Below are 72,089 nucleotides of genomic sequence, written 5' to 3' on the forward strand. Positions count from 1 at the left end.
CCAACGACACCTTTGATTGGTGTGATGGTGTCCCAGCCTAATATAAGATATGCGATTTGAGAACCTCTCATTCACTACTCACCTGACGAAGGACGAAAGCTCCGAAAGCTTGTGATTTTAAAATAAAATTGTTGGACTATAACCTGGTGTTGTAAGATTCCTTGCTTTTTAAAGAGACAGTAATATTCACACGGACTTTTTAAAGAGACAGTAACATTCACACAGGCTTTTTAAAGAGACAGTGACATTTAAATGGGCTTTTTAAAGTGACAGTAATAGTCACATATGCTTTTTAAACAGACAGTGACATTCACACGGGCTTTTTAAACAGACAGTAACATTCACACAGGCTTTTTAAAGAGACAGTAACATTCACACAGGCTTTTTAAAGAGACAGTAACAGTCACATGGGCTTTTTAAAGAGACAGTAACAGTCACATGGGCTTTTTAAAGAGACAGTAACATTCACATGGGCTTTTTAAAGAGACAGTAACAGTCACATGGGCTTTTTAAAGAGACAGTAACAGTCACATGGGCTTTTTAAAGAGACAGTAACAGTCACACGGGCTTTTTAAAGAGACAGTAACATTCACACAGGCTTTTTAAAGAGACAGTAACATTCACACAGGCTTTTTAAAGAGACAGTAACAGTCACACGGGCTTTTTAAAGATACAGTAACAGTCACACGAGCTTTTTAAAGATTCATTAACATTTAAACAGGTTTTTTAAAGAGACAGTAATATTCACACAGGCTTTTTAAAGAGACAGTAATATTCACATAGGCTTTTTAAAGAGACAGTAATATTCACAGGGGCTTCTTAAAGAGACAGTAATATTCACAGGGGCTTTTTAAAGAGACAGTAATATTCACAGGGGCTTCTTAAAGAGACAGTAATATTCACAGGGGCTTTTTAAAGAGACAGTAATATTCACACAGGCTTTTGAAAGAGACAGTAATATTCACACGGGCTTTTTAAGGAGACAGTAATATTCACACGGGCTTTTTAAAGAGACAGTAATATTCACACAGGCTTTTGAAAGAGACAGTAATATTCACACAGGCTTTTGAAAGAGACAGTGACATTTAAATGGGCTTTTCAAAGAGACAGTGACATTCACACGGGCTTTTTAAAGAGACAATAATATTCACACGGGCTTTTTAAAGAGACATTAACATTTAAACAGGCTTTTTAAAGAGACAGTAACTTTAACACGGGCTTTTTAAAGAGACTGTAATAGTCACACGGGCTTTTTAAAGAGACATTGACATTTAAACAGGCTTTTTGAAGAGACAGTAACATTCGCACAGGCTTTTTGAAGAGACAGTGACATTCACACAGGCTTTTTAAGGCGACAGTAATAGTCACATGGGCTTTTTAAAGAGACAGTAATATTCAAACGGGCTTTTTAAAGAGACAGTGACATTTAAATGGGCTTTTGAAAGAGACAGTAATATTCACATGGGCTTTTTAAAGAGACAGTAACATTCACACGGGCTTTTTAAGGAGACAGTAATATTCACATGGGCTTTTTAAGGAGACAGTAATATTCACACGGGCTTTTTAAAGAGACATTAACATTTTAACAGGTTTTTTAAAGAGACAGTAATATTCACACAGGCTTTTTAAAGAGATAGTAATATTCACAGGGGCTTTTTAAAGAGACAGTAATATTCACAGGGGCTTCTTAAAGAGACAGTAATATTCACACAGGCTTTTTAAAGAGACAGTAATATTCACAGGGGCTTTTTAAAGAGACAGTAATATTCACACAGGCTTTTTAAAGAGACAGTAATATTCACACGGGCTTTTTAAAGAGACAGTGATATTCACATGGGCTTTTTATAGAGACAGTAATATTCACACAGGCTTTTTAAAGAGACAGTGATATTCACATGGGCTTTTTAAAGAGACTGTAATATTGACACGGGCTTTTTTAAGAGACTGTAATATTCACACGGTCTTTTTAAAGAGACTGTAATATTCACAGGGGCTTCTTAAAGAGACAGTAATATTCACACAGGCTTTTTAAAGAGACAGTAATATTCACAGGGGCTTTTTAAAGAGACAGTAATATTCACACAGGCTTTTTAAAGAGACAGTAATATTCACACGGGCTTTTTAAAGAGACAGTGATATTCACATGGGCTTTTTATAGAGACAGTAATATTCACACAGGCTTTTTAAAGAGACAGTGATATTCACATGGGCTTTTTAAAGAGACTGTAATATTGACACGGGCTTTTTTAAGAGACTGTAATATTCACACGGGCTTTTTAAAGAGACTGTAATATTGACACGGGCTTTTTAAAGAGACAGTAATATTCACACGGACTTTTTAAAGAGACAGTAACATTCACACAGGCTTTTTAAAGAGACAGTGACATTTAAATGGGCTTTTTAAAGTGACAGTAATAGTCACATATGCTTTTTAAACAGACAGTGACATTCACACGGGCTTTTTAAACAGACAGTAACATTCACACAGGCTTTTTAAAGAGACAGTAACATTCACACAGGCTTTTTAAAGAGACAGTAACATTCACATGGGCTTTTTAAAGAGACAGTAACAGTCACATGGGCTTTTTAACGAGACAGTAACAGTCACACGGGCTTTTTAAAGAGACAGTAACATTCACACAGGCTTTTGAAAGAGACAGTAACATTCACACAGGCTTTTTAAAGAGACAGTAACAGTCACACGGGCTTTTTAAAGATACAGTAACAGTCACACGAGCTTTTTAAAGATTCATTAACATTTAAACAGGTTTTTTAAAGAGACAGTAATATTCACACAGGCTTTTTAAAGAGACAGTAATATTCACATAGGCTTTTTAAAGAGACAGTAATATTCACAGGGGCTTCTTAAAGAGACAGTAATATTCACAGGGGCTTTTTAAAGAGACAGTAATATTCACAGGGGCTTCTTAAAGAGACAGTAATATTCACAGGGGCTTTTTAAAGAGACAGTAATATTCACACAGGCTTTTGAAAGAGACAGTAATATTCACACGGGCTTTTTAAGGAGACAGTAATATTCACACGGGCTTTTTAAAGAGACAGTAATATTCACACAGGCTTTTGAAAGAGACAGTAATATTCACACAGGCTTTTGAAAGAGACAGTGACATTTAAATGGGCTTTTCAAAGAGACAGTGACATTCACACAGGCTTTTTAAAGAGACAATAATATTCACATGGGCTTTTTAAAGAGACATTAACATTTAAACAGGCTTTTTAAAGAGACAGTAACTTTAACACGGGCTTTTTAAAGAGACTGTAATAGTCACACGGGCTTTTTAAAGAGACATTGACATTTAAACAGGCTTTTTGAAGAGACAGTAACATTCGCACAGGCTTTTTGAAGAGACAGTGACATTCACACAGGCTTTTTAAGGCGACAGTAATAGTCACATGGGCTTTTTAAAGAGACAGTAATATTCAAACGGGCTTTTTAAAGAGACAGTGACATTTAAATGGGCTTTTGAAAGTGACAGTAATATTCACATGGGCTTTTTAAAGAGACAGTAATATTCACACGGGCTTTTTAAGGAGACAGTAATATTCACACGGGCTTTTTAAAGAGACATTAACATTTTAACAGGTTTTTTAAAGAGACAGTAATATTCACACAGGCTTTTTAAAGAGACAGTAATATTCACAGGGGCTTTTTAAAGAGACAGTAATATTCACAGGGGCTTCTTAAAGAGACAGTAATATTCACACAGGCTTTTTAAAGAGACAGTAATATTCACAGGGGCTTTTTAAAGAGACAGTAATATTCACACAGGCTTTTTGAAGAGACAGTAATATTCACACGGGCTTTTTAAAGAGACAGTAATATTCACACAGGCTTTTTAAAGCGACAGTAATATTCACACAGACACTGTGCTCATGTTTTCCCAGCCCCAATGGAGGGGATTCACCGGCACACAACACATCCCACCGACTCACAGTTCCAGCCCCACAATCTCAGCACCGGCTGTACTGGGAACACACAGCTCACAGGAGGGAGGATTCAGTGGGGAATTGAGGGGAATCTGATCTCCCTTCTGTACATTAAACTGTTGCTCCCTGTTCACTCTGAATTCACCAACACTCCCTCCGGACCCGGGTCTGAGACTCGGACCAATTCCGAGCTGTGAGGAGGGAAGAGGAGCAGGAACTCGACCCTCGAATCCCTCACACTGAACCCGGACTGAGGAAACAGCACCGGGAAATAAAGGGTCAAATCATCAAATAAAGGCTTAAATCACCAAATAAAGGGTCAAATCAACAAATAAAGGGTTAAATCAACAAATAAAGGGTCAAATCAACAAATAAAGGGTCAAATCATCAAATAAAGGGTCAAATCAACAAATAAAGGGTCAAATCATCAAATAAAGTGTCAAATCATCAAATAAAGGGTCAAATCATCAAATAAAGGGTCAAATCATCAAATAAAGGCTCAAATCAACAAATAAAGGGTCAAATCATCAAATAAAGGGTCAAATCAACAAATAAAGGGTCAAATCATCAAATAAAGTGTCAAATCATCAAATAAAGGGTCAAATCATCAAATAAAGTGTCAAATAATCAAATAAAGGCTCAAATCAACAAATAAAGGCTCAAATCAACAAATAAAGGGTCAAATCAACAAATAAAGGGTCAAATCATCAAATAAAGTGTCAAATCAACAAATAAAGGATCAAATCAACAAATAAAGTGTCAAATCAACAAATAAAGTGTCAAATCAACAAATAAAGGGTCAAATCAACAAATAAAGGGTCAAATCATCAAATAAAGGGTCAAATCAACAAATAAAGGGTCAAATCATCAAATAAAGGATCAAATCATCAAATAAAGGGTCAAATCATCAAATAAAGGGTCAAATCAACAAATAAAGGGTCAAATCAACAAATAAAGTGTCAAATCAACAAATAAAGTGTCAAATCAACAAATAAAGGGTCAAATCAACAAATAAAGTGTCAAATCAACAAATAAAGGGTCAAATCAACAAATAAAGGGTCAAATCATCAAATAAAGGGTCAAATCAACAAATAAAGGGTCAAATCATCAAATAAAGTGTCAAATCATCAAATAAAGGGTCAAATCATCAAATAAAGTGTCAAATCATCAAATAAAGGGTCAAATAATCAAATAAAGGCTCAAATCAACAAATAAAGGCTCAAATCAACAAATAAAGGGTCAAATCAACAAATAAAGGGTCAAATCATCAAATAAAGTGTCAAATCAACAAATAAAGGATCAAATCAACAAATAAAGTGTCAAATCAACAAATAAAGTGTCAAATCAACAAATAAAGGGTCAAATCAACAAATAAAGGGTCAAATCATCAAATAAAGGGTCAAATCAACAAATAAAGGGTCAAATCATCAAATAAAGGGTCAAATCATCAAATAAAGGGTCAAATCATCAAATAAAGGGTCAAATCAACAAATAAAGGGTCAAATCAACAAATAAAGGGTCAAATCATCAAATAAAGTGTCAAATCAACAAATAAAGTGTCAAATCAACAAATAAAGGGTCAAATCATCAAATAAAGGGTCAAATCAACAAATAAAGGGTCAAATCATCAAATAAAGGGTCAAATCAACAAATAAAGGGTTAAATCATCAAATAAAGGGTCAAATCAACAAATAAAGGGTCAAATCAACAAATAAAGGGTCAAATCATCAAATAAAGGGTCAAATCAACAAATAAAGGGTCAAATCAACAAATAAAGGGTCAAATCATCAAATAAAGGGTCAAATCATCAAATAAAGGATCAAATCAACAAATAAAGGGTCAAATCAACAAATAAAGGGTCAAATCAACAAATAAAGGGTCAAATCATCAAATAAAGGGTCAAATCATCAAATAAAGGGTCAAATCATCAAATAAAGGATCAAATCAACAAATAAAGGGTCAAATCAACAAATAAAGGGTCAAATCAACAAATAAAGGGTCAAATCATCAAATAAAGGGTCAAATCATCAAATAAAGGATCAAATCAACAAATAAAGGGTCAAATCAACAAATAAAGGGTCAAATCAACAAATAAAGGGTCAAATCATCAAATAAAGGGTCAAATCATCAAATAAAGGGTCAAATCATCAAATAAAGGATCAAATCAACAAATAAAGGGTCAAATCATCAAATAAAGGATCAAATCATCAAATAAAGGGTCAAATCAACAAATAAAGGGTCAAATCAACAAATAAAGGGTCAAATCAACAAATAAAGGGTTAAATAGAAATTCCTGATCCCGGTTGAAGATTATAAACAAACCTGGGAATATTCCCGCTCTCCCCCTGATCACAGTCCGCTGCTCGATGGCGGCGCGGGGGGGGAGCGGGAGCGCGCGGGGGCGGGGAGAGGTCGGGAGCGCGCGGGGGCGGGGCGAGCGGGAGCGCGCGGGGGGGCGGGCGAGCGGGAGCGCGCGGGGGGGCGGGGCGAGCGGGAGCGCGCGGGTGGCGGGCCCGCGCTGAAAGTTGTGCGCTGACGGTTAATGTCGTTAATTGTGAGTAAATAGTTTAATTTGTGATAAAGTGTGAAACTAAACGCTGTTTTTTGAACCTTTCCACTCGCTGAGTTCAGTTCCTCCATTTCTGGAACATCGCCGCTTTCACTCACTTTTGATTCTCACTTTGATTTGAATCTTTATAAATTTCGATCAAAACAAGCGGTGGATTTGCCGGAGGATCAAATGCTGAAATTATCCTCGATCTTCCCAGTCAGTGATGGGGAAACCTGGAGCCCGGCGGCTCTTCAGTCGCTCCGGGCCCAGTGTCGCCCTCGGTTACAGACTCAGACCCAGGATCACCTCACCTGAGCCAAGCTGGCCCCGCAGGACCGGCCCAGGGGAAAGGCTTCTTCTTCACTTCAGTCACAAGGGCCTTGATTTCTTTTAGTGTTTTCGGCCCTCCTTTTATAAGAAGGGGGCTTTAGGGGGTGTTTACGTGCAGAAAAAACAAAAAACCCTAAATAAGTATTAAATTATAATTTTATTATTCTGGTCCAGGATGCCCTCCGGTCCCTGCGGTGCCCACCGGTCGCGGAAAGCCTGGAGCGGACCGGCAGACACCGCGTGCTCCCTCTCCAGGGCCACCCGGGCACAGGGAATTCCGCGGGAGAGAGGCAGACAGTCGGAGCGACCGCCCCCACGGGCCGCGTCTAACCTGGACCCGTGGATAGCCACCTTGGACAGGCCCACGAGGACGTCCACCGACCTCCCCGCCCCCCTCACCGGGCGGCCAGAGATCAGGAGCGTGGGACTGAAGTGCAGCCAGAACTTGAGGAGCAGCCCCCTTAAATAGTGGAACAGGGGCTGCAGCCTCCCACACCCTGTGAACAAATGAAACACGGACTCGTCCAGGCCGCAGAAATTGCAGGCGGCCTGGGAGTCCGTGAAATGGCTTAACCGCCTGTTGGTCGCGACTGCTCCGTGCAAGACTCTCCACCCCAGATCCCCAATGGTACACGGGAGGATCCCCGAGTAGAGAGCCCTCCACTGGGGACCCCCGCCTCCGCCGGACGGCAGGATGGTACGCCAGGGCGTGTCCGGGCGAGGGACGAGGGCGAGGATGTGGAGAGTGTGCAGGAGCAGCCTGTTCAGGAAATCCCTCCGCACAGAGTGAAATGGCACGGAGGCAATTTCCGAGAGACGGCTCAAGTTGTGAGGCACAGCCCCCCGAGGGAGGTTTCGGGGCCTGACGCCGATGAGGAATTCCGTCCGAACGGGGGTCAGATCGGACAGGATGGCTCCACACGCTTGAGCCTCCTCCACAACCCGAGTGGAGTCAGGGCCGAGTGCCGCTTTCAACGCCCGGATGGTGGCGGCCGCGTGCCGGACACACCGCAAGGACATCCGTGCTGCCAGTGTCCCCGGCACCATCCAGCCCGCCCCTCCGCCATCCAGGACGTCCCTGACTCGGGTTACCGTACCGGCCAGGGCCCTTCACTCCGTCAGCCGCGAGCCGCCGAAGCCAACACCGCGGAGGAACGGATTCCTGAGCAGCGGCTCCTGCAGGACGGCCGCCACCCTAGGCAAGCGGTGACTTTGGCCTCCAGCTCTTGCCAGTTCGCCGGCCAGGCTTCCTCGGCAGGGCTAAGGTAGACTCCCAGGTACCGGAGGTACGTGGTGCTCCAGGCAAAAGGCTGTAGCTCCTCCGGCAGGGAGTCCACCTGCCACTGACCCACCAGGAGTCCGGAACATTTCTCCCAGTTGATCCTTGCGGAGGACGCGGCAGAGAACACCTTTTGGCACTCACGCATCCTCCGCAAGTCAACGGGATCCGTGACCACGAGGAGCACGTCGTCGGCGTAAGCTGAAAGGACGACCTCCACGCCCGGCTTGCGCAGAGCCAGTCCCGACAGCCTCTTCCGCAGGAGGCGCAGGAAAGGCTCCACGCAGACGGTGTATAATTGGCCGGACATGGGGCACCCCTGACACACTCCTCTCCCGAAACGAAGGGGCGCCGTCAAGGATCCGTTAACCTTAATCAGACACTCTGCGGCGGCGTACAGAAGTCGGATCCGGGCGACGAAATGCGACCCGAACCCGAAAGCGCGCAGAGTCCCGAATAAGTACTCGTGATCAACCCTGTCGAACGCCTTCTCCTGATCCAGGGAAAGGAAGGTGACCGACAGACCAGCCCTCTGGGAATGGTGGATCAGGTCCTGGACCAGGTGGATGTTATCGTGGATTCTCCGGCCCAGGACCGTGTAGGACTGGTCGGGGTGGATCATGTGGGCCAGCACGGTGCCAAGGCGAGCAGACATCGCCTTGGCAAAGACCTTATAATCCGTGCTGAGGAGGGAGACTGGGCGCCAGTTTTTAAGGTGACGGAGATCCCCCTTCGGCAGCAGGACAACGACTGCCCTGCGCCACGATAGGGGCATCTCCCCGGTCGCCAGACTTTCCCCCAGGACCCGCGTGTAGTCGCCCCCCAGGATGTCCCAGAAGGCCCAGAGGAACTCCACGGTCAGCCTGTCCAGCCCTGGGGATTTCCCCCTTGAGAGCTGGTGGAGGGCGCCGGTCAGCTCCGCCAGACTTAGCGGAGCGTCCAGCCGGTCGGCGCCCTCCAGGCTGACCTTCGGCAGGTCCTCCCACATAACTCTGCGCGCCTCCTCACTGGACAGATCCGGAGAGAACAGAGCCTCGTAGTAGGACCGTGCCCGGGCACTGACCCGCTCCGGGTCCGAGATGAGGGACCCGTCGTCGGCCAGCAGCGTATGGAGCTGCTTACGGGCCCCCCGCCGTGAGTAGAAGAAGGGGGAGCCAAGGTCCAGGTCCCGAAGGAGCTGGAGCCGCGACCTCACGTACGCTCCTCAGGATCCGACCAGTTGCAGGTCCTTCAGAGCGTCCTTCTTCTCTTCCTACGCCCGCCGCAGAGCCGGATCCTCGGCGGCCTGACCGAGACGGGACTCCAGGCCAAGCACCTCCTGCTCTAACCGCCTGACCTTGGACTCCCGCCTCTTGGTCGACCCCCTCGCGTACGCTTGACAGAGGAGACAGACGTGAGCCTTGCCCACGTCCCACCATGGCCTCAAGGAGGAGAAGCCTCCCTGCTTCCTTCTCCAGTCGGTCCAGAATCGACAGAATGAGTCCCGGAACCGCGCGTCCTCCAGCAGCCGGTTGTTAAAGTGCCAGTACGCGGACCCCGCCCGAGCACGGAACAGAGCGAGCTCCATCCACACCAGGTGTGGTCTGAGCATGGCACCGGCCGTATGGAGGCTGACGGACGCAGGAGGCGTACGCCCGCGAAACGTACAGGCGGTCAATTCTGGAGCTCTGCCCTCCGGCCCTCACAAAGGTGAATTGGCTGGAGTCGGGATGGAGATTCCACCAGACGTCCACCAAGTCGAAGGACCCGACCAGGTCCCTCAACTTCTCCGCCGCTAACCGGCAGTGCAGGGGACCGTGGCGGTCCCTCGCCTCGAGGGTACGGTTGAAACCCCCCCCCCACAAGGACAATGCACTCGCCGGCATCGACGGAGTGCAGGTAAGTGGACACTTCTTCAAAGAAGCTCGCTTGCTCAGCTCCGGAATGGGGGGCGTACACGTCCACCAGGTGAAGCGGCACGTCCCCGCGGCGAAGGGCAACGTGGAGCAAGCGGCCTGGCACCGGCTCCTTGACCCCCAACATCTCCGGCTGAAAAGTCGGGGCCAACAAGATGGCCACCCCGCTCGAAGTGCTGGCGAGGTGACTCAAGTAGAACCCCCCCCTCCCCATTCCAGGATCCACGTGGCCTCATCTCCCGGAACGGTGTGGGTTTCTTGCAGAAAGCACACCGCATACTTCCCGTCCCGGAGGACAGAGAACTTGTCAAATCTACGGCGGGCGTTTCTGCCACCGTTAATGTTGAGGCTGGCTATGGCTATCTCCATGACAAGAGCCTAGCGCAACCTACTACCGACCCCTAGCGTGCGAGGGAGCGGGGCCGCTAGTCGACCGCCACTCCCTCAACAACCCAGCGAGGAGATACCTGAGCCAGCGCAGCCCGACCACGCCGCCATCTTTTCCCGCGGCCATGGTTGTGATGGCGGCCCGAACCGAACAGATCAGCAGCGCCGGCTCCGACCAACGGTCGAGGGCCAGCCGGACACCATCGTGACGACGGTGGCAACCGGCCACAAACTCCTGGAGTTCCTCGACGGGGAAGAGGGGAGACTCGGTAGAGGGCACGAGGGTGTCCACCATCTCGCTGGCGATGGACTCCAAATCGTCCCCAGTGCCCACCATCGAGTCCCCGTCCTCCTCTGGGTTGTCGTCGCCCGCGGCCGACCCTCCCCCCCGCACAGGGTGCAGAGAACAGAACGGCCGCACCGGCCGGCCCCACCTCTGTCCCGATCCTACCCCCAGGATCGACGGCAGAGGAGTCCTCCCCGGGCTCCTCCGGGGGGTCCGGGTCAGAGGGTGGCAGCGGGCGGGGATCCCCCCAGTCTCCGAGCGGTGTAACTCTGGTAAGGGGAAACCGGGGAGTAAGTAAACTCCAGCTCCCCCAACTCACCCGGCACCGTGCCTTTAGACTGGGAGAAGGGGCTCCCCCCACCCACACCGCCACCAACCGACCCGGCAGGTGGGGCGTTTTTATTAAAATCACCCACCAGGTCGAGCAGGTCCTGGGAGATGTCGAGCCGCGGGCGGGCGAACTCAGCCTCATCGGCCTCGCCCACCCCGGCACCCAGGACGCCCGACCCGGTGAATGGTATACCTTCCTCCATGCCCGGATCCGCGACCCCTCCTATAGGCAGGGTCCCCCCATCCCCCCCGGGAGGCACGGGCTCAGTCTTCTCCCCCCGAGAGGTGGACGACTCTCCCCGATGGTGTGAAATGGTTGGGGGGGCTGCAGGATCCGCGACAGGCGCCGACTCCCCTTCCACGGGGGGCCGTCCCTTTGCAGGGTTCCCCTCCGCTTCCAAGGAGCGGTGACTTTTTGTTCCGGAGGGTGGGGGAGCTCCATGTCTGCCGGGCCCCTTCCTCCACTCCCTCCGGATCAATGATCTGCCCGGGCTCTGACACGGCTGTGGCCACGATCGCAGCCTCGGGCTCACTACATTGTCCAGTGTCCCGGGGAACGGCCTCCAGATGTTTGTGTTTCCTCCGTGCCTTTTTTTCGGGTGAGGGTGTCCCCCTTCCCCCCAGGTGGAGGCCTTGACAGCAACCTCCGCCCGCGCAGTTTCTTCTCCCGAGGCGGGGGCGGGGTTGTGGGGGAAGTGGTGGCAGCACCAGCCTCGGCCGCCTTAGCTGTTTTGACGGCCTGGGAGACGAGGCAGTTCTTTCTTCGGTGCCCCACCTCCTTACAGGCATGGCACTGCCCACCCTCTGCCATCCAAAAGACGTAGTAGGCGGTCGCCTCATACAGGGCATGAAAGCCCCCCTCCGTGACCTCCCACGCCGGCTTCGCGAAGGCCTGGCGCCAGAAGGAGTAAACGTGCCGGAGGCTGTTCTCGCTGAGGCCGAGCGGGAGCGGCGTTACCCCCGACCTCACCTCCCCCAGTTGACGTAGGTGGGGGAGGAGCGGCTCGTCCAACAGGAAGGGCAGTACATGGGACAAAATGAGTCGCTGCGCGGTGGCCTCCAGCGGGTCCACCGGCAGGAAGGTCCCGCCCACTGTGAGCCCCTTACTAAGGGCCAGGGACACTGCCCGCTCGGACCTCAGGAAGAACACTGCCTTCCGGTACATTTTTGAGGCCGCGACGATGGCCGAGGGGCCGCCAACCTCGGCCATGGCCTTAACGCAGGCCTCAATGGTCATGTTGGGGTGAGTGTAACTCTTCACCCCATGCCTCCTCGTGATGAGGCGGAAAGGTGCCGGCCCAGCAGGAGCAGAAGGAACAGCGGGAGCAGCTGCCGAGGCAACGCCTGCATACGTCCTGCTGGGTCCCAGCACCGGTGAAGATGGTATCGCCATTCTCCAGAGAGCTACACCCACCCCAAGTCTCAGGCCCGCCAATAGCAAAGGCCTCACAATAATAAGGAAAACCGTCTCTCCCAAAGATCTCACTGAAAAAAAATTGTAATCTTGTGTTTCTGATTTTGTTTCTGAACTGCTGCTGCAGGCCTGAAAGAGTTAATCTTCAGACAGAGTCAATCAGGAAATGAAACGAACATCGTCACTCCCTGCGCCGAGTGTTTACAAGAATTTCACTTCCTGCTCTGGTTCCTCGCTCTCTCTTGTGCTGTGTGAAAGCTGCTTCAGGTGCTGTAGGAATGGAGCCCGGAGCTTTCGAGGATGAATTAACCTGTGCTGTGTGTCTCCAGGTGTACCAGGACCCGGTGGTGTTGTCCTGTCAGCACAGTTTCTGTTTGAAATGTATTGAGGGAGTTTGGGCCCAGACACCAGGCCCAGAAGGGTTTGAGTGTCCTCAGTGTCGCCAGAAATTCAATCCCAGGCCCAACCTGAAGAGAAACTTCACGCTGTGTAATATTGTGGAAAAATACAACCAGTCACAGCCTCCTGCTGATTCAGCCCGTGTCTTGTGTGAGTACTGCATCGAGAATCCATCCCCAGCTGTCAAGACATGTCTGAAATGTAAAACATCTCTTTGCTCCCTTCACTTAAAACTACATCTTCTGAACAAGACCTTCAGTGGACACACCCTAATCGAACCTGTGGCTGATCTTACAGAGAGGCAGTGCCTTGATCATAAGAAGGTCCTTGAATTCTACTGTAAAGATGATGCAGAGTGTGTGTGTGTTTCCTGTACAATAACAGGGAAACATAATTCCCACACACTGCTGAGCCTGGATCAGGCACAAGCTGCAATTAAGGTGAGTGACACAATTCCTGATATTAAATACAGTGAGGGAGAGTTTTCCTGTTAATGACCAACATTAATTAGAACTGATTGCAGACAGTGCTGATTTAGCCCAGGGTCTGGGTTTACAGCTGTTTGTTTTTGGTCAGTGAGATTTGCTCCCTCCCCTTTCTCTTACAGTCTGTCTGAGAGAACAGGGTGGGCACTGGGAGGGTGTGAGAGTGGCCCAGGGTGACTGCCCCTCACCCACACTCAGCCCCTCCTGGTGAGGGCACTGTAGAGCTCAGTAATTCACTGAGTGGGCACCTGTGAGAACTGGCACTCCATGGCAGAGGGCTGCAGAGCAGAGCATGTTGTAGCCCTGTGTAACACTGGGGTATTCTGCCATCTGACCAGCAGGGAGAGGACCATCACCGGTGGGGGGAGTGAGGGACACCCACGGGGGGAGACTCAGGGGCTGGGGGGAGAAACTGTTTCTCACAACAAGAGGGAATTGGTGTTTGAGAAATGCTGGTGTGACTTAGTCTGTCTCCCTTTCCCCTCGGCTGATTCCTGGAAATGGAGGAGCTGAGTCCGTGTGAAAATGCAGCACACGGTGAGTCAGTGTGAAAAGAAGCCGGTGTGTGTGTGGTTCCTCAGTTTATACAGGGCAGGGAGCGCCTCTTTACTGAGAGCCACAGAAGGGAATATTTCTGCTCAGGGCCCAGACCCTGAGAATCCCCCAAACCACTTTCTGTCCACTCCCAGTGGGGTCACTCCTGGAACGGAATCATTTCCCTTTTACATTCCAGTTTGAGTCCCTTTTGAACACTTTCCAATTGCCTTTACAGGAAGAATTGGAGAGAGAAATCGAGAGGCTTCGGAGAGTCCAGCAGAAATGTTCCAGCAAACAGCGAGACTTGGAGAGATCAGAAGCTGAAATAAAGGTGGGTAAAGTGGGACTGGACCTGGATTTACTCTGGAACCTGCAGACAATTCAGGACAAACTCTGGGAAATTCCTCCCCAGCTCCCTTTTAAAGGGTGGGAGTGACTCCATACCCCCGACATGTTCAGGGAGTCTGTTCCAGAGATCGAGGACTCTGGGGTCTAACCTAACTCTGTGCCTATGGATTTTATACACAGGCCCTCTAGTCCCACCATCCCGATCCATCTCAAGTACCTCACCCAACGAGTGAGTCCAATAATCCCTCGATCATTTTAAAAACCTCAATCATGTCCCTCTCGGACTGCCTTTCTCTAAATCGCCCTCCCTCTTGGAGCCGATCTTCAGAACTAAAATCCATCAGACTACGTGTCATTCTGGCCACCGTCCTCTCCAGAGTCTCAATCTCCTTCACCAGGTGTGGGCACCAAAACTGGACCCATCACTCCAGTTGTGGATGGACCAGGTGGCAGTGCCATACACAGTCTAAATACAGTGCTCTTTCTATTAAACTCAAGGCTCAAGGCAACACTCGTTAAACTCTGTTTTCTCTCCCAGTAGACCCTCTCCCACTGCTTGTCTATCTTTAATGGTGATCGAGTAGTGATCGAAACAAACTGTCCCGTCCCTGGAAAGTGCCGTGTGCTCAGGGTAAGAGCTGTGTGGAAGGGCCGTTTGTAATGAGAGCTGGTTTGGGTTTCAGACACGAATCAATGAGCTGAAAGGAAAGCTATCGAAGAGCTTCTCTGAATGGAGGAGACAGCTGGAAGAAGATGAAGAATACGCACTGAAACTGATCGATGAGGAGGGGCTCCGAGCTCTCTCTCAGATTAGAAGCTGTTCTGAAGCATTAAACAAGAGGATGGAACAGATTACATTAATAGATGGAGAAATCCAGAATCTGGTACAGAGGGACCATCTCTCCTTTATTCAGGTACATCTTCAATATAAACAGGGCCATGTCTGGGGAATGGGGCGTTTCTGTGAGGCTGGTGAGAGGGCTGAATTGTTTGAAGATTGTTGGTGGGTCCCAGCATTGGCGCTGCCCCCTCGGCCCTGCCCTCGGAGTGTTGGCGCTGCCCCCTCGGCCCTGCCCTCGGAGTGTTGGCGCTGCCCCCTCGGCCCTGCCCTCGGAGTGTTGGCGCTGCCCCCTCGGCCCTGCCCTCGGAGTGTTGGCGCTGCCCCCTCGGCCCTGCCCTCGGAGTGTTGGCGCTGCCCCCTCGGCCCTGCCCTCGGAGTGTTGGTGCTGCCCCAGGATGGAGTGCAGTGAAATGTGGGATTATTGCCCATTCCTGTGACTGGCCCCACCTACTGTTGTACACTGAACTCTTTACTCTCAATCCCAAATTCACCCTTTGGTTCCATTGGGTGTTGATTTGTTCGTTGACTGATTTGATCTCCTCTCTTTATTCACAGAACTCGAAGCAGCTCCTTTCCAGGTAAGTTCCTCTCAGTCATACAGTACCTGCTGCTGATAGGGAACCTTCCCCTGTATCTGGGAGAAGAGTGAAAGTAGAATCACCGCTTGGAAACCTTCCCAGATAAGGTGCTTTCAAATGGTGGGAATATTGAGTGATGTTTCACTGTGGTTTGAGGGGTTATTGGCTCAGGCAGCCTGTGGGAAATGGGAGATTCCACATGTACACTGACGACCCCCAGCTCTACCTCACCACCACCTCTCTCGACCCCTCCACAGCATCTGATTTGTTACGCTGCTTGTCCGACATCCAGTATTGAATGAGCTGAAATTTCCTCCAATTAAATATTGGGAAGTTCGAAGCCATTGTCTTCGGTCCCCACCACAAACTCCGTTCCCTAGTCACCGACTCCATCCCCCTCCCTGGCCACTGTCTGAGTCTGAACCAGACTGTTCCCAACCTCGGCCTTCTATTTGACCCTGAGCTGAGCCTCCGACCCCATTTCCTCTCCATCACCAAGACCTCCTACTTCCACCCCATAATATCACCTGTCTCAGCATCTGCTGCTGAAACCCTCATCCATGCTATTGTTACCTCTGGACTCGACTTTTCCAATCCTCTCCTGGCCGGTCTCCCATCTTCCACCCGCCATGAACTTCAGCTGATTCAAAACTCTGCTACCCGTATCCTAACTCGCACCAAGTCCCGTTCACCCATCACCCTCTGCTCACTGACCGACATTGACTCTTGGTCCAGCAACGCCTCGAATTTAAAATTATTATCCTTGTGTTCAAATTCTCCATGGCCTCGTCCCTCCCAATCCCTGTAACCTCCTCCAGCCCGACAACCCTGCAAGATCTCTGCATCCCCGATTTCCTGTGCCCCACCATTGGCGGCCATGCCTTCAGCTGACGAGGCCCTGAGCTCTTGAATTCCCTCCCCAAACCTTTCCGCCTCTCTCCCTCTCTCTCCTTTAAGACGCTCTTTAAAACCTACCTCTTTGACCAAACTTTTGGTCACCTCTCCTAAAATATGCTTATGTGGCTCGGTGTCAGATTTTGTCTGAAAATGCTCCTGTGAAGCACTTTGGAATATTTTACTACTTTAAAGGCACTGTATAAAATGCAAGTTGTTGTTATTGAGTGACATGGGCTGTTCTTTTTCTTATTAGTTCATGGGATGTGGGCGTCGCTGGGAAGGCCGGCATTTATTGCCCATCCCTAATTGCCCCTTGAGAAGGTGGTGGTGAGCCGCCTTCTTGAACCGCTACAGTCCGTGTGGTGACGGTTCTCCCACAGTGCTGTTTGGAAGGGAGTTCCAGGATTTTGACCCAGCGACGATGAAGGAACGGTGATATATTTCCAAGTCGGAATGGTGTGTGACTTGGAGGGGAACGTGCAGGTGGTGTTGTTCCCATGTGCCTGCTGCCCTTGTCCTTCTAGGTGGTAGAGGTCGCGTGTTTGGGAGGTGCTGTCGAAGAAGCCTTGGCGAGTTGCTGCAGTGCATCCTGTAGATGGTACACTCTGCAGCCATGGTGCGCTGGTGGTGAAGGGAGTGAACTTTTAGGGTGGTGGATGGGGTGCCAATCAAGCGGGCTGCTTTGTCCTGGATGGTGTCGAGATTCTTGAGTGTTGTTGGAGCTGCAGTCATCCAGGCAAGTGGAGAGTATTCCATCACACTCCTGACTTGTGCTTTGTCGATGGTGGAAAGGCCTTGGGGAGTTAGGAGGTGAGTCACTCGCCGCAGAATACCCAGCCCCTGACCTGCTCTCGTAGCCACAGTATTTATGTGACTGGTCCAGTTAAGTTTCTGGTCAGTGGTGACCCCCAGGATGTTGATGGTGGGAGATTCAGCGATGGTAGTTCCGTTGAATGTCAAGGGGAGGTGGTTAGACTCTCTCTTGTTGGAGATGATCATTCTCTGGCAATTGTTTAGCGCGAACGTTACTTGCCAGTTATCAGCCTAAGCCTGAATGTTGTCCAGGTCTTGCTGCATGCGGGCACGGACTGCTTCATTATCGGAGGGGTTGCGAGTGGAACTGAACACAGTACAATCATCAGCGAACATCCCCATTTCTGACCTTATGATGGAAGAACGGTCATTGATGAAGCAGCTGAAGATTGTTGGGCCTAGGACACTGCCCTGAGGAACTCCTGCAGCAATGTCCTGGGGCTGAGATGATTGGCCTCCAACAACCACTGCCATCTTCCTTTGTGCTAAGTATGACTCCAACCACTGGAGATTTTTCCCCCTGATTCCCATTGACTTCAATTTTACGAGGGCTCCTTGGTGCCACACTCGGTCAGGTGCTGCCTTGATGTCAAGTGTGTCATGTTTCTGAGGAACCTGTTAGACAGGAAGTGAGAGAGAGAGAAACCTGCAGTGACCTGTATCTAACCGAGGCTTCCTAAAGGCTCCATGTGTGTCAGTGACAGCTTCATTCCATTGGGTCAGTGAGTGCTGTGTGATTGGCTTGTTCTATCAACCAGACCATGGAGAAACGAGGAGAGGGGCAGGTCCCAGTGTCAGATTGACAGTAAAATGTGTTGTGATTGGCTCATTCTATTCACTAACAGAAAAATGAGTGAGTGCTGAAATGTCCCAGTAATGTCAGTGTGACTGGACCCTCTGTGAGGGAATCCCACCGATCCCAGGTCCCTGGGAGGCTGTTCCTTCTCCTCTCCTCACTTCATATGATTGCAGAGAGTGTGTTCCTGCAGAGAGGGGGGAGCACAGACTGGAGACCCTCGGGATAATAATTATTAATAATGGAAAGATGAGGGCTCCAGTACAGAGAAACTGGACTGAACACAGACGGCTTTGAAAATCACAAACTGAGCTGAAGTGGCAGCAAACCAGGATCCCACTGCACGTGTGGAGATCAGTGTGAATGCAGGGAGACTGCAAATCCCGGGATTCTGCCATTTTCAGGATGGGTTGCTGCGGGGTCTCAGTACGAGCATTAGAAGGGGTGCAGGTTGTTGCACTGATCACTCGTTCCCCTTTGGGTTTCTGATCTGAAATGTCCCCACTGATAAAAACATTCTCTCCTCTTTTATTCCAGAGTGACTGAGACTCAGAGAGTCACAGACCCAGATGTTCCAGCGCTCACCCTGAACCTGTCCAATATATCTCAACTTATCCAGAAGAGGCTGAATGGATCGGGAAAGTATCACTCAGACATATTGGGAATCATTGGTAAGAACGTGCAGCTTTTCTCCAATATAAGGGACTGAGAGCAGGTCGGGAAAGTTGTGTTCAGACAGCTGGGAATATCCAAAATAATTCAGTAACTTACAAAGACACAGACACACACGCCCTGTCACAGAGACTCACACAGACACACACGCCCTGTCACATGGACACAATCAATAAATACACAATCATAAACATAAACAGATCGAGAGAGAGATTGAAATCAATGGAGCTTCTGATACTGACTGATTTAAGGAACATTGACTGTTCCCACAGTTGGCATCAAAAGGATTTATTTATTGAATTGTTCCCATCCCTGCCCTGTCTGTTTCACTCTCTGTATTACTGTGACTCTCTATTCCATTCCCTTTAATACCCGCCCTATCTGTTCCACTCTCTAATACTTGACTGATCTGTTTTTTCCTGTAGGTTTCACCGACTGTAATACCTGCCCCTTCACTTTCACTGTGTTAGGGTCTGTCACACCTGTGCTGTCTGGTCACAGAATCGTTACAGCACAGAAGGAGGCCATTCGGCCCATCGAGCCTGTGCCGGCTCTTTGTCAGAACAATCCTGTTCATCCCATCCCCCGCTCTTTCCCTGTTGCCCTGCAAATTTTTTCCCTTCAAATACTGATCCAATTCTTTTTTGAAAGCCATGATTGAATCTGCCTCCACCACCCCCTCGGGCAGCGCATTCCAGATCATAACTACTCGCTGCATAAAAAAGTTTTTCCTCATATCGCCTTTGGTTCTTTTGCCAATCACCTTAAATCTGTGTCCTCTGGTTTTCGACCCTTCCACCAATGGGGACAGTTTCTCTTTATTTACTTTATCTGAACCCGTCATGATTTTGAATGCTCCTATCAAATCCCCTCTCAACCTTCTCTGCTCTAAGGAGAACAACCCCAGCTTTTCCAGTCTATCCATGTAACTGAAGTCCCTCATCCCTGGAACCATTCTAGTAAATCTTTTCCGCACCCTTTCCAAGGCCTTCCTAAGGTGCAGTGCCCAGAATTGGACACAATACTCCAATTGTGGCCGAACCAGTGTTTTATAAAAGTTCAACATAACTTTCATGCTTTTGTACTATATGCCTCCATTTATAGAGCCCAGAATCCCAAATGCTTTTTTAACTGCTTTCTCAGCCTGTCCTGCCACCTTCAAAGATTTATGCACATATACCCCCAGGTCTCTCTGTTCCTGCACCCCTTTTAGAGTTGTACCATTTAGTTTATATTGCCTCTCCTCGTTCTCCCTCCCAAAATGTATCACTTCACACTTCTCTGCATTAAATTTCATCGAACATGTGTCCGCCCATTCCACCAGCCTGTCTATGTCCTCTTGAATCTATCACTATCCTCCTCACTGTTTACTATACTTCCAAGTTCTGTATCATCTGCAAATTTTGAAATTGTGCCCTGTTCATCCAAGTCTAAGTCATTATTATCTATCCAAAAAAGCAGTGGTCCTAGTATCGACTCCTGGAGAACACCACCGAGCATCTCCCTCCAGTCCGAAAAACAACCGTTCACCACTATTCTGCTTCAAATCACTTAGCCAATTTCCTATCCATGCTGCCACTGCCCCTTTTATTCCATGGGCTTCAATTTTGCTGATAAGCCTATTATGTGGCACTCCACACAATACGCATTTGGTCTGTTTTGTTCTCTGTGCAGTGAAAAGCAATAATTAGTATTTATCAAGAAGCAAAACTATACAGAAGCAAGAGCAATTCAGTGGATGAGATGACAAAACAGGACTTAGCTTGCTTCCACACAGTGACTGGCTTCCTGGGTCCAACAGAATAAGTGTTTTAGAATAGAAACTTCGAACCTAGGAACAAGAGTAGGTCATTCGGCCCTTCAGGCCTGCTCCGCCATTCAAAATAATCATGGCTGATCGTCTAACTCAGTACCCTGTTCCAGCTTTTTTCCCGTATCCCTTGATCCCTTTAGCATTAAGGAATGTATCTCCTTCTTGAATACATCTAATGACTTGGCCTCCACTGCCTCCTGTGGTAGAGAATTCCACAGGTTCACCACCCTCTGAGTGAAGAAATTTCTCCTCATCTCGGTTCTAAATGGCATACCCCGTATTCTGAAACTATGACCCCTGGCTCTGGACTCCCCAGCCATCGGGAACATCCTCCCTGCATCTAGTCTGTCCAGTCCTGTTAGAATTTTATATGTTTCGATGAGATCACCTCTCATTCTTCTAACTCGAGTGAATATAGGCCTAGACGACCCAATCTCTCCTCATACGTCAGTCCTGCCATCCCAGGAATCAGTCTGGTAAACCTTCGTTGCACTCCCTCCATGGCAAGGACATCCTTCCTCAGACAAGGAGACCAAAACTGCACACAATACTCCAGATGTGGTCTCAACAAGGCCCTGTATAACGGCAATAAGACATCCCTGCTCCTGTACTCAAATCCTCTTGCAATAAAGGCCAACATACCATTCGCCTTCCAAACTGCTTGCTGCACCTGAATATTTGCTGCCCTTTTCTCCGAGTCCTTATAACTGGTGCTTCAGTCTCCACAGAGCTCAGTGCTGTAACGTGGGGTTAAACAGTACACAGGTGAATTAAAGCAAACAGCAGCAGCTGTCACACTTCCCCCCCAGCTGGGTCGTTACTAGAACTGTCAATCAGAATCAGCACAAACCACACAGTGGCAGCAACCATGTCAATCGGCAATGACACCCAGCACCTGCAATACCAGGAGATGATAATACTGACACATGGGGCATGATTTTAACGGCGGGGGGGGGGGAATTCCTGATAGGAAACCCGGGGTTCATCGGGGTGGGGGCTCAATCAATATAGGGGGTGAGGGGTTGGTCATCGGCGGGGGTCGGGGTCAGGCGTCACCACGGGGGTTGGAGATCATAGGGGGTTCGGAGATTGTTTGGGGGTGGGGGGCCACAGCAGGTAAGCTTGCTAGGGGAAGCACTCCTGCTCCTCCAGGCCCACAAGCTGTGCTATAAAGGCACTTACCTGTTGATCTGGACCTTCTCGCCTCCTCTCACATGGTGTGAAGTAGAAGACCCGGGAATCCTGGCCCCCAGGGGTTAAATACAAAAAATCTGTCAAAATGGAGGCCCGCAGCCTCCTTGAAAGCTTTTACTGACCGACCCGCCTCCTGAGAGGGGGTGGCTCACCCGCCCCTCGTCCCACCTCCATGAAAACCAGAAGTGGGCAGGTTTTAGATTTTTAAAATTGTTACTGCTGCCCTGCCCCAACCCACCCGTTTTTCCCATTTAAAATCATGCCCAGGGACACTGACCACTCTCACAAACTCACTATCCTCTGATCTGATTAATTACATAGAAATTACAGCACAGAAACAGGCCATTCAGACCAACAGGTCCAGGCCGGTGTTTATGCTCCACACGAGCCTCCTCCCTCCCCTCTTCATCTCACCTTATCAACATATCCTTCTATCCCTTTCTCCCTCATGTACTTATCTAGCTTCCCATAAATGCATCCATGCTATTTGCCTCAACTACTCCAAGTGGTAGCAAGTTCCACATTTTCAAAAGGCCTTCGATAAGGTGCTGCATTGTAGACTCAGGTCTAAGGTCAGAGCATGTGGAGTCAGGGGATAGGTAGCAGAATGGATAGCAAGCTGACTACAGAAGAGAAAACAGAGAATCGGGGTTAAGGGTCGTGACTCAGACTGGGTAAAGTTGGGAAGTGGTGTACCCCGGAGATCGGTGCTGGGACCACCGTTGTTGACTGTTTACTTTAACGATTTGGATTCAGAATCAGAAGTACAATTTCAAAATTTGTGGATGACACCAAATTGGAGGGTATGGATAATACTGAGGAAGAATGTGACAAAATGCAAGAGGGCATTAATAAAGTTGCAGAATGGGCATGTAATTGGCAAATGAATTTCAATGTAGATAAGTGTGAGGTGGTGCATTGAAGAATAAGGAGGCCACATACTGCTTGGATAATAAGAGTCTAAATGGGATAGAGGAGCAGAGGGATCTGGGGATACAGATACACAAATCACTAAAAGTAGCGACACAGGTTAATAAGATCATGAAAAAGGCAAGCCAAGCACTGGGGTTCATTTCTGGAGGGATAGAATTGAAAAGCAAAGAAGTTATGTTAAACTTGTACAGAACCCTGGTTAGGCTGTACTTTCCACTTTTTCCACTTTCCACAAGTGGAAACATTTTCCCGATGTCGACCCTTTCAAACCCTATCATTATTTTAAAGACCTCTATCAGGTCACCCCTCAGCCTTCTCTTTTCGAGAGAAAAGAGCTCCAGCCTGTTCAGCCTTTCCTGATAAGTATATCCTCTCAGTTCTGGTATCATCCTTCTGAATCTTTTTTATCACCACCTCCAGTGCCTCAATATACTTTTTGTAATATGGAGACCAGAACTATTCACAGTATTCCAAGTGTAGTCTAACCAAGGTTCGAGACTGCTTTTCAATTTTATTCCTCTAGAAATGAACCCCGGTGCTTGATTTGCATTTTTTACGGCCATACTAACTATACCCCCCAATTTGGTGTCATCCGCAAATTTAGAAATTGTACTTCCAATTCCCGAGTCCAGATCATGTAAATGGTGAACAACAGTGGTCCCAGAACCGATCCTTGTGGAACACCGCTTCCCACCTTTTGCCGGTCTGAGTAACTACCTTTAGCACTACTTTCTGTTTTGTAGATAGCTTGAACATACGAACATATGAATTAAGAGCAGGAGTAGGCCATTTGGCCCCTCGAGCCTGCTGTGCCATTTGATAAGATCATTTCCCGTCTACCTACTATAACCTTTGACTCCCTTGTTAATCAGGAATCTATCGAACTCAGCCTTAAAAATATTCAATGACCCTGCCTCCACCGCTCTCTGGGGAAGGGAGTTCCACAGACTCACGACCCTCTGAGAGAAAAAGTTTCTCCTCATCTTTGCCTTAAATGGGAGACCCCTTATTTTTAAACTGAAGCCCCTAGTTCTTGTCTCTCCCACAAACATCCTCTTTGCATCTACCCCTTCTAGTCCCCTCAGGATCTTATATGTTTCAATAAGATCACCTCTCATTCTTCTAAACTCCAGTGTATACAGGCCCAACTTGTCCAACCTTTCCTCATAAGATAACCCCCTCATCCCAGGAATCAGTCGAGTGAACCTTCTCTGAACTGCCTCCGAAGCAATTATATCCTTTCTTAAATAAGGAGACCAAAACTGCACACAGTATTCTAGATGTGGTCTCACCAATGCCCTTTACAACTTTAGCAAAACATCTCTACTTTTATATTCCATTCCCCTTGCAATAAATGACAACATTCCATTTGCCTTCCTAATCACTTGCTGTACCTGCATACTAACTTTTTGTGATTCATGTACTAGGACACCCAGATCCCTCTGTACCTCAGAGTTCTGCAATCTCTATCCATTTAAATAATATACTGCTTTTCTATTCCTCCTGCCAAAGTGGACAAGTTTACATTTTCCCACATTATTCTCCATCTGCCAAATTTTTGCCCACTCACTTAACCTATCTATATTCCTTTGCAGACTCCTTATATCCTCTTCACAACTTACTTTCCTACCTACCTTTGTGTCATCAGCAAATTTAGCAACCATACATTCAGTCCCTTCATCCAAGTCATTGATATAGATTGTAAATAGTTGTGGCCCCAGCACTGATCCCTGTGGCACTCCACTCGTTACATCTTGCCAACCTGAAAATGACCCATTTATGCCTACTCTCTGTTTCCTGTTAGCTAACCAATCCTTTATCCATGCTAATATGTTACCCCCTACACCATGAGCTCTTATTTTGTGTAGTAGCATTTGATGTGGCACCTTGTCAAAAGCCTTCTGGAAATCCAAGTACACCACATCCACAGGATCCCCTTTATCCACGTTGCTTGTAACTTCCTCAAAGAACTCTAATAAATTAGTCAAACACGATTTCCCTTTCACAAAGCCATGTTGACTCTGCCTGATTGCATTGAGATTTTCTAAGTGCCCTGCTATAACCTCTTTAATAATAGATTCTAGCATTTTCCCGATGACAGATGTTAAGCTAACTGGCCTGTCGTTTCCTGCTTTCTGTCTCCCTCCTTTCTTGAATAGAGGAGTTACATTTGCTATTTTCCAATCTGATGGGACCCTTCCAGAATCTAGGGAATTTTGGAAAATTAATACCAATGCTTCTACTATCTCTGCAGCCATTTCTTTTAAGACCCTGGGATGAAGTCCATCAGGACCTGGGGACTTGTCAGCTTTTAGTTCTAATAATTTTTTCAGAACCCTTTCCCTGGTGATTGTAAATGTTTTAAGTTCCTTCCTCCCTTTCACCTCTTGATTCACAGTTATTTCTGGCATGTTATTTGTATCCTCTACAGTGAAGACGGACGCAAAATATCTGTTCAATTCATCCGTTATTTCCTTATTCTCCATTATTAATTCCCCAGACTCTCTCTCTAGAGGACCAACGCTTACTTTAGTTACTCTTTTCCTTTTTAAATACGTGTAGAAACTCTTACTAACTTTTTATATTTCTAGGTAGCTTTCTCTCGTACTCTAATTTCTCCCTCCTTATTATTCTTTGTCATTCTTTGCTGTTTTTTATATTCTGTCCAGTCTTCTGACCTGCCACTAATCTTCACGGAATTGTATGCTTTTCTATCAATTTGATACCATCTTACTCTTCTCTCCCTCAAACTGAATGCGAAATTCAACCATATTGTGAGGCTCCTTTACAATGAGGTCAGTAATTAATCCTGTCTCATTACACATTACCAGATCTAGAGTAGCCTGCTCTCTGATTGTGCTGCTCGAAGAAACTGTCCCGAAAGCACTCTGAACTCATCTTCCAGGCTGCCTTTGCCAATCAGATTCTTCCAATCTATATGTAGATAAAAATCACCCAGGATTATCACTGTTCCTTTCTCACAAGCCCCCATTATTTCTTCCTGTATACCCTGTCCTACAGTGTGGTTATTGTTAGGGGGCCTACAACCTACTCCCACAAGTGACTTCTTGCCTTTACTATTTCTTATCTTGACCCAAACTGATTCCTTGCGATCCATTCTGCTGCTTGTCCCCAGACTCCACAAGCTCTGACCTTAATTACTGGCTCAAACAATCCGGTCTGCTTCGAACAGGCAGCAGGTGTCTAGAGAAACAACAGCTTCCAGTGTAACACCAGGCACTTCAGAAACCCACCCACCCATTCCAGAAATACCCAGATATGGGAATCAGTGGGTGGAGATCCCGGCCCTCCTGCTCCTGCTGGAGTTTGCGAGGTCAGCGAGGCTCCGAATTTACACGTGGCCAGTGGGTGCCCAGACCACTCCTGCCTTGCCCGCCCGCCCCTGGGCTGGGGTTGCTCAGGCCGTGGGCCTTTTCTTCAGGGGTACACGTTTGCCCCTCGGGAGACCGGTACACCTCGACTCACTCACTGAACCGGCCTCCGCTGATTGTCTGGGTCCTGGCAGGGCCAAACACAGTGGGATATCCTGGGGTACTGAGTCCCTGTCTCAGGCTCTGCACCCTCGCCATCAGTGGCCTTGTAAGGGGTGGGCAGAGGGAACCCCTGGAAATGGCAGTGACCCTGCGGAACCCCCGAGGAACTTTGACCCCGACGTATGAAAGGGTCAACGCCCGAAGCATGGTCTTGTTTGTTCTCTCCACAGATGCTGCCTGGCCCGCTGAGTGTGAGCAATGCCACGGGGGATCTGCTAATATTTAATTACAGAGAAATGTAAAGACTATATAACCCCATCATCCAGTAATATGAAGGAGGCTGGACCTCGCTGGGTCACAATTCCCAATCACCGTGTGCTTTGTTTACAGTGCCAGCTTCCACCGAATACAGTGGCCCATCGAATGTAACTCCTCCCCCACACAGCTCCTCTGGAGCAGCCCCTGTCCCAGGGAACGTCCTCCAGCTGTCGACTGGGATCACGGGAAGAGCGGGAATATCCCAAGGTCTGTTTATAATCTTACACAAGGATCACGGGGGCAGTGATTCATTTCTGTTCAACTCTTTGTTTTTCTCTGGTGTTTCTTCAGTCAGGGTTTAGCTCAGAGGATTCGAGGGTCGAGTTCCCGCACCTCTTTCCTCTCCACAACTCGGAATTGGTCCGAGTCTCAGACACAGGGCTGGAGGGGGGTCCTGGGGAACTCACAGTGAACAGGGACTAACCGACGGGACATAAGATTCATCCGAATTCTCAGGTGAATCCGCGGTACTGTTTGTAAACTGATGGAGGCTCTAATCAAGCTGTGGGCAGGATGGGACAGTAACAGGAGGGAGAGAGCCCAGGGCACACTCCTGTATTCAGGATGGAACAGTAACAGGAGGGAGAGAGCCCAGGGCACACTCCTGTATTCAGGATGGAACAGTAACAGGAGGGAGAGAGCCCAGGGCACACTCCTGAATTCAGGATGGAACAGTAACAGGAGGCAGAGAGCCCAGGGCACACTCCTGAATTCAGGATGGGACAGTAACAAGAGGGAGAGAGCCCAGGGCACACTCCTGAATTCAGGATGGAACAGTAACAGGAGAGAGAGCCCAGGGCACACTCCTGTATTCAGGATGGAACAGTAACAGGAGGGAGAGTGCCCAGGACACACTCCTGTATTCAGGATGGAACAGGAACAGGAGGGAGAGAGCCCAGGGCACACTCCTGTATTCAGGATAGGACAGTAACAGGAGGGAGAGAGCCCAGGGCACACTCCTGTGTTCAGGATAGGACAGTAACAGGAGGGAGAGAGCCCAGGGCACACTCCTGTATTCAGGATGGGACAGTAACAGGAGGGAGAGAGCCCAGGGCACACTCCTGTGAGCTGTGTGTTCCCAGTACAGCTGGTGCTGAGATTGTGGGGCTGGAACTGTGGGATGTGTTGTGTGCCGGTGAATCCCCTCCATTGTGTCTGGGAGAACGTGAGCACAGTGCCAGGGGCTTGTGTGATTAAACTGACTGCTACTGTGTGTCTCCACTGCAGTGTTTGCACTGAGTGTGCAGCACTGGGACCCACACACTGCTATTTAACAGGGATTCTGATTGAAGGCCATTGATTTAACATGGGATGAATCCAGTCTAAGAGGTAATATGGGGCTGACACTGTCTGGGAAATACTGACACTCCCACCCTGCAGCTGTCAATCATTGATCTGAGTGGAATAACCCTGTCTGACCAATCTCTTCTCCCCTCTCTAGGGCAAAGGTCACCGATAAGCCTGGCTCCAAGGACAGCAAACTGGAACTTGGTTCTGTCTGATGATCGGAGATCAGTAACATGGACTGAACGGAAACAGCCCTACCCACCTCACCCAGAAAGGTTTAAAGACTATCCCCAAGTCCTCTGCTCCCAGAGTTTCTCCTCAGGATCCCATTCCTGGGATGTGGAGACTAATGGGAATCTCTGGGGAATAGGGATTGTGTGTGGGAGTGTAGAGAGGAAGGGGGGAATCTCTTATCTTGGGAACAGCAGTAAATCCTGGTGTTTATATGTTCATTATGGTTCTCTCACAGCCGGTCACAATTCCCGGGACATTTGCCTCCCACCGATCCCGTCTAACATCAGGATCCGAGTTCAGTTAGACTACGAGGCCGGGACTCTGTCATTTCACCGGGTCACTGACTCACTGAGACATTTACACACATTTCAAACCACATTCACTGAACCCGTGTTTCCAGCATTTTATTGTAGGAATAAATCCCTAAAACTGTTAAATTAATCCTGATATCTGAGACTTGATGACATCACTTTCAGTTTCTGGATCCTGAGGTGATATCATTTCCTGGGTAGCAGGCTGTGATGGTGTCACTCCCGGGCCTGCCCCCTCTGATGATGTCACTCCCGGGCCTGCCCCCTCTGATGATGTCACTCCCGGGTCTGCCCCTCTGATGATGTCACTCCCGGGCCTGCCCCCTCTGATTTTGTCACTCCCGGGTCTGCCCCTCTGATGATGTCACTCCTGGGTCTGCCCCTCTGACGATGTCAGGAGCTCAGAGCTTTGCTGCTTTTAAGGATCCGTGGGGCCTTTGTGCTTTTCTTTGTGCGGGTCTGTCACTAACACTAAAAATAGTAACTTTACGTGAGTTTGCTTGTAATTCGTGGTGTTACAATTGATTGTCTACTTCAGTTGTAGAATTTTACTACTTTAGTTCCATAATTGTAGTGAATGATAGTAACGGCAGGTGTGACTGTATTAATCTCAGCAGTGAATTGTAGCAATGGCCAGTGTGACTGTATTAATCTCAGTAGTGAATGATAATAGTGACAGGTGTGACTGCATTAATCTCAGTAGTGAATGATAGTGGTGACAGGTGTGACTATTAATCTCAGTAGTGAATGATAGTAGTGACAGGTGTGACTATTAACCTCAGTAGTGAATGATAGTAGTGACAGGTGTGACTGTATTAATCTCAGTCGTGAATGATGGTAGTGACAGATCACGGTCCCTTTAAAGAGCTGCTCTGAAAATCTGAGGCTGGGGTTGAAATTGTTCTTTGGCCGTAGCTCAAAACAGCGATGGTGAATCGACAGCCCGAGTTACACTGACTTCAGTGGAAAGGAAAATCGTGCGGGGTGTAAAATGGGCTGTCCATTCACTATCGCCCATGTTGCACTAACACCAGAGACTAATTCCACCCCTGGGGTCTCCTGGGCATCGCTGAGAGCTTCTGGGACTGCCCAGGGGGGTAACACATCTGTCCTAAACTAAGTCAATGTATTGATAGATTGGACCAGACTGGGAACTTTTAATCTATGGTTTATGGGGTAATGATTTTTAGTTTATTGGACAGTAAGGTTCCTCCAGGGCTCACGACCAACATGAAATGGTAATATTATGGGATGTTTAACTTCATTAGACACGAGGAAGTGACTGAGTGTGTGAGGTATAAACAGGAAAATTGCCCCACCAATTGGGGTCCACAATCAGTGTCCCAGGTGACCATGGGTGATAATGGGACATTTTGTGATGACCAAAACCAGCGGGTCGGGAAAAAGATGTGTGAGTGACCGGTGAGAAACAAAGATCACCTGGGAACAACCCCCAAAGGACATCAATCAGGGATCAATGCACAATCCAGTGAAAGTCAGGGAAGGGGAGTTAAGAATAGTTCATTGACAGCTTTCTCTTGGAGATGGTTGTGTCCTTGCTTATACTGAACAGTGAGAAGAATATTTTATAACCTGGCCACTACCCGAGACATCGGGACCGTGCAGGGGGAGATAAGCAAAGACCTCCAGACACCCCCCGATCTGTTGATAAGACAGACTGAAAGTGCAGGAATGGTTTGTATTTGATGTCACGTTTGGGATGATTTTGGGAAACCGCTGTGTGTAAATGTGATATGTTGCGTGTGAGGCAACTCGTATGTGGAATGCATGATGAAGATGCACTGAAGAACGGGTCTCAGACACGCTCAGTCACGTTGACAACATCACTACATGAAATGGTTAATGTGCTCAGGAGAGTGAGGACATCTACTGGGTCACTACTGATCTGAACTTTTTTTAATCAAAGCACTGACACAAACTCCATAAACCGACCAGTTAATGAAACAATCAGGATCGAGTTAAACACACTGCTACCTGTCAGAGGGATTGACATTAATGTAAAGAGGGACAGAGAATTTGGATTTCCAGAATTCAGGGTTGGGTTTCTTTGAGTTAACAATGAAATTGGGACAACTGAGGGCCGGGGAGAAATAATACTTAGCCTGAATTATCCACAAGATGGATAATGGGAAAGAGGGGAGCTGGAGGATCTTTGAAGTCCAAGATTTCTTGATAATATGGGAGTATTTGGGGGAGCTGAGTTTCTGTAGTTTTCTGTACAATGTATTATGATTTTCTTTGTCTCTATCATGATGTGTAATATTAACCAAATGAAACTTAGATTAGAAGAGCAAATGGCTGGAGATCGGTCTGTGATGCTAACAAGATGAGGACCTTGGATAAGGCCCCCAGGATCCCACAAAGGAGGGGGAGGGAGGGGCTGTTGAAGATTGAGACTGAGAAGTAAGAAGGGAAACCACTTTCTTAGATTACTTCTGCAGTTTAAAACCCCTAATATTGATAGACTGACAGTGGTGTAGTGGTTATGTTACTGGACTATAGTCTAGAGGCCTGGACTAATAATTCACAGAACAAGAGTTCAAATCTCACCATGGTAGTTATGGATACTAAGGAGCTTTTTCCCTTCGTTGAGGGTTCTATAACAAGGGGACATAGATTCAAGGTAAAAGGCGGGAGGTTTAGAGGGGATTTGAGAAAGAACTTTTTCACCCAGAGGGTGGTTGGAGTCTGGAACTCACTGCCTGAAAGGGTTGTGGAGGCAGGAACCCTCACAACATTCAAGAAGCATTTGGATGAGCACTTGAAATGCCATAGCATACAAGGCTACGGACCAAATGCTGGAATATGGGATTAGAGTAGACAGGGCTGATGGCCGGCGCGGACACGATGGGCCGAAGGGCCTCTATCCGTGCTGTATAACTCTGTGACTCTATGACAGTGCACATGAAACAACGTAATGCTGAGATTGAAAAGGGGACCTCTACCCTTGGGAATCATGAATGGTGGGAGGTCGTCTATAATGTGGGACAGCACCCTTGGTTGAAAATCATGTCTATACTTTTTGTTATTATTCAGCTTGTTATGATTGGAACACTTTTCTTTCATTTGTCGTATTTGAATGAACTTTTGTGTCGATGTCACGGTGATTGAACTTCTTGTAACAACAATTCTTAACCTTATCTGTGGTGAGTGCAATTCAGATTCATTGAATGATTTAAAGTCAGTTGTTCGATCGGTCACACTCAGTTGAAGGGAGACTGAAGGATTTTGGACTTTTCAATCCCAGTTATTAATTACCTGCTAAAGGAGCTGAGTTTGGTTAAAAGTATTAATTCAACAAAGGAACTGTTAAACTGACTGTTCAAGGCAGCATGCTGGGAAGGTTGGTCACATTGGAAAAGTCTTATTCAGCAGACTGTCGAGACGGTTAAAGATAAGACAGCGGTGAGGCCTTGAAAGTCTGTGAGAAGCTGTTGTGAACATCAGATGCTGTCGTATCAACTTGTTTTAAACCACGGGAAAGAGAGAGAGTGGGAAAAGGAACAACAGTGTGTTTTGAGCTGATGTACTGAATAAGCCTAATGCCCTCCATGCTGACCGTGTTCCACTGGGTCCTGGTGCTCTGCCTTGCTGATGGTTTCAGATACCAAGTGGGAGGACATTAATCCAATGTCTTATCACCCTCTTAACCAGCTGAGTTTAGGTGAATGGAGAACATACGGTGAAGGGATTGTATCCCAAAATAAAAATGGCTTTTGTTCTGGTCGGATAATAATCTTGATCAAATGGGAAGTGGAAATTCCTACCTAAAACTTTCTTTAAAATCTTTGGAAAATGTGTACAAACTTTGACTCGAATGGTTCCAGGGATGAGGGACTTCAGTTCCGTGGATAGAATGGAGAAGCTGGGGTTGTTCTCCTTCGATCAGAGAAGGTTGAGAGGAGATTTGATAGAAATGTTCAAAATCATGAAGGGTTTAAATAATGTAAATAAAGAGAAACTGTTTTTGTTGGTGGAATGGTTGAGAATTGAAGGCACAGATTTAAGGTGATTGGCAAAAGAATGAAAGGCGACATGAGGATAAACTTTTTTACGCAGCGAGTGGTTATGATCTGGAATGCACTGCCTGAAAGGGTGGTGGGAGCAGATTCAATCATGGCTTTCAAAAAGGAATTGGATAAATGCTTGAAGGGAAAAGATTTGCAGGGTTGGAGGGAAAGAGCGGGGGAATGGGACTAACTGGATAGCTCTAACAAAGAGCCGGCACAGGCTCGATGGGCCGAATGGCCTCCTTCTGTGTTGCAAGATTCTATGAATTTGCAGAACTGCATGTGTTTGGCCTCTCTTCAGAACTCCTACTGTACTGTTTGAGCAGTGTTCACCAAATTGTACCAGTGTGATAATGTCTGTTCTCCCACACCAGCTCGTTGAGGGCAGAGGTGCCCAGGCAGTTGATGCTTGATGTCTTTCACACTCGAGGATTAATGACTGTAATCTAACCACTGCAAATTTATCACGTGATCATCTACGGTGATTACATGAAAATAAGTCTGTGTGTGTTTTTAACATCACATCCTGGGACTGTGAAAACTGAGACTCGAACCATCTCATTGGTTTCAGAAGTGGTTTTCAAAACCCAAGATAAGACTCCCATCTTCAGGCAGCCTTGCTGACGTCCTTTGTTCTCCCTCTCCTGACTTCGCCCAGCTTTGTTACTCATAATCAGAGCCACTGCTTTACTGTGACTCAAAGTCAGATTCTGTTGTTATTTTGAGATTGTTGGGTTTTCACCTGATGTTTTGGGGATGGCATTCAGCAGTTCTGTCTGATTATAATTGGGGTCACTGGTTTACCTTGACTGGAAAAGTCAGTTCCCTGTTTATTCCAAGGGTACCTGATGATTTGGGGATTGCACGATTCCATCCACATTTCAATGAATCCCTCAAACTCTTGCCCTTGGTCAGAGGAGAAATTGATTTTAAGGCCCCGTTTTTCCAAAGGAAAAAATTAATGTTTGATTTCCCTGAACACATAAAAAAGCGAACAAATGTTATCTGTTTTTAATATAATGGGTCATTTGCTGGCTCTCTCTGCCTTCCGGATGTTTCTGCCTCTCTCTGTTTTTTTTCTCTGTTTTTTTTCCCTGTTTGTTTTTTTGTTGAATGTGTATTCGGGGGTTCTGCAGGTGACACCTCTCTGTCTGAACACGGTGATTGCCTTGGCAACGGGCAGTTGCAGGGGCAGTCTGTAAACACCATGTATTGTTCTATATGTATAAATGCGTAGGCTTCAAGGAGCTCTTGAAACATTTGCCTGAGGAAGGAGGAAATCTCCGAAAGCTTGTGAATTTAAAATAAAATTGCTGGACTATAACTTGGTGTTGTAAAATTGTTTACAATTGTCAACCCCAGTCCATCACCGGCATCTCCACAACATAAAAAAGACAAATTCTTATCCAGTAAGTCCGTGTGCATTATTGTGACATTCAGGCTTTCAGTGTGCGGGAGTACAGCCAGTGGATATACCGAGATATCTTTATTCAAAGGAAAGTAATGAAATGAGTTTGGGAGTTTGCAGTGCAATTCCTGTTGGGTTCATTGCACAGAAGTCGACCGTTATTCAGCATCCAATTGGCAGCCTCACTGTGCACAAGTACAGTTGGTGTGGGAAATGTAAATTGTCACACGGGGCAGGGGATGGGGGGAGATTTCAGGCCCATTGTTGAAGCAGTGTAGCAGGAGCATTAGAACAGATCGAACCTGAGCTGTAGCCCTCATAGTGCAGGGTGTGTAGAAAAGTGCTGCACATGTTAACTCGGACCTTCACTTAACAGAAGGAAAATCTTGGTGGCCAAACGATGTTTCACCCAGTCCCACCACCAACACAGATTAACTGGCCCTCCATCTCATTACTGTTTGTGGGATCTTGCTGTGTGTAAAATGCCTGCTGGTCATGTAAAATGGTCTTTTCTGGTCCTGTCCATTGCTGTGTTACGAAGGACATTAAAGAGGGTGGGTGAGGAGGGCAGGTTAAGTCCATGTAGTGATGGGTCATTGGTGACTCCAGTCTCCTGCAGCTTGTCTTGTGGAGCAGGGGAGACATTTCTCAGACTTTTTCCCCAAATTGGCCGCAGTTGGTTATTTTTCTAATCCTTTTATCCATGAATGGGATACATAATTATTCAGACACAAACAATTCCAGCAAAGATCCTGATTTTTCATCACCAGTTTCCTGCCACAAATATTCTTATTTTTTAACCAAATTATTGTTTTGTAAAGTATTTTTATTCCCTGTCTGTATGAACAGAGAGAGTGGGCACGGGACCACCTTACTGCCCATGGTCATTCTCCTGATCAGTTTACGACCCCCCCCCCGACTTCTTCCAGATCAGAGTCTTGGAATAGAATTCCATCAACAGCAGTTAATGTGAACTCCTTTAAAAAGGACTGGACAAATATCTGGTTAAGAAGGTGACTAATATCCCCCCCAGTGGTCTTGTGGGTAAAGCCAGCACATAAGTATATCAGAACATAAGAAATAGGAGCAGGAGTAGGCCATACAGCCCCTCGAGCCTGCTCCGCCATTCACTAAGATCATGGCTGATCTTCAACCTCAACTCCTCTTTCCCACCCGATCCCCATATCCCTTGATCCCCAGAGTCCAAAAATCTAACGATCTCAGCCTTGAATATATTCAACGACTCAGCATCCACAGCCCTCTGGAGGAGAGAATCCCATAGATTCATAACCCCTCTGAGTGAAGAAATTCCTCCTCATCTCAGTCCTAAATGGCTGACCTGTTATCCTGAGACTGTGCTCCCTCGTTCGAGACTCTCCAGCCAGGGGAAACAACCGCTCAGCATTTGCCCTGTCAAGTGCCCACAGAAACTTATGTTTCAATGAGATCATCTCTCATTTTTCTAATCTCCAGAGAGTCTAAGACTATTCCACTCAACCTCTCCTCATAGGACAACCCTCTCATCCCAGGAATTAATCGAGTGAACCTTTGTTGCACCGCCTCTAAGGCAAGTATATCCTTCCTTAGATAAGGAGACCAAAACTGTACACAGTACTCCAGGTGAGGTCTCACCAAAGCCCTGTACAATTGTAGTAAGGGTTCCTTACTCTTGTACTCCAACCCCCTTGCAATAAAGGCCAACATGCCATTTGCTTTCCTAATTGCCTGCTGTACCTGCATGTTAACTTTTTGTGTTTCTTGTACCAGGACACCCAAGTCTCTGAACACCAACAATTAATAGTTTCTCACCATTTAAAAAATATTCTGGTTTTCTATTCTTCCCACCCCAAAGTGAATAACCTCACATTTCCCCACATTATACTCTATCTGCCACCTTCTTGCCCACTCACTTACCCTGTCTATATCCCTTTGCAGACTCTTTGTGTTCTCCTCACAGCTTACTTTCCCACCCAGCTTTGTTTCATCAGCAAACTTGGATACATTACATTCGGTCCCTTCATCAAGTCATTAATATAGATTGTAAATAGCTGAGGCCCAAGCACTGATCCTTGCGGCACCCCACTAGTTACAACCTGCCAACCCGAAAATGACCCGTTTATCCCTACTCTGTTTTCTGTCCATTAACCAATCCTCTATCCACGTTAATATATTACCCCCAATCCCATGAGACCTTATCTCGCGTAACAACCTTTACGTTGCACCTCATCGAATGCCTTTTGAAAATCTAAATACACCACATCCACTGGTTCCCCTTTATCTATCCTGCGAGTTGCATCCTCAAAAAACTCTAATAGATTTGTCAAACCCGGTTTCCCTCTCATTAAGCCATGTTGACTCTGCCTTATCACGTTATGATGTTCGAAGTGCCCTGTTACGACTTCCTTACCAATGGATTCCAGCATTTTCCCGACGACTGATGTCAGGCTAACTGGCCTGTAGTTCCCTGTTTTCTCTCCCCCTCCTTTCTTGAATAGTGGGGTCACATTTGCGACCTTCCAATCCGCTGGGACCGTTCGAGAATCTGGGGAATTTTGGAAGATCACAATCAATGCATCCACTATCTCTGCAGCCACCTCCATTAGTACCCTCGGAAGTCGGCCATCAGGTCCAGGGGATTTATCGGCTTTTAGTCCCATTAGTTTCTCAAGTACTTTTTCTCTACTGATAAAAATTACTTTAAGTTCCTCACTCTCATTAGCCCCTTTATTCCCCACTATTTCTGGTCTGCTTTTTATGTCTTCTACTGTGAAGACAGTTACAAAATATTTGTTTAACGCATCTGCCATTTCCTGATTCCCCATTATAATTTCTCCTGTCTCAGCCCCGAGGGGACCAATGTTTACTTTTGCTACTCTCTCCCTTTTTACATATTTGTAGAAGCTCTTACAATCCATTTTTATATTTCTTCCTAGTTTACTTCCATATTCTATTTTCTCCCTTTTTATCAATTTTTTGGTCGTCCTTTGCTGGTTTCTACAACTCTCCCAATCCTCAGGCTTACTACTCTTCTTGGCAACATTATAGGCCTCTCCTTTTAATCTAATGCTATCCTTAACTTCTTTAGTTAGCCACAGGTGTGTCACTTTTCCCATGGAGATTTTATTTCTGAATGGAATGTATATTTGTTGAGAAGATTGAAATATTTCTACAAATGTTTGCCATTGCTTTTCAACCGTCACACACTTTAAATTAATTTCCAAATCTACATTAGCCAACTCACCCCTCGTACCTATGTAATTGGCTTTGTTTAAGTTTAAGACTCTAGTTTCTAAGTACATCATTCCCAAACTCAATGTGAAATTCTATCATATTATGATCACTCTTCCCCAGAGGATCCTTTACAGTGAGATTGCTAATTAACCCTGTCTCATTACACAATACAAGATCTAAAATAGCCTGTTCCCTGGTTGGTTCCATGACGTATTGCTCTCGGAAACCATCTCGAGTGCATTCCATGAACTCATCCTCCAAACTACCTTTGCCAATTAGATTTGCCCAGTCGATATGAAGATTAAAGTCCCCCACGATTATCTTTGTTACAAGCACCTATTATTACATGGTTAATACTCTGTCCAACGGTATAGCTACTATGAGGGGGCCTATAAACGACTCCCACCAGTGTTTTCTGCCCCTTGTTATTTCTTATTTCCACCCACACTGATTCTACTTCCTGATCTGAGCTGAGATCCTTTCTCACCACTGTCCTATGTCCTTTATTATTAGGGCTACACCCCCTCCTTTTCCATTCTGTCTGTCTTTTCTAAGAGTCTTGTACCCTCGAATATTTACTTCCCAACCTTGGTCACTTTGCAACCACATCTCTGTAATGGCTGTTAGACCAAACCCATCTATCTCTATTTGTGCAACTAATTCATCGATCTTGATCCGAATGCTCCATGTGTTCAGATAAAGAGTCTTTAATCTTGACTTTTTACCATTTTTTCCTGCTTTGACCTTACTTGTTGATGTTCTATTATTGGTAAACTCTCTGTCCCTTCCTGCCACACTCTGCTTATCTTTACCCAAATCACTACATTGCTCTGTTCCCTTGACTTTTCTCATTAGATTTCTAAATTTCCCCTCCCCTGACCCCTCCGCCCCACTTTTAGTTTAAAGCCCTATCTACAGCCCGAGTTATTAAATTCACCAGGACGCTGGTCCCAGCCCGGTTTAAGTGGTAATGGTGGGACAATAAGCCATTTAGTCCAAGGAGGCCCTCGTTTGATCCGTGGGCCCGAGTTTCCCCATTCTCTGGTCACCAACCTGTGGTTTTCTGTCCATTAAAGTCAAGGGGCAGGAAGTCACACGCTGGCGACTGCTTATTTTAACCAGGTCAGAGGTGAGGATGCTGCAATTCACAGTAAAATCAGGCAGGGTCCCCACTTCTGATCACCATCCAGTGTCCCCTCCTGGAATGTGGGATGTGAAGAGAATCCCAGCTCGCCTCTGGTTCTCTTCACAATGGGACAGCCTGTCAGCCCACACTGCTGGAGCTCACACGTGAATGGTGGTGGGACACTCGCACCTGTTGAACTAACCCCAGCAAAGAGTCAGTGCCTTCAGAAGAAAAGAACAAAGCTCAGGGGGAAAGGATGGAAGGTTATAAGCAAGGTCAAACACAACCTGGGCCACTCTCCAGTCCACTGGAGTTTCTGTTTGGTTACTTCAGAGGTTGGAGAAATTTCACAGGGTTTCCTCTGGGGAATTTCCCTTGTGGCTGTTCAACCTCCCTCACAACAGTTTGGGAGATTCCACTGTAGTTCAAACAGCACATGGGTCTTTCAGAAGAAGCAGCTTTGATGGACCAAATGGTCTTTCCCTCCTGTACTCTGGAATCCAAATCTATTAGATTTGGCTCAGATAATGTTGTAACGTTAAAGTTGTTTTTAAAAGAATATTTGGTGATGAGGAGAAATCGAGATGATTGGACGCCATTTGTTTCGAGTTGTGGTTTCAAAGAGTAACTGAGTTCTTTGTTGCAGTTACTGTGCCCGTGCCAGGAACACCGTGTTCGTGTAATTATTGAGCTCGAAATTAGGAGTGCAATGCCTCCTCGCAATACCTCCTGTCTGTTCAGCCCCCCCATCTCACCCACCCTGTCCGTTACCTCACTCTCTCTACGGGTTTGTATTTTGATTGGAAATGGTCGTCAAAAAGTTTTGCAGAAACAAACCTTATCAACACAGTTTAGTTGCACGAAGTCTCACTGTTTCCCTGCCAGTCATTCCATAGATTTGTGTCAGTTCTCATCGTGAAGTTCAGACATTTTGTTGAGCAGCCAACTTGGCTTCAACTTTGAAATACAGTTTGAGGGAAAATTTTCTGGCAGCTTCCAAGCAAATCAATTCACTGCCGAACACAAAAAGTGACGATGGATACGGGAATAGTAAACTTTCATTTCCATCACTTTGCATCATTGACGCGTTTCAGAGCAAAACAAAGGCAAATCCGTGTCTCAGGTAAACTGACTGATCCATGGTGGAACTGAGACTGGAGCACAAATCTACACTGACACTCAGTGCAGTGCTGAGGGAGTGCTGCACTGTCAGAGGGTCAGTACTGAGGGAGCGCTGCACTGTCAGAGGGTCAGTACTGAGGGAGTGCTGCACTGTCAGAGGGTCAGTACTGAGGGAGCGCTGCACTGTCAGAGGGTCAGTACTGAGGGAGTGCTGCACTGTCAGAGGGTCAGTACTGAGGGAGCGCTGCACTGTCGGAGGGTCAGTACTGAGGGAGTGCTGCACTGTCGGAGGGTCAATACCGAGGGAGCGCTGCACTGTCGGAGGGTCAGTACTGAGGGAGTGCTGCACTGTCGGAGGGTCAGTACTGAGGGAGCGCTGCACTGTCGGAGGTACCATCTTTTGGATCAGACAGTAAATCGAATCCTTGTCTGCCCTCTCAGCTCGATGTAAAAGATCCCATGCTACTATTCGAAGAAGCAAAAGGGAGTTCTCCCCGGAGTCCTGGACAATATTTAGCCCTCCACCAACATCACTAAAACAGATGACCCGGTCATTTATCTCACTGCTGTTTGTGGGATCTTGCTGTGCATTATTTGTCTGCCGTGTTTCCTACATTACAACAGGGACTACATTTCAAAAGTATTTCATCGACTGTAAAGCGCTTTGGGACGTCCCGAGGATGTGAAAGGCGCTTTAGAAATGCAAGTTCTTTCTTTCTTCCTTGCTGGTTGCAGATTCCAAACATGTGAGAGCACAAATAGTGGGAGTGTGTTTCCTGCCTCGGTTTCTCCCAATCCAGCATTTCGCAGCAACACACGTTTCTCTTCAGCCTGTTCGAAAGCCTTCACTGAATTGGCTTGACTCCTGGGACATGCCTGACTGAGCCTGTGGATGACGTTCTCCCTCCCGGTACTCGGAGAACCACGGGAGAGGATGAGGAGAAGATTTAAAGAGCGGCAGCAGCACAACCGTCAGAATCGGCAGAGCGCGGAGAACCAGGGGAGAGAGCGGAGACCCACGGGAGAGAGGGGAGAACCACGGGAGAACGGGGAGAACCACGGGAGAACGGGGAGAACCACGGGAGAGGGCGGAGAACCACGGGAGAGGGCGGAGAACCACGGGAGAACGGGGAGAACCACGGGAGAGGGCGGCGAACCACGGGAGAGGGGAGAACCACGGGAGAGAGCGGAGACCCACGGGAGAGGGCGGAGACCCACGGGAGAGGGCGGAGACCCACGGGAGAGGGGAGAACCACGGGAGAGGGCGGAGACCCACGGGAGAGGGCGGAGACCCACGGGAGAGAGGGGAGAAACACGGGAGAGAGCGGAGAACCACGGGAGAGGGGAGACCCACGGGAGAGAGGGGAGAAACACGGGAGAGGGCGGAGACCCACGGGAGAGCGGAGAACCACCGGAGAGGGCAGAGACCCACGGGAGAGAGGGGAGAACCACGGGAGAGAGGGGAGAACCACGGGAGAGAGGGGAGAACCACGGGAGAGGGAGGAGACCCACGGGAGAGGGGAGAACCACGGGAGAGAGGGGAGAACCACGGGAGAGAGGGGAGAACCACGGGAGAGAGGGGAGAACCACGGGAGAGAGGGGAGACCCACGGGAGAGAGCAGAGACACACGGGAGAGAGGGGAGAACCACGGGAGAGGGGAGAACCACGGGAGAGGGGAGAACCACGGGAGAGAGGGGAGAACCGCGGGAGAGAGCGGAGACCCACGGGAGAGAGGGGAGAACCACGGGAGAGGGGAGAACCACGGGAGAGAGGGGAGAACCACGGGAGAGGGGAGAACCACGGGAGAGAGGGGAGAACCGCGGGAGAGAGCGGAGAACCACGGGAGAGGGGAGAACCACGGGAGAGAGCGGAGAACCACGGGAGAGGGCGGAGACCCACCGGAGAGGGCGGAGAACCACGGGAGAGAGGGGAGAACCGCGGGAGAGAGCGGAGAACCACGGGAGAGGGGAGAACCACGGGAGAGAGGGGAGAACCACGGGAGAGAGGGGAGATCCGCGGGAGAGAGCGGAGAACCACGGGAGAGGGGAGAACCACGGGAGAGAGCGGAGAACCACGGGACAGGGCGGAGACCCACGGGAGAGGGCGGAGACCCACGGGAGAGAGGGGAGACCCACGGGAGAGGGCGGAGACCCACGGGAGAGAGGGGAGAACCAGGGGAGAGCGGAGAACCACGGGAGAGAGGGGAGAACCACGGGAGAGGGGGGAGACCCACGGGAGAGAGGGGAGAACCAGGGGAGAGAGCGGAGAACCACGGGAGAGGGCGGAGAACCACGGGAGAGAGGGGAGAACCACGGGAGAGAGGGGAGAACCACGGGAGAGAGGGGAGACCCACGGGAGAGAGGGGAGAACCACGGGAGAGAGGGGAGAACCACGGGAGAGGGCGGAGACCCACGGGAGAGGGCGGAGAACCAGGGGAGAGGGCGGAGAACCAGGGGAGAGGGCGGAGAACCACGGGAGAGGGCGGAGATCCACGGGAGAGGGCGGAGAACCACGGGAGAGAGCGGAGAACCACGGGAGAGGGGAGAACCACGGGAGAGAGCGGAGAACCACGGGAGAGGGCAGAGACCCACCGGAGAGGGCGGAGAACCACGGGAGAGAGGGGAGAACCGCGGGAGAGAGCGGAGAACCACGGGAGAGGGGAGAACCACGGGAGAGAGCGGAGAACCACGGGAGAGAGGGGAGACGCACCGGAGAGGGCGGAGAACCACGGGAGAGAGGGGAGACCCACGGGAGAGGGCGGGGAACCACGGGAGAGGGCGGAGAACCAGGGGAGAGGGCGGAGAACCACGGGAGAGGGCGGAGAACCACGGGAGAGGGCGGAGAACCAGGGGAGAGGGCGGTGAACCACGGGAGAGGGCGGTGAACCACGGGAGAGGGCGGAGAACCACGGGAGAGGGCGGAGACCCACGGGAGAGGGCGGAGAAACACGGGAGAGCGTGGAGACCCACGGGAGAGAGGGGAGACGCACGGGAGAGCGCGGAGAAACACGGGAGAGAGCGGTGACCCACGGGAGAGAGGGGAGACCCACGGGAGAGAGCGGACAAACACGGGAGAGAGCGGTGACCCACGGGAGAGAGGGGAGAACCATGGGAGAGGCTGAGGAGAAGAGTTGAAGAGCAGCGGCAGCACAACCGTCAGAATTGGCAGAGCGCGGAGACCCACGGGAGAGAGCGGTGAAACACGGGAGAGAGGGGAGACCCACGGGAGAGGGCGGTGAAACACAGGAGAGAGGGGAGACCCACGGGAGAGGGTGGTGAAACACAGGAGAGAGGGGAGACCCACGGGAGAGGGTGGTGAACCACGAGATTATTCGGTGAACCACGAGATTATTCGGTGAACCGCGGGATTATTCGGTGAACCGCGGGATTATTCGGTGACCCGCGGGATTATTCATTGAGGAATAAAAGCCCCACAGGAAAAGTGATCCATCTGTGACTAACTAAAGAAGTTAAGGATTGTATTAGAATAAAAGAAGAGGCTTGCAATATTGCCAAGAAGAGTAGTAAGCCTGAGGATTGGGAGAGGTTAAAGAAACCAGCAAAGGATGACCAAAAAAATGATAAAGAGGGAGAAAGTAGAATATGAGAGTAAATTAACAAGAAATATGAAAGCAGATTGTAAGACAAGTATGTAAAAAGGAAGAGAGTACCAAAAGTAATGTGGGTCCCTTAGAGGCTGAACTTAACTGGACCAGCCACATGAATACTGTGGCTACAAGAGCAGGTCAGAGGCTGGGTATTCTGCGGTGAGTGACTCACCTCCTGACTCCCCAAAGCCTTTCCACCATCTACAAGGCACAAGTCAGGAGTGTGATGGAATACTCTCCACTTGCCTGGAGCCTGCAGCTCCAACAACACTCAAGAAGCTCGACACCATCCAGGACAAAGCAGCCCGCTTGATTGGCACCCCATCCACCACACTAAACATTCACTCCCTTCACCACCGGCGCACAGTGGCTGCAGTGTGTACCATCCATAGGATGCACTGCAGCAACTCGCCAAGGCTTCTTCGACAGCACCTCCCAAACCCGCGACCTCTACCACCTAGAAGGACAAGAGCAGCAGGCACATGAGAACAACACCACCTGCACGTTCCCCTCCAAGTCACACACCATCCCGATTTGGAAATATATCGCCGTTCCTTCATCGTCGCTGGGTCAAAATCCTGGAACTCCCTACCTAACTGTTGGAGAACCTTCACCATAAGGACTGCAGCGGTTCAAGAAGACGGCTCACCACCACCTTCTTAAGGGCAATTAAGGATGGGCAATAAATGCTGGTCCACGTCCCATGAACGAAAAAAAAAGTCTGAGACAGGAGAAATGATAATGGGGAATAAGGAAATGGCAGAGACATTAAACAAGAATTTTGTATCTGTCTTCACAGTAGAAGACGAAAAAATCATACCAGAAATAGTGGGGAACCAAGGGTCTAATGAGAGTGAGGAACTTAAAGTAATTAGTACTGGTTAAAAAAAAGTACTGGAGAAATTAATGGGAGTAAAAACCAACAAATCCCCTGGACCTGCTGGCCAACATCCCAGGGATCTGAAAGAGGTGGCTGCAGAGATAGTGGGTGCATTGGTTGTGATCTTCCAAAATTCCATCGATTCTGAAATGGTCCCTGTGGATTGGAAGGTTGCAAATGTAACCCCGCTATTCAAGAAAGGAGGGAGAGAGAAGACAGGGAACGACAGGCCAGTTAGCCTGACATCAGTCGTTGGGAAAATGCTGGAATCTATTATTGAGGACGTGGTAATGGGGCACTTAGAAAATCATAATATGATTCGGCAGAGTCAACATGGTTTTACGAAAGGGAAATCGTGTTTGACAAATCTACTGGAGTTTTTTGAGGATCTAACTGGCAAGGTAGATAAAGGGGAATCAGTAGATGTAGTTTATTTGGATTTTCAAAAGGCATTCAATAAGGTGCCACATAAAAGGTTGTTACACAAGATAAGGGCTCATGGGGTTGGGGATAATATATTAGCATGGATAGAGGATTGGTGAATGGACAGAAAACAGAGAGTAGGGATAAACGAGTCATTTTCAGGTTGGCAGGTTGTAACTAGTGGGGTGCCGCAAGGATCAGTGCTTGGGCCTCAGCTATTTACAATCTATATTAATGACTTAGAAGAAGGGACCGAGTGTAATGTACCCAAGTTTGCTGACAATACAAAGCTAGATGGGAAAGTGAGCTTTGAGGAGGACACAGAGAGTCTGCAAAGGGATATCAACAGGTTAAGTGAGTGGGCAAGAAGGTGGCAGATGGAATATAATGTGGGGAAATGTGAGGTTATTCACTTTGGAAGGAAGGATAGAAAAAGGGAATATTTTTTAAATGATGAGAAACTATTAAATGTTGGTGTTCAGAGGGATTTGGGTGTCCTCGTCCACGAAACACAGAAAGTTAACCTGCAGGTTCAGCAAGCAATTCAGAAGGCAAATGGTATGTTGGCTTTTATTGCAAGGGGGTTGGAGGACAATAGTAAGGAAGTCTTCCTTCAATTGTGCCGGGCTTTGGTGAGACCTCACCTGGAGTACTTTGTACAGTTTTAGTCTCCTTACCCTCCTTAGATTGATTCCTGGGATGAGAGTGTTGTCCTATGAGGAAAGATTGAGTAGAATGGGCCTATACTCTCTGGAGTTTAGAAGAATGAGAGGTGATCTCATTGAAACACACAAGATTTTGAGGGGGCTTGACAGGGTGGATGCTGAGAGGCTGTTTCCCTGGCTGGAGAGTGTAGAGCTAGGGAGCATCGTCTTAGGATAAGGGGTCGGCCATTTAGGACCGAGATGAGGAGGAATTTCTTCACTCAGAGGGATGTGAGTCTTTGGAATTCTCTGCCCCAAAGGGCTGTTGATGCTCAGTCGTTGAGTATATTCAAGGCTGAGATCGACAGATTTTTGGACTCTCGGGGAATCAAGGGATATGGGGATCGGGCAGGAAGGTGGAGTTGAGGTCGAAGATCAGCCATGATCTGATTGAATGGCGGAGCAGGCTCGAGGGGCCATGTGGCCAACTCCTGCTCCTATTTCTTATGTTCTGATCTTCTTCTGTTGTCACATTTTTTGCCTTTCTCCCCCTCTTTGCCCTTTACACTGTTACTATCCCAGTCTATATTGTGATAATTGAAAACCCCCATTTTCACTACTCTATAGTTTTTGCATCTTTCTGTAATTTGCCCGAAAATTTGCCCCTCTATCTCCTTCCCACTATTTGGTGCCCTATAGTGTACACCCATTGGTGTAATAGATCCTCTATTGTTCCATAATTCGAAACAAATAGATTCTCTCTTTGACCCTCAGATACATCATCCATTTCCAGTGCTATAACGGTTTCCTCGATCAATACTGCCACCACCCACCCGCCTCCCGCCAACTCCTTTCATTCCTTCCCTATCTTTCCTGAATACCTTGTAGCCAGGATATTAAGTCCCCAATCCTCCCCTTCTTTGAGCCTGGTCTTTGTTATTGCCACTGTCTCATAGTCCCATGTGGTGACTCGAGCCTGCAGCTCACCAACCTTATTGATCACGATACCTGCATTTATTCACACGCACTCTAAACTCATCTTCGACTGTCTCACATTTACCCCCCTATCTGCTCCCTCCTATTTCTGAACTATTCTTTAGTCTCCCTCCCAGTCCTCTGTGCACCTTGTTTCTCCTCTCTAATGTTTGCTCCTGGTGCCCATCCCCCTGCCAAATTTGTTTAAACCCTCCCCCCACAGCACTATTTAACCTCCCCGGGGGGACATTGGTCCCAGCTCTGTTGAGGTGCAACCCGTCCATTTTGAACAGATCCCTCCTGCCCCAGAACTGGTCCCAATGCCCCAGGAATCTGACGCTCTGACTCCTGCACCATTTCTCCAGCAACGCATTAACCTGTCTTATCCGACTATTCCAATACTCACTCGTGCGTGGCACTGGGAGTAATCCAGAGATTACTATATTTGAGTTCCTGCTTTTTAACCAGATAGAGAGAAACTATTTCCTCTGGTGCGGTAATCCAGAAGAAGGGGCATAACCTTCAAATTAGTTAATTAGTCAAGGGACAGAACCTTAAAATTAGAGCTCGGTCATTCAGGGGTGATGTCAGGAAGCAGTTCGTCACACAAAGGGGAGTGGAATTCTGGAACTCACTCCCCCAAAAAGCTGTTGAGGGTGGGGGTCAATTGAAAATTTCAAACCTGAAATTGGTAGAATTTGTTAGGCAAGGTTATTAAGGGTTACAGAACCAAGATGGGTAAATGGAGCTAAGATACAGATTAGCCAGGACCAAATTTCATTGTGGAACAATCTCGAGGGGCTGCGGAGGCTATTCCGTCCCTATGTTCCTGTGACCAGAACTGGACACAATGGTTCTGACCAGAATTGGACACAGTACTCGAAGTGGGTCTGACCAGAACTGAACACAGTACTTGAGGTGGGTCTGACCAGAACTGGACACAGTACTCGAGGTGGGTCTGACCAGAACTGGACACAGTACTCGAGGTAGGTCTGACCAGAACTGGGCACAGGACTTGAGGTGGGTCTGACCAGAATTGGACACAGTACTCGAGGTGGGTCTGACCAGAACTGGACACAGTACTCGAGGTGGGTCTGACCAGAACTGGACACAGTACTCGAGGTGGGTCTGACCAGACCCTGTACAGTTTGATCATGACTTCCTCTGACTGTATTCTGCTGTTTTGGATTTATTGTCCAACATTGTTTTATCTTTGTTGGTCACAGCTCTGTGTTGTTTGGCTATGTTTCGTGTTGAGTTTACTGATACTTGTAGCCTCTGCTGGTTTGCTTTGTTTGATCTCTCTTTGCCCCTCTGATGAACCTTTCAACTTTTTCTGTATATTTTTCTATTCCTCCCAGAGATCTCCTTCACCTTCCTCTCTGCAGGATTTGTAAAGGTTTTTTGTTCCTCTTTATATCAGTTTTAATTTGTTTCTTAAACCATTTTGGGTCTGGTCTGAGCTGATTAGTTTTCGGTTTGTTTACTGAGCCCAGTTTGCTGTATTCTGACTCCAGATTGTAAAATTGTAATCATGTTTTACTGATTTTGGTTCTGACCTGCTACTGCAGGACTGAAAGGGTTAATCTCCAGACAGAGTGAATCATGAAAGTGAAACTAACATCGTCACTCCCTGCACCGAGTGTTTATAAGAATTTCACTTCCTGCTCTGGTTCCTCAGTCTCTCTTGTGCTGTGTGAAAGCTGCTTCAGGTGCTGTCGGGATGGAGCCCGGAGCTGATTCAGCCCATGTCGTGTGTGATTACTGTGTCGAGAATCCATCCCCAGCTGTGAAGACGTGTCTGAAATGTGAAACATCTTTTTGCTCCAGTCATTTAAAACCACATCTGCTGAACAAGGCCTTCAGTGGACACACCCTAATCGAACCTGAGGCGGATCTTACAGACAGGCAGTGCGTTCACCATAAGAAGATCCTTGAATACTACTGTGAAGATGATGCAGAGTGTGTGTGTGTTTCCTGTACAATAATAGGGAAACATAAATCCCACACACTGCTGAGCCTGGATCAGGCACAAGCTGCAATTAAGGTGAGTGACACAATTCCTGATATTAAATACAGTGAGGGAGAATTTTCCTGTTAATGACCAACATTAATTCGAACTGATTGCAGACAGTGCTGATTCACTGGGTCTGGGTTTACGGCTGTTTGTTTTTCATCAGTCAGATTTTCTCCCTCCCCTTTCTCTTACAGTCTGTCTGAGAGAACAGGGTGGGCTCTGGGAGGGTGTTAGAGTGGCCCAGGGTGACTGCCCCTCACCCACACTCAGCCCCTCCTGGTGAGGGCACTGTAGAGCTCAGTAATTCACTGTGTGGGCACCTGTGAGAACTGGCACTCCATGGCAGAGGGCTGTAGAGCAGAGCATGTTGTAGCCCTGTGTAACACTGGGGTATTCTGCCATCTGACCAGCAGGGAGAGGACCATCACCGGTGGGGGGAGTGAGGGACACCCACGGGGGGAGACTCAGGGGCTGGGGGGAGAAACTGTTTCTCACAACAAGAGGGAATTAGTGTTTGAGAAATGCTGGTGTGACTGAGTCTGTCTCCCTTTCCCCTCGGCTAATTCCTGGAAATGGAGGAGCTGAGTCCGTGTGAAAATGCAGCACACGGTGAGTCAGTGTGAAAAGAAGCCGGTGTGTGTGTGGTTCCTCAATTTATACAGGGCAGGGAGCGCCTCTTTACTGAGAGTCACAGAAGGGAATATTTCTGCTCAGGGCCCAGACACTGAGAATCCCCCAAACCACTTTCTATCCACACCCAGTGGGGTCACTCCTGGAACGGAATCATTTCCCTTTTACATTCCAGTTTCAATCCCTTTTATTCCTCCTCTGTCAAAACTGCTCACTACTCCAGGATCATCCTGGAATGTAAGATAATTCCCGGCTTCTATTCTCCACTATCAGCAAGACCCCTCTCTCCTGCCCCTCCACCCTCACCTCCAACAACAAGTGCAAGGAGCTCATGATCTTCTTTATCAGGTGGATTGAGACAATCCGTTCAGCTGCCTCTGCTGCTTCCCTCCCTTCCCATCGCCGACCAAACCAATCCTCCCCCAATTTTCCCCCCTGCCCTAGCCCTGAACTCACATCTCCATTTTCTCTCCTAACTCCCCTCCTGCAATCTCCGTGCTCATCTTGTCCATGAGACCCACTTTCTGCTCCCTCCACCCAATCCCACTATTCTGCCGACCACCCAACTTCCCTTCCTGGCCCCCATGGTCGCTGATATTACAAATAGTTCCCTCTCCTCTGGTACTGTCCAGCTCCCTTTCAGATCCCCCATCATCACCCCCTCCTCAACAAACATACCTTTGACCCTCTGTCCTCGCAAACTATCGCTCCATCTCCAACCTCCTTTTGCCCTCCAAAGATTTTGAACGTGTTGTCGCCTCCAAAATATGAGCCCATCTTTCCCACAACTCCACGTTTGAACCCCTCCAATCAGATTTCGATCTGTGCCACGGCACTGAAACTGTCCTTATCAAAGTCACAAATGAGATCCTATGTGACTGTGGCCCTTGTGCACAATCCCTCCTCGTCCATCTCGATCTGTCTGCTGCCTTTGACATGGTTGACCAACCATCCTCCTTCAAAGCCTCTCCTCCGTTGTCCAGCTGAGTGGGACTGCCCTCGCCTGGTTCCACTCTCACCTCTCCAGTCGCAGACAGAGAATTTCCTGCAATGGCTTCTATTCCCACTCCCGCACTGTTACCTGTGGAGTCCCCCAAGGATCTATCCTTGGCCCCCTCCTATTTCTCACTTACATGCTGCCCCTTGGCGACATCATTTAGAAAACAGAATGTCAGGTACCTCATGTACGCTGACATCACCCAGCTCGACCTCACCACGACCTCTCTCGACCTCTCCACTGCCTTTGATTGGTCACGCTGCTTATCCAACATCCAGTCTTAGATGAGCAGAAATTTCATCCACTGAAACATGAGGAACACCGAAGACATTGTCTGAGACCCCCTCCGTCACAAACTCTGTTCCCTCGTTACTGATTCCATCCCCCTCCCCGGCCACTGTCTCAGGCTGAACCAGACTTACAGCAATCTCACCATCCTATTCGACCCGGAGCTGAGCTTCTGTCCCCATGTCCTCTCCATCACTAAGGCTGGCTACTTCCATCCCCGTAATATCACCCATCTCCGCCCCAGCCTCAGTCCATCTGCTGCTGAAACCCTCATCCATGTGTTACCTGGAGACTCGACTATTCCAATGCTCCCCTGGTCGGCCTCCCATCCTCCACCCTCCGTAAACTTGAGCTCATCCAAAATCTCTCCGCCTCTCCATCTCCCTCTCTCCTCCATTAATTTCCTCCTTAAAACCAATCTCTTTTACCAATCATTTTGTCACCTGTCCTAATGTCCCCTTCTTTGGCTCGGTGTCAATTTTTGTCTGATTACCTTCCTGTGAAGGGCCTTGGGAGGTTTTACTGTGTTAAAAGCACAGTATAAATGCAGGCTGTTGTTATTGTTCGAAACACATTCCAATCACCTTTACAGGAAGAATTGGAGAGAGAAATCGAGAGGCTTCGGGGAGTCCAGCAGAATTGTTCCAGCAAACAGCGAGACTTGGAGAGATCAGAAGCTGAAATAAAGGTGGGTAAAGTGGGACTGGATTTAGAAAGGGTTTCTCTCCCCGCTGAGTCAATGAGCACATCAGAAACAGGCCTTCCAAACCAGGCTGGTTGTGTTGGGGCCGAGTCACTGATTACACTGAGTTCCCCGTGTGTTTGATGTGAGGGGGAGCTGCTTAACTCTCCCTGCACCCTCCCAGGGAATATTATTACATCACTTGGGCACTGGATTTCCTGAAACAGACACAGTCAGAGGCTGGGAGTTGGAGACTTGCCCTGAAGCCTGTGTCAGATGAACAGAGAAAGGAAGAGGAAGAAAAGACCATTAGTCCCAGTGAGCCTGCCCCATGCAGACAGGGTTCAATCACACACACCACTGATCCACCCCGAACCATGTACTCACCTGGGAATGGCAAACAGAAGAGAGAAAAAACACCTGCAGACAATTCAGGACAAACTCTGGGAAATTCCTCCCCAGCTCCCTTTTAAAGGGTGGGAGTGACTCCATACCCCCCACATGTTCAGGGAGTCTGTTCCAGAGATCAAGGACTCTGGGGTCTAACCTAACTCTGTGCCTATGGATTTTATACACAGGCCCTCTAGTCCCACCATCCCGATCCATCTCAAGTACCTCACCCAACGAGTGAGTCCAATAATCCCTCGATCATTTTAAAAACCTCAATCATGTCCCTCTCGGCCTGCCTTTCTCAAAATCGCCCTCCCTCTTGGAGCTGATCGTCAGAACTAAAATCCATCAAACTACGTGTCATTCTGGCCACCGTCCCCTCCAGAGTCTCAATCTCCTTCACCAGGTGTGGTCACCAAAACTGGACCCATCACTCCAGGTGTGGATGGACCAGGTGGCAGTGCCATACACAGTCTAAATACAGTGCTCTTTCTATTAAACTCAAGGCTCAAGGCAACACTCGTTAAACTCTGTTTTCTCTCCCAGTAGACCCTCCCCCACTGCTTGTCTATCTTTAACGGGTGATTGAGTAGTGATCGAAACAAACTGTCCCGTCCCTGGAAAGTGCCGTGTGCTCAGGGTAAGAGCTGTGTGGAAGGGCCGTTTGTAATGAGAGTTGGTTTGGGTTTCAGACACGAATCAATGAGCTGAAAGGAAAGCTATCGAAGAGCTTCTCTGAATGGAGGAGACAGCTGGAAGAAGATGAAGAATACGCACTGAAACTGATCGATGAGGAGGGGCTCCGAGCTCTCTCTCAGATTAGAAGCTGTTCTGAAGCATTAAACAAGAGGATGGAACAGATTACATTAATAGATGGAGAAACCCAGAGTCTGGTACAGAGGGACCATCTCTCCTTTATTCAGGTGCATCTTCAATATAAACTGGGCCATGTCTGGGGAATGGGGCGTTTCTGTGAGGCTGGTGAGAGGGCTGAATTGTTTGAAGATTGTTGGTGGATCCAGCATTGGCGCTGCCCCCTCAGCCCTGCCCTCGGAGTGTTGGCGCTGCCCCCTCAGCCCTGCCCTCGGAGTGTTGGCGCTGCCCCCTCAGCCCTGCCCTCGGAGTGTTGGCGCTGCCCCCTCAGCCCTGCCCTCGGAGTGTTGGCGCTGCCCCCTCAGCCCTGCCCTCAGAGTGTTGGTGCTGCCGCCTCAGCCCTGCCCTCCGAGTGTTGGCGCTGCCCCCTCAGCCCTGCCCTCGAAGTGTTGGCGCTGCCCCCTCAGCCCTGCCCTCGGAGTGTTGGCGCTGCCCCCTCAGCCCTGCCCTCGGAGAGTTGGCGCTGCCCCCTCAGCCCTGCCCTCAGAGTGTTGGCGCTGCCCCCTCAGCCCTGCCCTGGGAGTGTTGGCACTGCCCCCTCAGCCCTGCCCTCGGAGTGTTGGTGCTGCCCCCCTCAGCCCTGCCCTCGGAGTGTTGATGATGCCCCCTCAGCCCTGCCCTGGGAGTGTTGGCACTGCCCCCTCAGCCCTGCCCTCGGAGTGTTGGTGCTGCCCCCCTCAGCCCTGCCCTCGGAGTGTTGGTGCTGCCCCCCTCAGCCCTGCCCTGGGAGTGTTGGTGCTGCCCCCTCAGCCTTGCCCTGGGAGTGTTGGCGCTGCCCCCTCAGCCCTGCCCTGGGAGTGTTGGCGCTGCCCCCTCAGCCCTACCCTCGGAGTGTTGGCGCTGCCCCCTCAGCCCTGCCCTCGGAGTGTTGGTGCTGCCCTCCTCAGCCCTGCCCTCGGAGTGTTGGCGCTGCCCCCTCAGCCCTGCCCTCGGAGTGTTGGTGCTGCCCTCCTCAGCCCTGCCCTCGGAGTGTTGGTGCTGCCCCCCTCAGCCCTGCCCTCGGAGTGTTGATGATGCCCCCTCAGCCCTGCCCTGGGAGTGTTGGCACTGCCCCCTCAGCCCTGCCCTCGGAGTGTTGGTGCTGCCCCCCTCAGCCCTGCCCTCGGAGTGTTGGTGCTGCCCCCCTCAGCCCTGCCCTGGGAGTGTTGGTGCTGCCCCCTCAGCCTTGCCCTGGGAGTGTTGGCGCTGCCCCCTCAGCCCTGCCCTGGGAGTGTTGGCGCTGCCCCCTCAGCCCTGCCCTCGGAGTGTTGGCGCTGCCCCCTCAGCCCTGCCCTCGGAGTGTTGGTGCTGCCCTCCTCAGCCCTGCCCTCGGAGTGTTGGCGCTGCCCCCTCAGCCCTGCCCTCGGAGTGTTGGTGCTGCCCTCCTCAGCCCTGCCCTCGGAGTGTTGGTGCTGCCCCCTCAGCCCTGCCCTGGGCGTGTTGGCGCTGCCCCCTCAGCCCTGCCCTGGGAGTGTTGGCGCTGCCCCCTCAGCCCTGCCCTCGGAGTGTTGGTGCTGCCCCCTCAGCCCTGCCCTGGGAGTGTTGGCGCTGCCCCCTCAGCCCTGCCCTGGGAGTGTTGGCGCTGCCCCCTCAGCCCTGCCCTGGGAGTGTTGGCGCTGCCCCCTCGGCCCTGCCCTCGGAGTGTTGGTGCTGCCCCAGGATGGAGTGCAGTGAAATGTGGGATTATTGCCCATTCCTGTGACTGGTCCCACCTACTGTTATACACTGAACTCTTTACTCTCAATCCCAAATTCACTCTTTGGTTCCATTGGGTGTTGATTTGTTCGTTTACTGATTTGATCTCCTCTCTTTATTCACAGAACTCGAAGCAGCTCCTTTCCAGGTAAGTTCCTCTCAGTCATACAGTACCTGCTGCTGATAGGGAACCTTCCCCTGTATCTGGGAGAAGAGTGAAAGTAGAATCACCGCTTGGAAACCTTCCCAGATAAGGTGTTTTCAAATGGTGGGAATATTGAGTGATGTTTAACTGTGGTTTGAGGGGTTATTGGCTCAGGCAGCCTGTGGGAAATGGGAGATTCCACATGTACACTATCGACCCCCAGCTCTACCTCACCACCACCTCTCTCGACCCCTCCACAGCATCTGATTTGTTACGCTGCTAGTCCGACATCCAGTCTTGGATGAGCTGAAATTTCCTCCAATTAAATATTGGGAAGTTCGAAGCCATTGTCTTCGGTCCCCACCACAAACTCCGTTCCCTAGTCACCGACTCCATCCCCCTCCCTGGCCACTGTCTGAGTCTGAACCAGACTGTTCCCAACCTCGGCGTTCTATTTGACCCTGAGCTGAGCCTCCGACCCCATTTCCTCTCCATCACCAAGACCTCCTACTTCCACCCCATAATATCACCTGTCTCAGCATCTGCTGCTGAAACCCTCATCCGTGCTATTGTTACCTCTCGACTCGACTTTTCCAATTCTCTCCTGTCCGGCCTCCCATCTTCCACCCGCCATGACCTTCAGCTGATCCAAAACTCTGCTGCCCGTATCCTAACTCGCACCAAGTCCCGTTCACCCATCACCCTCTGCTCACTGACCGACATTGACTCCCGGTCCAGCAACGCCTGGAATTTAAAATTCTCTCTACGTCCACCTCTCCACCTCTCTACGTCCACCTCTCCACCTCTCTACATCTACCTCTCCACCTCTCTACGTCCACCTCTCCTCCTCTCTACATCTACCTCTCCACCTCTCTACGTCTACCTCTCCTCCTCTCTACGTCTACCTCTCCTCCTCTCTACGTCTACCTCTCCACCTCTCTACGTCTACCTCTCCACTTCTCTACGTCTACCTCTCCTCCTCTCTATGTCTACATCTCCACTTCTCTACGTCTACCTCTCCTACTCTCTACGTCTACCTCTCCTCCTCTCTACCTCGACCTCTCCACCTCTCTACGTCTACCTCTCCACCTCTCTACATCTACCTCTCCACCTCTCTACGTCTACCTCTCCACCTCTCTACATCTACCTCTCCACCTCTCTACGTCTACCTCTCCACTTCTCTACGTCTACCTCTCCTCCTCTCTATGTCTACATCTCCACTTCTCTACGTCTACCTCTCCTACTCTCTACGTCTACCTCTCCTCCTCTCTACCTCGACCTCTCCACCTCTCCACGTCTACCTCTCCACCTCTCTACGTCTACCTCTCCACCTCTCCACGTCTACCTCTCCTCCTCTCTACATCTACCTCTCCACCTCTCTACCTCTACCTCTCCACCTCTCTACGTCTACCTCTCCACCTCTCTACCTCGACCTCTCCACCTCTCTACGTCTACCTCTCCTCTCTACGTCTACCTCTCCTCCTCTCTACCTCGACCTCTCCACCTCTCTACGTCTACCTCTCCACCTCTCTACGTCTATCTCTCCACCTCTCCACGTCTACCTGTCCACCTCTCTACCTCTACCTCTACCTGGGAGGCTGTTCCTTCTCCTCTCCTCACTTCACATGATTGTAGAGAGTGTGATCCTGCAGAGAGTGGGGAGCACAGACTGGAGACCCTCGGGATAATAATAATTATTAATAATGGAAAGATGAGGGCTCCAGTGCAGAGAAACTGGACTGAACTCAGTCGGCTTTGAAAATCACAAACTGAGCTGAAGTGGCAGCAAACCAGGATCCCACTGCACGTGTGGAGATCAGTGTGAATGCAGGGAGACTGCAAATCCCGGGATTCTGCCATTTTCAGGATGGGTTGCTGAGGGGTCTCAGTACGAGCATTAGAAGGGGTGCAGGTTGTTGCACTGATCACTCGTTCCCCTTTGGGTTTCTGATCTGAAATGTCCCCACTGAAAAAACATTCTCACCTCTTTCATTCCAGAGTGACTGAGACTCAGAGAGTCACAGACCCAGATGTTCCAGCGCTCACCCTGAACCTGTCCAATATATCTCAACTCATCCAGAAGAGGCTGAATGGATCGGGAAAGTATCACTCAGACATATTGGGAATCATTGGTGAGAACGTGCAGCTTTTCTCCAATACAAGGGACTGAGAGCAGGTCGGGTTAGTTGTGTTCAGACAGCTGGGAATATCCAAAATAATTCAGGAACTTACAAAGACACAGACACACACGCCCTGTCACAGAGACTCACACAGACACACACGCCCTGTCACAGAGACTCACACAGACACACACGCCCTGTCACAGAGACTCACACAGACACACACGCCCTGTCACAGAGACTCACACAGACACACACGCCCTGTCACAGAGACTCACACAGACACACACGCCCCGTCACAGAGACTCACACAGTCACACACGCCCTGTCACTGAGACTCTCACAGACACACACGCCCTGTCACAGAGACTCACACAGACGCACACGCCCTGTCACTGAGACTCACACAGACGCACACGCCCTGTCACAGAGACTCACACAGACGCACACGCCCTGTCACAGAGACTCACACAGACTCACACGCCCTGTCACAGAGACTCACACAGACACACACGCCCTGTCACAGAGACTCACACAGACACACACGCCCTGTCACAGAGACTCACACAGACACACACGCCCTGTCACAGAGACTCACACAGACACACACGCCCCGTCACAGAGACTCACACAGTTACACACGCCCTGTCACTGAGACTCTCACAGACACACACGCCCTGTCACAGAGACTCACACAGACGCACACGCCCCGTCACTGAGACTCTCACAGACGCACACGCCCTGTCACTGAGACTCTCACAGACACACACGCCCTGTCACAGAGACTCACACAGACACACACGCCCCGTCACAGAGACTCACACAGACGCACACGCCCTGTCACAGAGACTCACACAGACACACACGCCCTGTCACGGAGACTCACACAGACACACACGCCCTGTCACGGAGACTCACACAGACACACACGCCCTGTCACAGAGACTCACACAGATAAACACGCCCTGTCACAGAGACTCACAAAGACACACACGCCCTGTCACAGAGACTCACACAGACACACACGCCCTGTCACAGAGACTCACACAGACACACACGCCCTGTCACAGAGACTCACACAGACACACACGCCCCGTCACAGAGACGCACACACACACACACGCCCCGTCACAGAGACTCACACAGACACACACGCCCTGTCACAGAGACTCACACAGACACACACGCCCTGTCACAGAGACTCACACAGATACACACGCCCTGTCACAGAGACTCACACAGACACACACGCCCCGTCACAGAGACTCACACAGATACACACGCCCAGTCACAGAGACTCACACAGACACACACGCCCTGTCACAGAGACTCACACAGACACACACGCCCTGTCACAGAGACTCACACAGACACACACGCCCTGTCACAGAGACTCACACAGACACACATGCCCTGTCACATAGACTCACACAGACACACACGCCCTGTCACAGAGACTCACACAGACACACACGCCCTGTCACAGAGACTCACACAGACACACATGCCCTGTCACAGAGTCTCACACAGACACACACGCCCTGTCACAGAGACTCACACAGACACACACGCCCTGTCACAGAGAGTCTCACAGACACACACGCCCTGTCACAGAGACTCACACAGACACACACGCCCTGTCACAGAGACTCACACAGACACACACGCCCTGTCACAGAGACTCACACAGACACACACGCCCAGTCACAGAGACTCACACAGACACACACGCCCTGTCACAGAGACTCACACAGACACACACGCCCTTTCACAGAGCCTCACAGACACACACGCCCTGTCACAGAGACTCACACAGACACACACGCCCCGTCACAGAGACTCACACAGACACACATGCCCTGTCACAGAGACTCACACAGACTCACACGCCCTGTCACAGAGACTCACACAGACACACAAGCCCTGTCACAGAGACTCACACAGACGCACACGCCCCGTCACAGTGACTCATACAGACACACACGCCCTGTCACAGGGACTCACACAGACACACACGCCCTGTCACAGAGACTCATACAGACACACACGCCCCGTCACAGAGACTCACACAGACACACACGCCCTGTCACAGAGACTCACACAGACACACACGCCCCGTCACAGAGACTCACACAGACACACACGCCCTGTCACAGAGACTCACACAGACACACACGCCCTGTCACAGAGACTCACACAGACACACACGCCCTGTCACAGAGACTCATACAGACACACACGCCCCGTCACAGAGACTCACACAGACACACACGCCCTGTCACAGAGACTCACACAGACACACACGCCCCGTCACAGAGACACACAGACACACACGCCCCGTCACAGAGACTCACACAGACACACACACCCCGTCACAGAGACTCACACAGACACACACGCCCTGTCACAGAGACTCACACAGACACACACGCCCCGTCACAGAGACTCACACAGACACACACGCCCTGTCACAGAGACTCACACAGATACACACGCCCTGTCACAGAGACTCACACAGACACACACGCCCTGTCACAGAGACTCACACAGACACACTCGCCCCGTCACAGAGACTCACACAGACACACACGCCCTGTCAGATTCTCACACAGACACACTCGCCCCGTCACAGAGACTCACACAGACACACACGCCCTGTCACAGAGACTCACACAGACACACACGCCCTGTCACAGAGACTCACACAGACACACACGCCCTGTCACAGAGACTCACACAGACACACACGCCCTGTCACAGAGACTCACACAGACACACACGCCCTGTCACAGAGACTCACACAGACACACACGCCCCGTCACAGAGACACACACAGACACACACGCCCCGTCACAGAGACTCACACAGACACACACGCCCTGTCACAGAGACTCACACAGACACACACGCCCCGTCACAGAGACTCACACAGACACACACGCCCTGTCACAGAGACTCACACAGACACACACGCCCTGTCACAGAGACTCACACAGATACACACACCCTCTCACAGAGACTCACACAGACACACACGCCCTGTCACAGAGACACACACAGACACACACGCCCTGTCACAGAGACTCACACAGACACACACGCCCTGTCACAGAGACTCACACAGACACACACGCCCTGTCACAGAGACTCACACAGACACACACGCCCTGTCACAGAGACTCACACAGACACACACGCCCTGTCACAGAGACTCACACAGACACACGCGCCCTGTCACAGAGACTCACACAGACACACACGCCCTGCCACAGAGACTCTCACAGACACACGCGCCCTGTCACAGAGACTCACACAGACACACACGCCCTGTCACAGAGACTCACACAGACACACACACCCTGTCACAGAGACTCACACAGACACACACGCCCCGTCACCGAGACTCACACAGACACACACGCCCCGTCACAGAGACTCACACAGACAAACACGCCCTGTCACATAGACTCACACAGACACACACGCCCCGTCACAGAGACTCACACAGACACACACGCCCTGTCACAGAGACTCACGCAGACACACACGCCCCGTCACAGAGACTCACACAGACACACACGCCCCGTCACAGAGACTCACACAGACACACACGCCCTGTCACAGAGACTCACACAGACACACACGCCCTGTCACAGAGACTCACACAGACGCACACGCCCTGTCACAGAGACTCACACAGACACACACGCCCTGTCACAGAGACTCACACAGACGCACACGCCCTGTCACAGAGACTCACACAGACACACACGCCCTGTCACGGAGACTCACACAGACACACACGCCCTGTCACGGAGACTCACACAGACACACACGCCCTGTCACAGAGACTCACACAGATAAACACGCCCTGTCACAGAGACTCACAAAGACACACACGCCCTGTCACAGAGACTCACACAGACACACACGCCCTGTCACGGAGACTCACACAGACACACACGCCCTGTCACAGAGACTCACACAGACACACACGCCCCGTCACAGAGACTCACACAGACACACACGCCCCGTCACAGAGACTCACACAGACACACACGCCCTGTCACAGAGACTCACACAGACACACACGCCCTGTCACAGAGACTCACACAGATACACACGCCCCGTCACTAGACTCACACAGATACACACGCCCAGTCACAGAGACTCACACAGACACACACGCCCTGTCACAGAGACTCACACAGACACACACGCCCTGTCACAGAGACTCACACAGACACACACGCCCTGTCACAGAGACTCACACAGACACACATGCCCTGTCACATAGACTCACACAGACACACACGCCCTGTCACAGAGACTCACACAGACACACACGCCCTTTCACAGAGCCTCACAAACACACACGCCCTGTCACAGAGACTCACACAGACACACACGCCCCGTCACAGAGACTCACACAGACACACATGCCCTGTCACAGAGACTCACACAGACTCACACGCCCTGTCACAGAGACTCACACAGACACACACGCCCTGTCACAGAGACTCACACAGACGCACACGCCCCGTCACAGTGACTCATACAGACACACACGCCCTGTCGCAGGGACTCACACAGACACACACGCCCTGTCTCAGAGACTCATACAGACACACACGCCCCGTCACAGAGACTCACACAGACACACACGCCCTGTCACAGAGACTCACACAGACACACACGCCCCGTCACAGAGACTCACACAGACACACACGCCCAGTCACAGAGACTCACACAGACACACACGCCCAGTCACAGAGACTCACACAGACACACACGCCCCGTCACAGAGACTCACACAGACACACACGCCCCATCACAGAGACTCACACAGACACACACGCCCCGTCACAGAGACTCACACAGACACACACGCCCCGTCACAGAGACTCACACAGACACACACGCCCCGTCACAGAGACTCACACAGACACACACGCCCCGTCACAGAGACTCACACAGACACACACGCCCTGTCACAGAGACTCACACAGACAAACACGCCCCGTCACAGAGACTCACACAGACACACACGCCCTGTCACAGAGACTCACACAGATACACACGCCCTGTCACAGAGACTCACACAGACACACACGCCCTGTCACAGAGACTCACACAGACACACTCGCCCCGTCACAGAGACTCACACAGACACACACGCCCTGTCAGAGTCTCACACAGACACACACGCCCGGTCACAGAGACTCACACAGACACACACGCCCTGTCACAGAGACTCACACAGACACACACGCCCCGTCACAGAGACTCACACAGACACACACGCCCTGTCACAGAGACTCACACAGACACACACGCCCTGTCACAGAGACTCACACAGACACACACGCCCTGTCACAGAGACTCACACAGACACACACGCCCTGTCACAGAGACTCACACAGACACACACGCCCTGTCACAGAGACTCACACAGACACACACGCCCTGTCACAGAGACTCACACAGACACACACGCCCTGTCACAGAGACTCACACAGACACACACGCCCCGTCACAGAGACTCACACAGACACACACGCCCTGTCACAGAGACTCACACAGACACACACGCCCTGTCACAGAGACTCACAAAGACACACACGCCCTGTCACAGAGACTCACACAGACACACACGCCCTGTCACAGAGACACACAGACACACACGCCCTGTCACAGAGACTCACACAGACACACACGCCCTGTCACAGAGACTCACACAGACACACACGCCCTGTCACAGAGACTCACACAGACACACACGCCCTGTCACAGAGACTCACACAGACACACACGCCCTGTCAGAGAGACTCACACAGACACACACGCCCTGTCACAGAGACTCACACAGACACACGCGCCCTGTCACAGAGACTCACACAGACACACACGCCCTGCCACAGAGACTCTCACAGACACACGCGCCCTGTCACAGAGACTCACACAGACACACACGCCCTGTCACAGAGACTCACACAGACACACACACCCTGTCACAGAGACTCACACAGACACACACGCCCCGTCACCGAGACTCACACAGACACACACGCCCCGTCACAGAGACTCACACAGACAAACACGCCCTGTCACATAGACTCACACAGACACACACGCCCCGTCACAGAGACTCACACAGACACACACGCCCTGTCACAGAGACTCACGCAGACACACACGCCCCGTCACAGAGACTCACACAGACACACACGCCCCGTCACAGAGACTCACACAGACACACACGCCCTGTCACAGAGACTCACAGAGACACACACGCCCTGTCACAAAGACTCACACAGACACACACGCCCCGTCACAGAGACTCACACAGACACACACGCCCCGTCACAGAGACTCACACAGACACACACGCCCTGTCACAGAGACTCACACAGACACACACGCCCTGTCACAGAGACTCACAGAGACACACACGCCCTGTCACAGAGACTCACACAGACACACACGCCCCGTCACAGAGACTCACACAGACACACACGCCCTGTCACAGGGACTCACACAGACACACACGCCCTGTCACAGACACTCATACAGACACACACGCCCCGTCACAGAGACTCACACAGACACACACGCCCTGTCACAGAGACTCACACAGACACACACGCCCCGTCACAGAGACTCACACAGACACACACGCCCTGTCACAGAGACTCACACAGACACACACGCCCAGTCACAGAGACTCACACAGACACACACGCCCCGTCACAGAGACTCACACAGACACACACGCCCCGTCACAGAGACTCACACAGACACACACGCCCCGTCACAGAGACTCACACAGACACAGACGCCCCGTCACAGAGACTCACACAGACACACACGCCCCGTCACAGAGACTCACACAGACACACACGCCCTGTCACAGAGACTCACACAGACACACACGCCCCGTCACAGAGACTCACACAGACACACACGCCCTGTCACAGAGACTCACACAGATACACACGCCCTGTCACAGAGACTCACACAGACACACACGCCCTGTCAGAGTCTCAGACAGACACACACGCCCTGTCACAGAGACTCACACAGACACACACGCCCTGTCACAGAGACTCACACAGACACACACGCCCTGTCACAGAGACACACACAGACACACACGCCCTGTCACAGAGACACACACAGACACACACGCCCTGTCACAGAGACTCACACAGACACACACGCCCTGTCACAGAGACTCACACAGACACACACTCCCTGTCACAGAGACTCACACAGACACACACGCCCTGTCACAGAGACTCACACAGACACACACGCCCTGTCACAGAGACACACACAGACACACACGCCCTGTCACAGAGACTCACACAGACACACACGCCCTGTCACAGAGACTCACACAGACACACACGCCCTGTCACAGAGACTCACACAGACACACACGCCCTGTCACAGAGACACACACAGACACACACGCCCTGTCACAGAGACACACACAGACACACACGCCCTGTCACAGAGACTCACACAGACACACACGCCCTGTCACAGAGACTCACACAGATACACACTCCCTGTCACAGAGACTCACACAGACACACACGCCCTGTCACAGAGACTCACACAGACACACACTCCCTGTCACAGAGACTCACACAGACACACACGCCCTGTCACAGAGACTCACACAGACACACACTCCCTGTCACAGAGACTCACACAGACACACACGCCCTGTCACAGAGACTCACACAGACACACACGCCCTGTCACAGAGACACACACAGACACACACGCCCTGTCACAGAGACACACACAGACACACACGCCCTGTCACAGAGACTCACACAGACACACACGCCCTGTCACAGAGACTCACACAGACACACTCCCTGTCACAGAGACTCACACAGACACACACGCCCTGTCACAGAGACTCACACAGATACACACTCCCTGTCACAGAGACTCACACAGACACACACGCCCTGTCACAGAGACTCACACAGACACACACTCCCTGTCACAGAGACTCACACAGACACACACGCCCTGTCACAGAGACACACACAGACACACACGCCCTGTCACAGAGACACACACAGACACACACGCCCTGTCACAGAGACTCACACAGACACACACGCCCTGTCACAGAGACTCACACAGACACACACGCCCTGTCACAGAGACTCACACAGACACACACTCCCTGTCACAGAGACTCACACAGACACACACGCCCTGTCACAGAGACTCACACAGACACACACGCCCTGTCACAGAGACACACACAGACACACACGCCCTGTCACAGAGACTCACACAGACACACACGCCCTGTCACAGAGACTCACACAGACACACACGCCCTGTCACAGAGACTCACACAGACACACACGCCCTGTCACAGAGACACACACAGACACACACGCCCTGTCACAGAGACACACACAGACACACACGCCCTGTCACAGAGACTCACACAGACACATACTCCCTGTCACAGAGACTCACACAGACACACACGCCCTGTCACAGAGACTCACACAGACACACACGCCCTGTCACAGAGACTCACACAGACACACACGCCCCGTCACAGAGACTCACACAGACACACACGCCCTGTCACAGAGACACACACAGACACACACGCCCTGTCACAGAGACTCACACAGACACACACGCCCTGTCACAGAGACTCACACAGATACACACTCCCTGTCACAGAGACTCACACAGACACACACGCCCTGTCACAGAGACTCACACAGACACACACGCCCTGTCACAGAGACTCACACAGACACACACGCCCTGTCACAGAGACTCACACAGACACACACGCCCCGTCACAGAGACTCACACAGACACACACGCCCTGTCACAGAGACGCACACAGACACACACGCCCTATCACACAGACTCACACAGACACACGCGCCCTGTCACAGAGACTCACACAGACACACACGCCCCGCCACAGAGACTCTCACAGACACACATGCCCCGTCACAGAGACTAGACTCACACAGACACACACGCCCTGTCACAGAGACTCACACAGACACACACGCCCAGTCACAGAGACTCACACAGACACACACGCCCCGTCACAGAGACTCACACAGACACACACGCCCCGTCACAGAGACTCACACAGACACACACGCCCCGTCACAGAGACTCACACAGACACACACGCCCTGTCACAGAGACACACACAGACACACACGCCCTGTCACAGAGACACACACAGACACACACGCCCTGTCACAGAGACTCACACAGACACACACGCCCTGTCACAGAGACTCACACAGACACACACTCCCTGTCACAGAGACTCACACAGACACACACGCCCTGTCACAGAGACTCACACAGACACACACGCCCCGTCACAGAGACTCACACAGACACACACGCCCTGTCACAGAGACTCACACAGACACACACGCCCCGTCACAGAGACTCACACAGACACACACTCCCTGTCACAGAGACTCACACAGACACACACGCCCTGTCACAGAGACTCACACAGACACACACGCCCTGTCACAGAGACACACACAGACACACACGCCCTGTCACAGAGACACACACAGACATACACGCCCTGTCACAGAGACTCACACAGACACACACGCCCTGTCACAGAGACTCACACAGACACACACTCCCTGTCACAGAGACTCACACAGACACACACGCCCTGTCACAGAGACTCACACAGACACACACGCCCCGTCACAGAGACTCACACAGACACACACGCCCTGTCACAGAGACGCACACAGACACACGCGCCCTGTCACAGAGACTCACACAGACACACACGCCCCGCCACAGAGACTCTCACAGACACACATGCCCCGTCACAGAGACTCACACAGACACACACGCCCTGTCACAGAGACTCACACAGACACACACGCCCAGTCACAGAGACTCACACAGACACACACGCCCCGTCACAGAGACTCACACAGACACACACGCCCCGTCACAGAGACTCACACAGACACACACGCCCCGTCACAGAGACTCACACAGACACACACGCCCCGTCACAGAGACTCACACGGACACACACGCCCTGTCACAGAGACTCACACAGACACACACGCCCTGTCACAGAGACTCACACCGACACACACGCCCTGTCACACAGACTCACACAGACACACACGCCCTGTCACAAAGACTCACACAGACACACACGCCCCCTCACAGAAACTCACACAGACACACACGCCCCGTCACAGAGACTCACACAGACACACACGCCCTGTCACAGAGACTCACACAGACACACACGCCCTGTCACAGGGACTCACACAGACACACACGCCCTGTCACAGACACTCATACAGACACACACGCCCCGTCACAGAGACTCACACAGACACACACGCCCTGTCACAGAGACTCACACAGACACACACGCCCCGTCACAGAGACTCACACAGACACACACGCCCTGTCACAGAGACTCACACAGACACACACGCCCAGTCACAGAGACTCACACAGACACACACGCCCCGTCACAGAGACTCACACAGACACACACGCCCCGTCACAGAGACTCACACAGACACACACGCCCCGTCACAGAGACTCACACAGACACACACGCCCCGTCACAGAGACTCACACAGACACACACGCCCCGTCACAGAGACTCACACAGACACACACGCGCCGTCACAGAGACTCACGCAGACACACACGCCCTGTCACAGAGACTCACACAGACACACACGCCCCGTCACAGAGACTCACACAGACACACATGCCCTGTCACAGAGACTCACACAGATACACACGCCCTGTCACAGAGACTCACACAGACACACACGCCCTGTCACAGAGACTCACACAGACACACTCGCCCCGTCACAGAGACTCACACAGACACACACGCCCTGTCAGAGTCTCACACAGACACACACGCCCTGTCACAGAGACTCACACAGACACACACGCCCTGTCACAGAGACTCACACAGACACACACGCCCTGTCACAGAGACTCACACAGACACACACGCCCTGTCACAGAGACTCACACAGACACACACGCCCTGTCACAGAGACACACACAGACACACACGCCCTGTCACAGAGACACACACAGACACACACGCCCTGTCACAGAGACTCACACAGACACACACGCCCTGTCACAGAGACTCACACAGACACACACTCCCTGTCACAGAGACTCACACAGACACACACGCCCTGTCACAGAGACTCACACAGACACACACGCCCTGTCACACAGACTCACACAGACACACGCGCCCTGTCACAGAGACTCACACAGACACACACGCCCCGCCACAGAGACTCTCACAGACACACACGCCCCGTCACAGAGACTCACACAGACACACACGCCCTGTCACAGAGACTCACACAGACACACACGCCCTGTCACAGAGACTCACACAGACGCACACGCCCCGTCACCGAGACTCACACAGACACACACGCCCCGTCACAGAGACTCACACATACACACACGCACTGTCACAGAGACTCACACAGACACACACGCCCTGTCACAGAGACTCACACAGACACACACGCCCTGTCACAGAGACTCACACAGACACACACGCCCTATCACAGAGACTCACACAGACACACACGCCCTGTCACAGAGACTCACACAGACACACACGCCCTGTCACAGAGACTCCCACAGACACACACGCCCTGTCACAGAGACTCACACAGACACACACGCCCTGTCAGAGTCTCACACAGACACACACGCCCTGTCACAGAGACTCACACAGACACACACGCCCTGTCACAGATAATCACACAGACACACACGCCCTGTCAGAGTCTCACACAGACACACACGCCCTGTCACAGAGACTCACACAGACACACACGCCCTGCCACAGAGACTCACACAGAGACACATACGCCCTGTCACAGAGAATCACACAGACACACAAGCCCTGCCACAGAGACTCACACAGAGACACACACGCCCTGTCACAGAGACTCACAGAGACACACACGCCCTGTCACAGAGACTCACACAGACACACACGCCCCGTCACAGAGACTCACACAGACACACACGCCCTGTCACAGAGACTCACACAGACACACACGCCCTGTCACAGAGACTCACAGAGACACACACGCCCTGTCACAGAGACTCACACAGACACACACACCCTGTCACAGAGACTCACAGAGACACACACGCCCTGTCACAGAGACTCACACAGACACACACGCCCTGTCACAGAGACTCACACAGACACACACGCCCCGTCACAGAGACTCACACAGACACACACGCCCCGTCACAGAGACTCACACAGACACACACGCCCTGTCACAGAGACTCACACAGACACACAGGCCCTGTCACAGAGACTCACACGCCCAGTCAAAGAGACTCTCACAGACGCACACGCCCTGTCACAGAGACACACACAGACACACACGCCCTGTCACAGAGACTCACACAGACACACACGCCCTGTCACAGAGAATCACACAGACACACACGCCCTGTCACAGAGACTCACACAGACACACACGCCCTGTCACAGAGACTCACACAGACACACACGCCCTGTCACAGAGACTCACACAGACACACATGCCCTGTCACAGAGACTCACACAGACACACACGCCCTGTCACAGAGACTCACACAGACACACACGCCCTGTCACAGAAACTCACACAGACACACACGCCCTGTCACAGAGACTCACACAGACACACACGCCCTGTCAGAGTCTCACACAGACACACACGCCCTGTCACAGAGACTCACACAGACACACACGCCCTGCCACAGAGACTCACACAGAGACACATACGACTTGTCACAGAGAATCACACAGACACACACGCCCTGTCAGAGTCTCACACAGACACACACGCCCTGTCACAGAGACTCACACAGACACACACGCCCTGCCACAGAGACTCACACAGAGACACATACGCCGTGTCACAGAGAATCACACAGACACACAAGCCCTGCCACAGAGACTCACACAGAGACACACACGCCCTGTCACAGAGACTCACACAGACACACACGCCCTGTCACAGAGACTCACACAGACACACACGCCCCGTCACAGAGACTCACACAGACACACACGCCCTGTCACAGAGACTCACACAGACACACACGCCCTGTCACAGAGACTCACACAGACACACACGCCCTGTCACAGAGACTCACACAGACACACATGCCCTGTCACAGAGACTCACACAGACACACACGCCCTGTCACAGAGACTCACACAGACACACACGCCCTGTCACAGAGACTCACACAGACACACACACCCTGTCACAGGGACTCACACAGACACACACGCCCTGTCACAGGGACTCACACAGACACACACGCCCTGTCACAGAGACTCACACAGACACACACGCCCTGTCACAGAGACTCACACAGACACACACGCCCCGTCACAGAGACTCACACAGACACACATGCCCCGTCACAGAGACTCTCACAGACACACACGCCCTGTCACAGAGACTCTCACAGACACACACGCCCTGTCACAGAGACTCACACAGACACACACGCCCTGTCACAGAGACTCACACAGACACACACACCCTGTCACAGGGACTCACACAGACACACACGCCCTGTCACAGAGACTCACACAGACACACACACCCTGTCACAGAGCCTCACAGACACACACGCCCCGTCACAGAGACTCACACAGACACACATGCCCCGTCACAGAGACTCTCACAGACACACACGCCCTGTCACAGAGACTCACACAGACACACACGCCCTGTCACAGAGACTCACACAGACACACACGCCCTGTCACAGAGACTCACACAGACACACACGCCCCGTCACAGAGACTCATACAGACACACACGCCCTGTCACAGAGACTCACACAGACACACACGCCCCGTCACAGAGACTCATACAGACACACACGCCCCGTCACAGGGACTCACACAGACACACACGCCCCATCACAGAGACTCACACAGACACACACGCCCCGTCACAGAGACTCACATAGACGCACACGCCCTGTCACAGAGACTCACACAGACACACACGCCCTGTCACAGAGACTCACACAGACACACACGCCCTGTCACAGAGACTCACACAGACACACACGCCCTGTCACAGAGACTCACACAGACACACACGCCCCGTCACAGAGACTCACACAGACACACATGCCCTGTCACAGAGACTCACACAGACACACACGCCCTGTCACAGAGACTCACACAGACACACACGCCCTGTCACAGAGACTCACACAGACACACACACCCTGTCACAGGGACTCACACAGACACACACGCCCTGTCACAGGGACTCACACAGACACACACGCCCTGTCACAGAGACTCACACAGACACACACGCCCTGTCACAGAGACTCACACAGACACACACGCCCCGTCACAGAGACTCACACAGACACACATGCCCCGTCACAGAGACTCTCACAGACACACACGCCCTGTCACAGAGACTCTCACAGACACACACGCCCTGTCACAGAGACTCACACAGACACACACGCCCTGTCACAGAGACTCACACAGACACACACACCCTGTCACAGGGACTCACACAGACACACACGCCCTGTCACAGAGACTCACACAGACACACACACCCTGTCACAGAGCCTCACAGACACACACGCCCCGTCACAGAGACTCACACAGACACACATGCCCCGTCACAGAGACTCTCACAGACACACACGCCCTGTCACAGAGACTCACACAGACACACACGCCCTGTCACAGAGACTCACACAGACACACACGCCCTGTCACAGAGACTCACACAGACACACACGCCCCGTCACAGAGACTCATACAGACACACACGCCCTGTCACAGAGACTCACACAGACACACACGCCCGTCACAGAGACTCATACAGACACACACGCCCCGTCACAGGGACTCACACAGACACACACGCCCCATCACAGAGACTCACACAGACACACACGCCCCGTCACAGAGACTCACATAGACGCACACGCCCTGTCACAGAGACTCACACAGACACACACGCCCTGTCACAGAGACTCACACAGACACACACGCCCTGTCACAGAGACTCACACAGACACACACGCCATGTCACAGAGACTCACACAGACACAAACGCCCTGTCACAGAGACACACACAGACACACATGCCCTGTCACAGAGACTCACACAGACACACACGCCCTGTCACAGAGACTCACACAGACACACACGCCCTGTCACAGAGACTCACACAGACGCACACGCCCCGTCACAGAGACTCACACAGACACACACGCCCTGTCACAGAGACTCACACAGACACACACGCCCTGTCACAGAGACTCACACAGACACACACGCCCTGTCACATAGACTCACACAGACACACATGCCCCGACACAGAGACTCACACAGACCCACACGCCCCGTCACAGAGACTCACGCAGACACACACGCCCCGTCACAGAGACTTACACAGACACACACGCCCCGTCACAGAGACTCACACAGACACACACGCCCTGTCACAGAGACTCACACAGACACACACGCCCCGTCACAGAGACTCACACAGACACACACGCCCTGTCAGAGAGACTCACAGAGACACACACGCCCTGTCACAGAGACTCACACAGGCACACACGCCCCGTCACAGAGACTCACACAGACACACACGCCCCGTCACAGAGACTCACACAGACACACACGCCCCGTCACAGAGACTCACACAGACACACACACCCTGTCACAGAGACTCACACAGACACACACGCCCCGTCAAAGAGACTCACAGAGACACACACGCCCTGTCACAGAGACTCACACAGACACACACGCCCCGTCACAGAGACTCACACAGACACACACGCCCCGTCACAGAGACTCACACAGACACACACGCCCTGTCACAGAGACTCACACAGACACACACGCCCTGTCACAGAGACTCTCACAGACGCACACGCCCTGTCACAGAGACACACACAGACACACACGCCCTGTCACAGAGACTCACACAGACACACACGCCCTGTCACAGAGACTCACACAGACACACACGCCCTGTCGCAGAGACTCACACAGACACACACACCCTGTCACAGAGACTCACACAGACACACAAGCCCTGTCACAGAGACTCACACAGACACACACGCCCTGTCACAGAGACTCACACAGACACACACGCCCTGTCACAGAGACTCCCACAGACACACACGCCCTGTCACAGAGACTCACACAGACACACACGCCCTGTCAGAGTCTCACACAGACACACACGCCCTGTCACAGAGACTCACACAGACACACACGCCCTGCCACAGAGACTCACACAGACACACACGCCCTGTCACAGAGACACACACAGACACACACGC

At 50.6% G+C, this 72,089-nt stretch overlaps 1 protein-coding gene across 1 annotated transcript; it reads left to right on the plus strand.

Moving 5' to 3' along the window:
• Positions 1-6,425: 6,425 nt before the first annotated feature.
• LOC137311121 (E3 ubiquitin/ISG15 ligase TRIM25-like) lies at positions 6,426-31,531 on the plus strand. The gene is made up of 8 exons (XM_067978490.1): positions 6,426-6,502; positions 12,548-13,259; positions 14,077-14,172; positions 14,873-15,103; positions 15,586-15,608; positions 18,652-18,785; positions 26,611-26,749; positions 27,987-31,531. Exons 2-8 carry the CDS (start codon positions 12,699-12,701, stop codon positions 28,498-28,500), a joined length of 1,698 nt encoding a protein of 565 aa, XP_067834591.1. The 5' UTR covers positions 6,426-6,502; positions 12,548-12,698; the 3' UTR covers positions 28,501-31,531.
• Positions 31,532-72,089: the final 40,558 nt, after the last annotated feature.

Source organism: Heptranchias perlo, unplaced genomic scaffold (assembly GCF_035084215.1).
Source record: "Heptranchias perlo isolate sHepPer1 unplaced genomic scaffold, sHepPer1.hap1 HAP1_SCAFFOLD_301, whole genome shotgun sequence".
Classification (NCBI taxonomy): Eukaryota; Metazoa; Chordata; class Chondrichthyes; order Hexanchiformes; family Hexanchidae; genus Heptranchias; species Heptranchias perlo.

What these genes read in the sequence shown, in the direction of transcription:
- LOC137311121 (XM_067978490.1), top strand. Translation starts at nt 12,699, where the DNA reads ATGGAGCCCGGAGCTTTCGAGGATGAATTAACCTGTGCTGTGTGTCTC. An exon ending in GATCAGAAGCTGAAATAAAG is followed by an intron (nt 14,173 to 14,872) that starts GTGGGTAAAGTG and finishes TTTGGGTTTCAG; the next exon opens with ACACGAATCAATGAGCTGAA. An exon ending in AGACATATTGGGAATCATTG is followed by an intron (nt 18,786 to 26,610) that starts GTAAGAACGTGC and finishes CTTTGTTTACAG; the next exon opens with TGCCAGCTTCCACCGAATAC.